At 51.3% G+C, this 70,085-nt stretch overlaps 3 protein-coding genes across 3 annotated transcripts in view; all 3 read left to right on the top strand.

Moving 5' to 3' along the window:
• Positions 1 to 4,034, top strand: part of LOC101540223 (caspase-6-like) — a 9,600-nt gene extending 5,566 nt beyond the window's left edge. Inside the window, exons 5-7 of the mRNA XM_004612754.3 lie at positions 565 to 740; positions 1,834 to 1,990; positions 3,603 to 4,034. Of these exons, the coding sequence (XP_004612811.2) occupies positions 565 to 740; positions 1,834 to 1,990; positions 3,603 to 3,841 (572 nt within the window). The 3' untranslated portion in view covers positions 3,842 to 4,034. The remainder of the gene's footprint in view (positions 1 to 564; positions 741 to 1,833; positions 1,991 to 3,602) is intronic.
• Positions 4,035 to 25,540: 21,506 nt separating this feature from the next.
• On the top strand, positions 25,541 to 31,578 carry LOC101539962 (caspase-6-like). Its single transcript, XM_012933671.2, has 6 exons — positions 25,541 to 25,602; positions 26,025 to 26,171; positions 27,104 to 27,180; positions 28,078 to 28,253; positions 29,389 to 29,545; positions 31,273 to 31,578. Exons 1-6 carry the CDS (start codon positions 25,541 to 25,543, stop codon positions 31,509 to 31,511), a joined length of 858 nt encoding a protein of 285 aa, XP_012789125.2. The 3' UTR covers positions 31,512 to 31,578.
• Positions 31,579 to 32,608: 1,030 nt separating this feature from the next.
• Positions 32,609 to 58,708, top strand: LOC101538645 (caspase-6-like). The gene is made up of 8 exons (XM_055141906.1): positions 32,609 to 32,620; positions 32,915 to 33,094; positions 45,329 to 45,390; positions 52,601 to 52,747; positions 54,035 to 54,111; positions 55,222 to 55,397; positions 56,535 to 56,691; positions 58,458 to 58,708. The coding sequence occupies exons 1-8, from the start codon at positions 32,609 to 32,611 to the stop codon at positions 58,706 to 58,708; spliced, it is 1,062 nt and encodes a 353-aa protein (XP_054997881.1).
• The last annotated feature ends 11,377 nt before the right edge of the window (positions 58,709 to 70,085 follow it).

Raw genomic sequence — 70,085 nt, 5'->3', positions numbered from 1 at the left:
CTGACATCACGAAGCCCCTTCAGACCTCGTCCCCTCTCTGCCTGCTTTTATCAGCCTGTGGAGACGGCTGTGCTCTGAGCCGTGGATTCTCCTCTGGACGCTGAGCACTCACCGGGGTTTACCAAATAAAAACAAAAAGGCTCTTTCCAGAATATTCTAAGTAGCAGATGACAAAACAGCTCTGATTGCCAAAATCACTGCGCCCTTGAACAGGCCTCTCCATAGAAGTCCTCCCCGCATGAAACCTTGGGTACTGGTTTTTCCCTCGTGCAGACATGGCTGCAATAGTTTAATTTTTAATTCAGTGGAGATTAACCACATGAAAGTCACATGAATGAATGTGATCTCTCTATTGTCGGTAACATTTTTGACCTGAGGTATGACCACATTAATCCCTGTAGCTTTTGTCATTATTCTGGAATTTTGTTAATTTTGGCCACCGCGCTCAGAGCTTACTCCTGGCTCTATGCTCAGGATTCATTCCTGAAGGCTCTGGGGGAGCACGGGGGGTGCTGACGGGACTCAGGTAGAGCTAACGAGCACTTGTTTCTCTCTGAATGTCAGCGTCAACCGCCAGCCACATGGATGCCGACTGCTTTCTCTGTGTTTTCCTGACCCACGGCGAAGGCAGTCACATTTACGCCTACGACGCTAAGGTGGAAATTTCCATGCTGACAGACTTCTTCAAAGGCGACAGGTGTAAGAGCCTGGTGGGCAAGCCCAAGATCTTCATCATTCAGGTGAGACCACCAGGGACCGTGAGGGCACTGACAGTCTCCAGAGGGACTCTCCGGGCGCTGAGAGGCTTTGGATGTCTTCACTGAGACTTGCAATTTGAATCCTGGGTCATAATCCCACCCTGTCCTAGGAAAAACCGGTAAAGAGTCTCCGTCTTTAACCCCACGGAAGCCAGGGTTCGAGACCAGCTGAGCCTGGGGTCCTCACTGGCCACCTCCATTCCCGTCTCCCTCTAAATGGAACATTCTAGAGTGTTCCTCTTCTGGACAACTGAGCAGGCCACATGTTGGGCCTGAAATGCGTTACCCCTCGTTTGAGCTGAGAGGGCAGGGGCAGATAGAGAGGCAGGGGCAGCACCCTGACAGGCTCATACAGAAGCCGGAAGAAGAGAGGCCTCGGGTTTGGTTCCAGAATTCCTGGAATTGAGTCATGATTTCCCTGAAGTGAGATAGCCATGGCAAGGTCAACTAAGGATTACCAGTCAGTTACAGACAAGGAAGTCCCCACTATATAACCTGTCGGACGCAGGTGGGAAATAACACTTAATAACCACTGTATAACCTAATGAAACTCTTATGCAATCTTTATGCAACTCCGACTTATAACCAATAAACTAAGGCCAAGTAGTGGAAAGCCTCTAAGAGTGCATCCAAAAGGGTGGTCTCCGGAAAGTCCCTATTATATAATGCTGTGGTGTAAAAGCCCCTCACTTTTCAGATCAGGGCCGCTCATTCCAAGAAGGCTGCTGCTGTGTGGGTGAGCCGGGTGTGGGCCTAGCTCGAGCTAGCAAATAAAGACCCTTTGCTTATTGCATTGCCACGTGTCTTGTGCGGTTCTTCTGGGGAGATCTTGACCCAGTTTAACACCTTAAATAATTGAAAAGAAATTCCGAAGCCCTGGAAATTGTGATTCAGGGCATTTGCTGAGCTCAAGGGTGCCCACACCGTTTTTCTCTCAATCTGTTGGGGCCACATGGTGGTTCTCAGGCTGTCCCTGAGCCAGAGGGCCGTGCACTTCCCCAGCTGGCCCTGGGTCCCTCTGAGCCACGCCGGCATCAGTGGGCCCCCATCAGCCCCACTCCTGCCTGTGTCGTAGGCATGTCGCGGTGACAGACACGACGAGCCCGTCCAGCCCATGGACGAGGTGGACGCAACCCGCCTTCCTGAGAGCAATGAGACCGAGGTGGATGCGGCGTCCGTGCACACACTGCCCGCCGGGGCCGACTTCCTCATGTGCTACTCGGTGGCTGAAGGTGCGTGGGGCCCCGGGGGATCTGGCCTCAGGTGGGGGCCCAGAGTGGTACAAGGACGAGGCCCCCTCATAGTGAGTGGCCACAGTCATGGGTGGCCGTCGATACCCGTGATTTGATGTAGGACAGATGCCCTATTTATTGTATAAGTCATGTACTGTTTATTGGTGTAGGAAAGGCTGGTAGTATAGAAGATCCTCTGTGGAGCACTGAATTAGTAATACAATATGTAAAAATAAAATTTCCCCTCACACCTAATATAAACGCTGTGCTTTACAGAGTTGTTCATGATGATTTGTTATGGGCATTCGGTATTCCAACCCCAATCCCACCACCATTGTCTCCAGTTTTCCCAACCACCCCTGAGCCTGCCCCCGTGGCAGACCCTCAGTGACTCATTTGATAGTGCTCGGCTGACTTCATACTTGAGTACTCGAACCCTGGGATGGCCTGGGGCTTCTGGTTCCTTTCATCACTCTCCCAGTTCTCAGCCTGTAGATGTTTCACCATCTGGGTTACCTCACTTTGATGCCTCACTGCTGATTTGTGCTTTTTTCCCCCCCATCAGCCTCGCTAAATGTTTCCCGAGTCTGTATTCTCAGAGGTTTAGCTCTTACTGTCCCCGTAGTCTCTGCTGTTTCTGCATGTTTCTTCTATCATCTGCTCTCTAGTTCCCTTTAGGGTGTTAATTCTGGAGTTAGTCCATTTGCATCTAAAGCGATCAACTGACAGGTAATATTGAGGTTCAGTTTTGCTTTATGATTGCCATGAGGTTCAGAAAACAATGTTGAACTCATTTGCAAAGCACCAGTTCACTCCCCACCTTTTCCTCTTCTGGCCTTGGCTGCTGTAGTTTTACGATCGACCTTCACGACCAGCTCAACAAATGGCAAACGTAGAGTTGAACTGAATCTTCACCAGCGACACTTTCTTTCCCACTATTTCCCACTTGAACATAAGATTATGATCTCCTGTAAGGCTGAATTCCTCTGGCCTGCCTAGCAAACGCTCTGCAGGAAGGTTGTCAGAATTGAAACGTGAGGATTCCTGCCTGGAAGCGTCTTAATTCCCCGCAGGCCAGCGTGGAGGGTTGCCGTCCGCCCATGGGTCGTGCTGCTGTCGGGGTCCTCCGGGTTCTGAGGTTTCTCCCCTTTCTCTCCCTTTGGGGCCCCTCGGGCGCGAATGCTCCTGTGCCTGGGCTTCAGCGGAGTGAGCGAGACCTCGCCCCGATTGGGTTGTCCCAGGCCTGATCGGGCCTTGGGTGGTGTCTGTCAGCAGGCTGTGGCCAGCAGTGTGGGGGGCTGTTGGGTGTCAAGTCTCCGGGGTCTGCTTCAGACGGGGGCACTGCTAAGGTGATGCCGTCCCAGAGTCCTTAAGAGCAGCTGACGGCTGGGCCCAGGGTGACGTGCCCAAGCTCAGCCTCTCCACCGTTTCCTGGGCCCCCTCCTGAGGCAGGGACCCCTCCCAGCTCTCGGCGCTAGTCCAGATGCAGCCAGCATCACCATTTTGATGAATCCCTTCTCGCCCGAGAACAGTCCGGGGACGTGTCTGACCATCTCCAAGGAGCCCCTCGAGCTCTCTGTCCCCGACCATGACCCTGTGCTTTGCCTCTCAGGGTATTTCTCGCACCGGGATACCGTTTTCGGCTCGTGGTACATCCAGGATCTGTGTGAGGTGCTGGCGAGGTACGGCACGACCCTGGAGATCACGGAGCTGCTCACGCTGGTCAACAGGAAGGTGTCCCGGCGCCGAGTGGACATCTGCAACAACCCGGGCGCCTTGGGCAAGAAGCAGATCCCCTGCTTCGCCTCCATGCTCACCAAGAAGCTGCGCTTCCTGCCCAAGCCCCAGTGAGCCGGCTTCGTTGCGGAATGACTCCGCACTCATCTCTCTCGTACCAGGAGGGCCAAACGCATGGTACAGCAGCTTGAATCACGGTGAAGCGTTTTGGCTAAGAATGACGAACATTTGTAATGTTTGATTTTTATAGTAAATCACAAAATTACTCTCCCCATTTTATAAATTTTTTTATAAAAGCTTATGACCTTTGAAAGAGTTTGGAGTTTGTGCTTCTCCTTATCCCTTCATGTGTTGCCAGTTTAGAGCTTGGGTCCGGGCAGACGTGGGGCGAAGGGTGACGGTCACGCGGAGAAACACCCTCGGGAGCAGCTGACAGCTGTTCCCTTTATTCCCAGATACACACATAGTTTATAGAGGGTCTCGGTTTACCAGAAAGTCCAGTCACAGAAGCTCAGCATCCTGGGCCCATCCCCTCTCCTTCTCTGCTCTGCCCTGGTCCAGTCCCAGTCAGTGCTGGACGCTGCAGTTGGGTGACTTGCTAAGCGTGCATGACGGTTTCTGTGTCTGGGGCTCGTGTCCAGGAGGCTGAGGGAGGCTCAAGGCCAAACACCGGTGTTGGCTCCCAGCCTGTTCTGGCCCACGTTGCCCGGACACTGCCCCTTGCGAGGCTTCGCTTCTGAGCCACTCTGCAGGGTCGGGTCTGACCTGCGCCAGTGTCTGTCACCCTGCCAGGCTGGGGTTGGCGGCCAGCACTCAGGAATCATTCCTGCGGGTGCTCAGGCAGCTATATGGGATGCCAGGGTCAAAACCGGGTCAACTGCGTGTAACGCAAGTGCCCTGCCCACTGTGCTGGCTCTCTGGCCCCTGGGATATATATGTGTATATATATATATATATATATATGTATATATATACACTTTTTCGGTCACACCGGCTATGCTCAGGAGTCACTCCTGACTCTGCACTGAGGAATCATTCCTGGCAGTGCTCAGAGGACAATATGGGATGCTGGGAATCGAACCCAGATTGGCTGTGTGTGAATCGACCTACCCCCTGTGTTATCACTCCAGCCCCGTTGGAATATCACTGAAATCAAATTATCAGGAGTTACTTGGAAGTGACCCTCTCCTGAAATTCTGATCACCAATGCGGAAGCCGGTATTTGAGATAACCTGAGCACTCAACTCTGTTCCTGAGAACAGTCGATCCTCCCTGAAGACAGGAAAGTGGGGGGCAGGACGTCAGTTCGGGGCTGGGGCACGAACGTGGCAGGTGGGAGCCCGGGGAACTCAAGTGCTCTTGGACTTGCCACAAAACAGCAAAGCTCTGACACGGGAATGTCTCTTAAATCTAGGACGCACGTTTCACTGAGCACATTGGAGGGTCTAGGACTTTCGTGAGTTTGGTGAACGGCACTTTGGCCCTGCCGCCGCCCCCCTCACCCTGGTCACTCCCAGCACAGCGCTGGAGTCCTGGACGTGCCCGTGATGGGTCTTGGTGCCAGAGTGGCCATGGCAGCAGGCCATGGTGTGTGGACAGTATAAATCAGGCAGCGTGGTGTGGAGAGGAAGCCGTGCCGGGAGCGTGCGGGCACGGATCACAGGGCCAGAGGAAGGGACGTCGCCAAGAACAATGGGTGAGGAAGGAGGCCATGGAGAGGGACGCCCGTGACAGTGGGGAAGACAGGGGATGTGGGTGGGGTCCAAGGAGACAGTGCCGTGTGGTATGTGCAGAGGGTCATGTACTGGGTGGGCTGGGTGCGGCGTGTGGGCCAGGGAACGTCCCAGAACCTCTGGGCAGCGTAGGTTGCTGGTCTGCGTGAGCGGCTGTGTGCACTGGAAGAGCCCCAGGTGGCACGTGCGGAGAGGGATGTTCCGGGACGGCGTGGGCCCTGTGGCCAGGCAGCCCTTCAGCTTGTGTGCAGATGCTGCATGTGGGGGTCCGTCCTGACCAGCAGGGAGGACCCTTTGTGGGACTGAGAAGGGGACAGAGCTGACAGATGCAGATGCAGAGAGCAGCAAGAAGGAAGAGAGAGTTTATTCTACTAGCAGCTACTACTTATACCTTTCTGCTGGGGGGAAATGGTGTCAGGACCCACATACAAATGCAGATTGACATGTCCTTTTGTTACAGGCATAGGCTATTGAGAAACAAATGGTGACCATAGTGGCAACCTTGTTACAAGCCTCTGTTAGAATCAGAGAGCCAGGCTGTCTGACTAGGAGATAAGAGCCAGGCTTGTGAAGCGGCTCCCTACATCTCCCCCTGTTTTGTTTTAAATTAAAAGTGGTCAGGGGAGGCATTGTCTGGTATCCCTTGTGACAAAAAGACTCCATTTTTTGCAGGGAGAGGAGGGAAGGGATGATCGGGTCTATGCAGGGGGCTCCTCACAGGCCCCATCAGTCCCTGGTCTTGGAGTAACCTCTGTGCTATAACGGAATAGCTCACAGGGAGCCCGGCCCGGGTATCAGCCCTCCCTTGCAGTGCTTTGCCTGGCAACCTGTTCCACAAGAAGAAATCCTTGGGAGCCCGGCATCCTTTAAGGAAGAGAACTGGGGGAAGATGAGCTATGAGTCTGAACAGAGGTGTGAGCATCCTGCAAATCAAGCCAATTATAATGATCCTGTATAGGCTTGGCTTCTAATTGCTGAATTTGCTGTCTAATAAGGGCCAAGATTTGGTTAAAAACGCAAAGGGCCAACAGTAACTAACAATGATACAGCTGACAGTGGACCCAACAAGGGGAGTAAGTAATCTTAAGTCCTACTCTGAGCTTAGTCATGGAATCGCGGACCACTCCTGTTTGAACAGCATTAAAAACAGCATTAAAACAGCATTCCTCCCCTAGGGCAGCACATAATCCTCCCCCGTTGCAACAATAATAAGTCCAGTCCTCTCCTCTTCTGCACCCCCACCTCAGACAGGAACTGGGGGATGTCTCGAGATGACTGATGGAGGTTTTGATCCTCTCCAGGTCCTCATCAGTAGCTGTTCGAAGGGATGATAATTCACCCCACTGAGTTGTGAGTGAATTGATACCAGTCCCAGCTCCTGCCAGTCGAGTTCCAAACACCGTGGCTATGGTTAGAGTGAATATCACCTCCCTCTTCTGAGTGGGATGATGGGTTACCTGTGGGGATAAAGAATCTCCTTCATAGTAGAGGATTCAGGGAAGCACAGTGACCATCACATAAAATTCATTTAGTTCCATGTTAAAAACATTGATTTTCCATGATCTAAGAACACTGTAACAGGAGTCTGGGTACTCCATCCAATATCTTTTCCATAGATCTTACCAAAAGGTACTAGAACAATTCTGCATGTGAGTTTCTTTTTTTTTTTTTAATTCTTTTATTGATTCACCATGTGGAAAGTTACAAAGCTTTCAGGTTTAAGTCTCAGTTATACAATGCTCAAACACCCATCCCTTCACCAGTGCACATATTCCACCACCAAGAATCACGATATACCTCCCCCCTCCCCCCCACCTCCCCAGCCCCTCACCCCGCATGTGTAACTGGTAAATTTCACTTTACTTTCACTTTACTTTGATTGCATTCAATATTTCAACAAAAAATTCACTATTATTGATTTGGAGTTTCTCCCCCTTAAAGTTGATCTGCTGAAAAGAAAGCAGTTGGTAATTTGTTTTCCATTGCTGAGAATGAAGAGATATGAGGTCAGGAGGCCGCACTAGCAGCAACATAATTTTGGATTTCTGTAATTTAGTATTTTAGTAACTAAGTCCAGAGAAATGTCTGTCAGGAATCGCAACATTGAAAGCTTGTACCTCTCAGCTACTTTATATTCCACACATGAGTGCGATCTTTCTATATCTGTCTCTTTCTTTCTGACTCATTTCACTTAGCATGATACTTTCCATGTTGATCCACTTATATGAAAATTTCATGACTTCATGTTTTCTGACAGCTACATAGCATTCCATTGTGTAAATATGCCAGAGTTTTTTTAGCCAATCATCTGTTTTCGGGCACTCTGGTTTTTTCCATATTGTGGCTATTGTAAACAGAGCGGCAATGAACATGGAAAGGCAGATGTCATCTCTACTATACCTTTTTGCCTCTCCGGGATATATTCCCAGGAATGGTATTGCTGGGTCAAATGGGAGCTCAATTTCTAACTTTTTGAGAATCGTCCATATTGTTTTCCAAAAGGGCTGAACCAGTCGGCATTCCCACCAGCAGTGAAGGAGAGTCCCTTTCTCCCCACATCCACGCCAACACCGGTTGCTTTTGTTTTTTGGGATGTGGGCCAGTCTCTGTGGTGTGAGATGATATCTCATGGTTGTTTTGATCTGCATCTCCCTGATGATTAGTGATGTTGAACATTTTCTCATGTGTCTCTCAGCCATTCGGATTTCTTCTTTGGAAAATTTCTGTTCATTTCATCACCCCATTTTTTGATCGGGTTGGCAGTTTTCTTCTTGTGGAGTTCAACCAGTGCATTGTATATCCTTGTTATCAACCCTTTATCGGATGGGTAGTGCATAAATATCCTTTCCCATTCTGTGGATTGTCTTTGCATTTTGGTCACTGTTTCTTTTTTTATTTTTATTTTTTAAAAATTTTTATTATATCACCATGTGGAAAGTTACAAAGTTTTCAGGTTTATGTCTCAGTTATACAATATTCAAACACCATCCCTTCACCGGTGCCCATATTCCACCACCAAAATCCCCAGTATACCCCCCGCCAAAGCCCCCCCCCAACTGTATAACTGATGAATTTCACTTCATTTTCTCTCTACCTTGATTACATTCCATATTGCAAAACAAAACTCACTATTGTTGTTGGAGTTTCCCCCCAAGGAAGACAGCCCTACTAAGGAAGTATTTGATAATTGGTTTGTCATTAAAAGATTGTATGTTTTCAGTTTTTAGAAAAGGTCGTGCGGCAGCGTTAACGGCCGCGCGGCTCGGATGTGTTCCAGTCCCGCAACCCGGAGCCGTGTTAGTTGCTGCTCAGTGTCGCCAGGGCTCCATCCGGAGAAGGTGTGCCAGCTGTACCTCCTCCGTCTGGATCCCTGGTGTTGTTGGCCCGGATTCGGGTCCGGAGCATTTCTCCAGCCGCGTTGCTCACCAGACTGCCTGGCCTCTTCTCTCCACTGTTTCTTTTGAGTTGCAGAAGCTTCTTAGTTTGAGATAGTCCCATTTATTTATCTTTGTTTTCACTTGCTTGGCCAGTGGCGTGTCAGCTTTGAAGATACCTTTGGCTTCAATGTCGTGGAGGGTTTTGCCGACCTTATCATCAATGTACTTAGGGATTCTGGTCTGATGTTGAGGTCTTTAATCCATTTTGATCTGATTTTTGTACATGGTGATAGATGGAGGTCTAAGCCCATTTTTTTGCATGTAGCCATCCAGTTTTGCCAGCACAATTTGTTAAATATGCTTTCCTTGCTCCACTTCATGTGAGTTTCTTATAACAATACTGTTTGATCAAGTTTCTTTCCTTCAAACACAACCTCAAACCTTCTACACATTCCTTTATATTCATTCTGTCCTGTAACCTTCCTTCAACCCATTTCAAACTCAGCTTCACTTTAACAGGATTCCCTTTCTTTTTCCCACTGACAATATCTACAGCCATTATCTTTCTGACTTAAGACATACATCTATATTCCTTATAGTCATCCCACGAGTTTAAACTCTTATTTTTACTGAATTTAGTACAACATGATCTCCTAAATTTGGACACTGGTTACCAATCATCTCATTTAACATGACAAAACTACTCTGCAGTACCATTCGAAAAGCATTCCATCAGTTCTATAGATTTTCAAAAGTTTTAAACAACTAAAGTTCTTACAACATATTCACTGGGCGAAAGTTCACTTTACATTAGAAATTAACCAAAGATATCTTTGGAACACTCATAGATCACCATGAAACAGTAAGGATTTCACGATTGTGCACAAAGTTCTCTGAGAATCAGAGTTACATTAATACTGTAAGTCCCAGACTAAGTCCTCAGGCCAATTCAGCCTGTGCTTCCCCATGCGGGTTCTGTTTTGCTGAGTCTTCTTCAGATTTTCTTGTGACTTCCAGCTGAGATCTGCTCTGGGCTGAAGTTTGGAGGGTTGGAGTCTCAGGTGGTCTGGAGACTGAGCCAGGAGGATGAATTTTACTCCAGATGAGGCCGTAGCAGGATCCAGAATGTATTAGTAGGTCTGTCATCTGTTAAAATATAAGCAGAGACTTTTCCTCCTACAAGGAGGTTTCCCACTATTTCCTTTGTTGTGTGTTTGTCAGATTTTAATGCAAATATAAAAATCAATTGTTTCCCAAGCCGTTTCTCATTTACAAAGTTGCAAGAACCAGATACCTGGAAGAGTTAAGAAACTAAATTAGCAAGTCTTATCTGCTGGGCAAAAGTGTGATTAGAATTCACTGTTGAGGTTAGGGAGGGTCTGCATATCCAGTCTGACTGAGGCAGAGCTTGCTGAGCTGGGAATGCAGGGGGATGGGCAGAATCAGGGAAAAATCTTTAAAAACTCTCAAGGTGACAACTGAAATTAACCCCTTATAACCCTGAGCTAAGTAGCTTTATCAAAAAATCTCAGATCAAATTAAACACTGGTAGGATAAGTTTTGCACCAATTTTGCAACTCTAGAAAATAATATTTTAAACTGAAGCATTACTCTTTGCACCTGTTTTCATAGATCACAGTTATTTCAACTCACAAGATTCTGTAGGTCAAATAATTCTAATCCAGTGCAGATACAAATATATACATTGGTATAATAGCATAAGTCCTTTGGACCATCAATTTTTGTGAAACACTGTAAAAACTTCTTTGACTTAATTTTGATAGTTTTTGTACTTTAGTTCAAATCATGAGCTTTCTAACTTTAACAAGCACAGAAAGAGCCCTTTGGGTATATATATATATACATATATATAGGGTATATATATGTATATATGCATATATATATTAACCAAACTTAGATAATAGCATAGAAAAAAAACTGGATTGTCAATGTTTATGGAAACATAAGAAAACTTTGTTTATTTTTAGGGTTTCTGTAGCTCTGTTGCTTGAAAAACAACTAAATTCCTAATTAAAATTGGCTGAGGCTTGTAAGATAAAGCCTTGCGTCCTCTGAATTGTTATTTCACTTTAGTTTTAGGCGCTACTTCCTAAGCTTTTCCTACATAGTACAGATTATGAATTTCAAAAGAGTTACAACTGTTAATAACCATTAATGTTCTTCCAATAAAAAATCTAGATCGAGAATTTCAATTTCTTTGTAGGCGCCACATTCTGATTAGAAATCTTTGTTTAAACCTGATCTAACAAGTTCTAAAATACCTAGATCTTTTAAATTGCTGGGCTACATATCACTCTGACCTCCCTTGAGTTTGTTTGCCCAGGTCTAAGAATTACTGACTTCAAACTAGCTCTAACACTCGAGTGTTCCACAGACATACATACATACATACATACATACATACATACATACATACATACATACAGACAGACAGACAGACAATAAGTTCACTAAAAACACCACACGTACATGTGCACACGACTGCAGTTGATCTATCGATCTGACCCTTCAGAAATGGCAGGGAGAAAACTGATAGACTGAGAAAGGAAGGATCAGTCCCCAGGGCAAAGTTAAGCCCTGTCGGCTGATTGGGAACATTGCTCTCCTGTTTCTCAGCCTGATCAGCCAGTTTATGCTTGTTAATGATGAGGAGGGCAGGTTAAGGGTTAAATTTGCCTTTGTAACTGTTTGGCTGCTTAGAAAGATGTTTCCTTGACCTACCACTGGGCAGGAAACTGTCACTAAATGGGTCCACAAACTGCCCTAGGAACTGTATGCAAACATTTGCTACAGTCAACAAATGTTGAAATTAGCATATTAAGTGAAATAGGTGTGGATTTCCTTTTTTCTATAGGTATGGTTTTCCTTTGATCCAATAGGTGTGATTTTCTTTAATATGTGTGATTTTCTTTGATCCAATACGTGTGATTTCCCTTTTTTTCTTCCAAAAGGGTACAAAAACTATTTGGTTTTTGGGTCAGGACCCTTGGCTCTATAGTTGCAGGGTCCCAGCATGTTGGCTTGAATAAACCCAGTGCTTTTGCAGAAAGAGTTGCCTCGGTCTCATTCCTCTCTTCGCGACTCCCCAGGTAGAGATCTGCTCGAGGTCTCTTTGACCTTAACAGTTAAGGGCGGGTCAAGAAATCGCTTTTGTTGATATAAGCCAGCAAAACCTTTCCAAAACTGTTGAAACATAAGGTGGTCAGATGCTAGCATTTTTCTTTCTGGGTCAAGACTAGTTCTGAGGCAGGGAACTAGTATCTTCTTATCAGACTTGGGGATAGGCTACCTTAGTGATATACTTTTTCATTCCTGATATTATTAAACACTTAACCACATAATATTAAATTTTCCTGCCTTCTCTGCTGAATAATAATAAGCAGAACTAAGAGAAAGATAAGGAGAAAAATACACACACTAAGGGCACATGCACAAAGCACACTTCTGCACTCGCTCGGACCGGTCCTTCTTTCACACGGGTGCTCACCCCACTCATCACATTCACACTGAGATTCCTGAACCTGCCCTACGGATGTCCACATTATCTTTGGTCTTATCCCCCTGACAATGGGGTTGCCCCAATGTACATTGGGCTCTTTCTAATTAATAGCTAGCAAACTAAAGGCAAAGCGGGGGTGACCATCAGGATGCAAGGGAATTGAGAAAAAGCAGTTTTTTAAATCGAGTACTGTCTTACATATTTCTGAAGGAATGGCTGCTGGGGACGGCAGTCCAGGTTGAAGCGCCCCGAAAATGACCATGGTTTTATTTACTGCTCACAGATCCTGTAGCAGTCGCCAACTGCCATTTTTCTTTTTTATAAAATAAATGGGTGTGTTCCAGGGGGAGGACGTGGGTTCAATGTGCCCCTATGTGAGTTGTTCCTGAACTAACAACTTGGCGGCCTGTCAATTAGTAAGAGGTCCATTTGTGAGAGAATATCCCGGCCCCAGAGATTGACAGGGAGCCCAGGTAGAACATAAGGGCGTACAGTCCTGGATTTGCCCTCCTTGGTGCGCCAATCAAGTGGGGACGAACTTAACATAGGGTTTTGGAGTTGGCCTATACCCTGAAGGTGAGTCAGCAAGGGGGTGAGGGGCCACTCTTTTGGCCAGTCTTTTTTGGCAATGATTGTTACATCTGCACTAGTGTCAATCAGACCCGAAAGCTCCTTCCCGTTGATTTCTAAAGTCATCACGCCCTTGTCCAGGGGCAGGGATTCAGGTTTCGGAGGGGAGGGATCGGGGATGCCAGAAATCACAGGATAAAGTCTCGGAGGCGCCTCTGCTCGGGAGGGCTCAGATAGGGGAGCAGGATGGTGAGAGTCTATAGTAGTAGAATTTGAGGAGTCAGCCCCCTGCATGGGGGTGGCCTCATCCCCACAGACTGAGGGAGCCTTGGAAACAGAGGATAATCAGGCCATAAAGCAAGAAGAGAAAAGAAAGGGTCACTGGTAGGCTGTTTCTGCCAACTCGACAGAAATGAAAACACAGGACAAAGGGATTCAACCTTCCACCAGTGACTGTCTTCACTGGGAGGCTGTTTCTGCCAACTTGACAGAAAGGAAAACACAGGACAAAGGGATTCAACCTTCCACCAGTGACTGTCTTCACTGGGAGGCTGTTTCTGCCAACTTGACAGAAATGAAAACACAGGACAAAGGGATTCAACCTTCCACCAGTGACTGTCTTCACTGGGAGGTTCTTTCTGCTACAAAGAGATTCAAGCCTTCCACCAGTGGCTATCTTCACTGGTAGGCTGTTTCTGCTAACTCGACGAAAATAAAAGTACAGAAAGGAAAGTTTCACTGGTAGGCTGCTTCTCTAACTCGACCCCCCTTTCGCTTTTAATAAGTTAGACAGAAGTTTAGTGGATCAGTAGTTTGGGAAGGCCGTACAACCGGGACAGGAAGTGTTAGAAGAGACAAGGGAGGAACCGTTGGACAGAGGCAACCGTCATGGAATTATAGCCTCTGAGCTAGAGGAGGGTTCAGACGTGGAAAGCGAGGCCTCTGGGGGAACTCCGCTAATGCAGGGACGTGCCCCCCAAAAGAGAGGAAGGCCCCGAGAACCATCTGTGACCCGTCCGTCTCTTTATCCTTAGCTACGTCAATTTAAGCAGGGACGGGCTAATGGGGATTCTGACCCCCCTATTGAGGAGGAAGCTGCGACACATGATAGTGACCGATACTTGCCACTAAAGGGCTCTGAGGATGATCCGCTCCCTTATCTTAACAAAGCGGGAGGCGGGCTTTCTTTCGCAAAACCCGGGCTCTGGGCAGAAGTTAGGCGAGAGTTGCAGTTGACTTCCTGTTTTTGAAGATGGTGATTGGCAGCGATGTCACGAGCCCCTAGGTTTTAAAATAAAGGTAGAAGGCTTATTCAGATATTGTATGACCCCAAATGATTGGCAACAGGTGGCTAGAGCGGTGTTGACGCCCAGACAATACTTGGACTGGCGCACTTTCCTAATGGAATTTGCAAAATTGAGCAAGCTCTTACTGCTGCTAGCAATACACACGTGCAGCCTGAGTTTCCCATTTTGCTTTGTGTGCTTCCAACATATGGGCAGCCTACTGCAGTCCTATGGCAGGAGGGACCCCTTCTGTGGATTCATCCTAGGGTCTCTCCGGCAAAAGCCATGGAATTATTCCATGCAGCTGTAGCCTGTTTGGCTATGATTGGTATTCAGGACTGCTTGCAATACTTTGGAGGGCTTCCAGATACTCTTATAACCCCCTATAATTCCACTCAAATAGTTTCTTTGTGTAACTTACATGATGTTTGGGCGATTCTCCGATTTTCTTTTCCCAATATTATTGATAATCATTATCCCAAACATCCACTAATGACCTTTATAACCCATCCGGTAATTATCCCCAAAGTCACCTCTTATGTACCCCTTCAGGATGTTCCAAACATCTATACTGATGGTTCAAGTACAGGCTGGGGGGCTTATATGATAGAGGGTCAGGATCCTATTCGTATGCAATTTCCAACTACGTCCCCTCAAGTTGTGGAACTCCGCAATGTCTTGACAGTGTTTGAGCATTGCCCCTTTGCTTTCAATTTGATCTCTGATTCACGATATGTTGTAAATGCTCTTTGCTCACTCGAGGTGGCAGGACCTATAAAGGCCTCCAGCTCGATAGCCTCCTTGTTATCTGCTTTACAGCAAATTCTTTGGACCCGTGAAAAACCATTTTTTGTCACATATATCCGCTCGCACACAGGACTTCCGGGTCCCTTAGCAGAAGGCAATGCTTGTGTTGATGCACTCAGTAGACCATCTTGTTTTGTTATTCAGTCCCGTTTACAATTAACAAAAAAATTTCATGACCGTTTCCATGTTTCTTCTCGGACCCTTCAACATAGATTTAAAATCCCTCGAGCCGAAGCTCGGGCAATTGTTTTACATTGTTCACACTGTGTCCCTTTTCTTCCTGCCCCCTCCATGGGCATAAACCCTCGTGGTCTTGTGCCTTTACGCATTTGGCAAATGGATGTTACACATTTCTCGGAATTTGGCAGGCTCAAATATCTCCATGTATCCGTGGACACGTGCTCCGGTATCATTCATGCCACTCCCCTTCCTGGAGAGCGGGTCCACAAATTTTATCTCTCAGTGCCTTGAAGCATGGGCAGCCTGGGGCATCCCAGCCCAACTAAAAACAGATAACAGTCCGGCATACACCTCTGCAAATTTCACCGAATTTTGTGCCCAGATGGGAGTCTCTTTATCTCACGGTCTCCTGTATAACCCACAAGGGCAGGGCATCGTTGAGCATGCCCATTCCACCCTTAAAGCATGCTTGATAAAACCAAAAGCGGGAGTTGGCCTGGGACGGCCCCCTCGAAAACTCTAAATTTTTTGATTATTGATGATAAGGGCACCTCCCCTGCAGACAGGCATTCTTCAAAGATCCCTGTGTGCCAAGGATATGTTAAATGGAAGGATATCCTTTCTGGTGAATGGCACGGCCCGGATCCCGTGTTAACCTGGGCCAGGGGTTCTGTTTGTGTTTTTCCACAGGACAGGGCAGAACCAGTGTGGATTCCTGAACGCCTGACACGGAAGACCGCACCCCCAGTTGACCAAGATGTGGAAACCTGTGCTCCTGCTCAGCCTGATTCCTGTGACGAGACGAGCTGAAGAAGCAGCTTCCTGGGCCATTGCTACAATATGGCCTGCTCTGATGCCTATGCATAGATTATCCCCTTCCTTACCCATCTTAATAAGACCAGAGTAGGGGCCGGAGCGATAGCACAGCGGGTAGGGCGTTTGCCTTGCACTCGGCCAACCCAGGTTCGATCCCCGGCATCCCATATGGTCCCCCAAGCACTGCCGGGAGCAATTCCTGAGTGCAAAGCCAGGAGTAACCCCTGAGCATCGCTGGGTGTGACCCAAAAAGCAAAAAAAAAAAAAATAATAAGACCAGAGTAGAAGTCCCCTCCATTTTATCAGAGTGGGCCGGGGTGGGAGCAGTACTATCCCTATTGCTTCTCGCTGCTTTGGTTTTTGCCTGGTGTCTATACAAAATGCAGCAAGAACAACTATTTGCAAACGCGTGGTATTTACAGGCACTCGCGGCCCTGGAGGCACAGCAATCCCCGGAGCTTTGGCTTGCAACTCTGAAACAATAATCTCGCTTAGAACAATCAGGTCTAGCCGGATGTAGCAAAAGTATTATGCAGCTGAGAGCCCTTAACTGCAGGGGACCTCCTGTAGTTGAGGAGTTTGAAAGGGTGCACTATACCCCACCTGACCCTTGGACCAACCTAAGACAGGGACCTACAAGCGAGAGGGCTCCCAATGACGGGTAAGGCCAAGGGGGCCGAGGTCTCTAAGCAGACTTGCTGTTCTAAAACAAAAAGGGGGAACTGTGGAGAGCCTCCACCAGACCGTGCTTTGTAACAACAGTTGCACTGTGCTTGTAAATTGCACCCTGCTTGTAAATTGCACCGTTCTTCGTAAACAACACCTGTGTGCTTCGAAAACAAGTCCTAATAAGGAAACAGGATGTCTTGCCACGCCCATAAGCTGTGACTAGCCTATCAGCTGCAGACACGTGGGCGTAAGCAGGCAAGGAGAGGTATATAATGGGGTAAGTCACCTGGCTAGAGTTTCCTCCTCTTTCGTCCCTCTCTCCTCCTCCTCGTTCCCCCTTGTTCCCGTTTCTTCCCCCTTCAATGGAAAGTCCCTGAATAAATCGCAGCCAGAAGGATCTCTCTGAGTTGCGTGTTTCTTCCCTGGTCGAAGCAGCGCGACGGGGGGTGGGGGGGAACGGGGACACTCATAGCAAACCACTCAGATGCATGTCTGGCCGGTGTGGAACTTATGTTCCTCGTGGAATTGCAGACAGCCCAATCGGACTCCGTAAACACAGGACAAAGGGATTCAAGCCTTCCACCAGTGACTGGAGCCACAGAAACTATACAAGGACGAGGACGCCCAAGACTGCACAACCACTCACACACACACACAGACACACACACACACACACACACACACACACACACGAGAGGGGAATTCAAGCCTTTCCGCCAGTGACCGTCTCATCCTTAACATGAGACTGTATTTGAGCCCAGTTCCATACCAGGGCGTGACGAGACTATATTCGAGCCCGCTCCCATACCAGGGTGTGCGCCAAGAGAGAGGCGACCCTCAGAGTTACTCACCTTCTTCGTGAGTTTGTCGGCCGACGTGAACCTGACCGGGCGTTTGGTAGTCCCCTATTGCCCCACGCTGGGCGCCAGGTGTGGGGGTCCGTCCTGACCAGCAGGGAGGACGCTTTGTGGGACTGAGAAGGGGACGCAGCCGAATGAACAGACAGACAGAGAGAGCAGCAAGAAGGAAGAGAGAGTTTATTCTACTAGCAGCTACTACTTACACCTTTCTGCTGGGAGGAAATGGTGTCAGGACCCACATACAAATGCAGATTGACATGTCCTTTTGTTACAGGCATAGGCTATTGAGAAACAAATGGTGACCACAGTGGCAACCTTGCTACAAGCCTCTGTTAGAATCAGAGAGCCAGGCTGTCTGACTAGGACCTAAGAGCCAGGCTTGTAAAGCAGCTCACTACATAGGTTGCTGGTCTGGGTGAGCGGCTGTGTGCACGGGAAGAGCCCCAGGTTGCACGTGTGGAGAGGGATGTCCAGGGACGGCGTGGGCCGAGTGGCCAGGCAGCCCTTCAGCGTGTGTGCAGATGCTGCATGCAGGGTCCACCCTGAGTGGGTAGGAACGGTCACCCCGGAGAAACAAAATCCTGCAGAGGCTGATGGTTATTCACTTCATTCCCAAATACACACATATTTTATACAGGGTCTTGGCATTAAAGAAAGTCCAATCACATGACGCCCAGCCCTTCAACCCCGCAGTGTGGTGGGCTGAGGGTTTGGTCGACAGTGCTGGTTACGGTGCCCAGCGCCTGTCCCGGGCAGAATAACCCCCGAGTCCCGGCTCCCAGGTCCAGGAGCAGCCTCGGCTCCGCTCCCCTGTGCCAGCTCAGACGAGGGCGGGTCGCGCTCAGGAGTGGGCGCCAGCAGGGGCAGTGGAACCCACTGACCGTTTGCGATTCCTCTCTGGCCGGGAGCCACAACCCACACCCCTCACGAGAAACCCAGAAACCTGTGCTGTGTAAGCATTTAAAAATCATTAGTAACAGACAGAGACCGGAGGGAGAGTCAAGCGGACACCTCCGGGGGAGATCCCGAGCCTTTTCCCGCCGACGGCTGCTGCTCCCGCAGGCGCTGGCAGTGGTGCAGGTGGCTGAGGGCGTCCTGGGTCTGCGGAGGAAGGAGAGAAGCGGGTGACGTCGGGGCTCCCAGGGCTCAGCACGGGCAAAGGCCGCCTGGCCAACGCGCAGGCGTGGGGGAGGCTTTCCTGGCGCTGGAGCCCCCCTTCCCCTGGGTGCCTCGCTGGCAGGTGTGTCAGTTGGAGGAACTTTCCCTCTGCCTCGTGCTGGGGCCCGGGGGCCTCATGGGATACGGGCATCGAACCAGGGCGGCTGTGTGTGAGGCAATCGCCCCGCACGCTGTACTACCGCTCTGCCCCAAGGTTTGAAAAAAGAAAAACAAAAACCTCAGTTCTGGCATTCTTTCTTTGTGAGCTGAAGGGCCGGGGTGTCCCAGGACCAGCTGACTGACGGTATAACGGCCCCAAGCTCGTCCGCACGCTGTGCATGGAAGGCTTGTTGTTTGAACCAGAACTTTTGGGTCAGAAATCGCTGAGGGAAACGTCAGCTGGACAGAGGGGACGTTCGGCCTGGCAGAGCCTGCCAGGCTGGGGTTGGCGGCCCGCAATGTTGAATCATTCCCGCCGGTGCTCAGACAACTCTATGGGATGCCAGGGTCAAACCCGGGTCAGCAACGTGTAGCAAAGTTGTCCTGCCCGTTGTGCTGGTCTCTGGCCCCTCGATTATCATTTTAATCTACTTCTCCAGAGTTCCTTGGAAGTAACCCACACCTGAAATTGTGATCACCAATGCGGAAGGCAGTATTTCAGAAAACCTGGGCACACAGCTCTCTGTTCCTGAGAACAGTTGCTCCTCCCTGGAGACAGGAAAGGGGGGGCGCGGGGGGCAGGGCGTCAGCTCAGGGCTGCGGCACAGATGTGGCAGGTGGGGGCCCGGGGAACTCTAAGCGCGCTTGGACTTGCCCCAAACAGCAAAGCTCAGACACGGGAGTGTCGCTCAAATCTAGTCCGCACGTTTCACAAAGCACATCGGAGGGTCTAGGACTCGGGTGAGTTTGGTGACTGGCATGTTGACCCTGCCGCCCCAGTGCCACTTCGGTCACTCTCATCTCTGGGCCCGAAGTTGCGTGCCTGACTCTGACAGGGTGTGGTGTGTCAACAGCCAAGCTGCAGTGTACAGTGTGTGGAGAACACCCCCAGGCAGGGCAGAATGGGTGAGGAAGGAGATGGGGGGCGGGCAGGAGTCTTGGAGAGGTCTGCCTAGAGCCGCCATGGAGAGGGGACGCCCATGGGACGCTGCATCCCGGGGCCCACCTGAGTGGCAGGAGCGGTCACCTAAGGACAGGTGTGGGGGCCAGACGGAGGCCTTGTCTGAGGAGCAGGTGTGCGGGTAGGGGATTCACTGGGCACTGGCCGCACGGGACCAGGCTGGGGAGAGACAGGATGTGAGGTGCAGGGCAGGGCTGCCCTGTGAGGGCCCGGTGTGGGACAGGAACGGCCCTGGCCCTGGGGCACCCGTGCCCAGAGGCGCTTGTCACTCTCCTGCCCGTGTGTGAGCTAACGAATGTCGTTCACGGGAAAAGGCACCTTGGCGCGGCGGTGTGGTGGCGGGTGGGTGGGGTCTTTCATCCAGCTATCACAGGACACGTCTATGAAAGTGGGAGTTGCATCGCCACTTGTCTTTGTGTGGTTCCTCTGGGGAGAACTAGGCCCGGTTTTACACCCTAAATAATTGAAAGGAAATTCCGAAGCTCCAGTGCCTGTCCGTCTGCGGCTTTTGCTGAAACTCCAGGGTGGCCACACCATGTTCCTCTCGATGTGTCGGGGCCACACCGCTTAGAAATCGCTAAGGAAAACATCAAGTCAGGTTCTGTGCTGCGTAGGCATCACTGGACAGAGCCTGCCAGGCAGGGGTTGGCGGCCAGCACTCAGGAATCCTTCCCTCGGGTGCTCAGGCAACTCTATGGGATGCCAGGGTCAAACCCGGGTCAGCCACGTGTAGCGCAATTGTCCTGCCCACTGTGCTGGTTTCTGGACCCTGGAATATCATTTTAATCTAATTCTCCGGAGTTCTTTGGAAGTGACCCTCACCTGAAATTGTGATCACCAGTGCCGAAGTCGGTATTTGAGAAAACCTGAGCACACAACTCTCTGTTCCTGAGAACTGCCGCCCCTCCCTGGAGACAGGAAAGTGGGGGGCAGGGCGTCCTCTCAGGGCTGGGGAACGTACGTGGCAGGCTGGAGTCCGGGTTACTCTAAGCAATGCTGGACTTCTCCCTAACAGCAAAGACCTGACTGGAAACAAGTCTCTCATGTGAAACCAAGAAACCTGTTTGTTCGAGCATTGTATAACTGAGACATAAACCTGAAAACTTTGTAACTTTCTACATGGTGACTCAGTAAAAAAATTAAAAAAAAATAAAAATAAATAAAATATGCATTATTATGTTTGAAAGTAAAAAAAAGAAACTTTGATACATCTACACAGTGTAATACTATGCAGCTGTTACGAGAGAGATGAAGTCATGAAATTTGCTTAGAAATAGATAGACATGGAGAGTATCATGCTAAGTGAAATGAGTCAGAAAGACAGAGACAAACATAGAAGGACTGCACTCATTTGTGTAGAATAACATGACATGAGGCTGACACCCAAGGACAGTAGATACAAGGGCCAGGAGGATTACCCCATAGCTGGAAGACTGCTTCATGAGTGGAGGGGAGAAGGCAGATGGAATAGAGAAGGGATCACTAAGAAAATGATGACTGGAGGAATCAGTCGGGTTGGGAGATGTGAGCCAAAAGTAGATAATGGACCAAACATGATGACCTCTTCGTTTCTGTGTTGTAAGCCCAAAAAGAACGCCCGAAAGCAGAGAGAGAGTATAGGGAATATTGTCTGATATGGAGGCAGGGGGAGGGTGGGGAAAGGAGGTATACCGGGGATATTGGTGGTGGGGAATGTGCGCTGGTGGAGGGATGGGTGTTTGATCATTGTGAAATTGTAACCCAAACATGAAAGCTTATAACTATCTCACGGTGATTCAATAAAATTCTAAAAAACAATTAAAAAATTATTAGTAACAGAGAGATACTGGTGGAAGAGTCAAGCGGACACCTCCGGGGGTGATCGTGAACCATTTCCCGCTGACAGCACTGCTCCCGCAGGCCCTCGAAGTGGAGCAGGTGGCTGAGGTCGTCCTGGGTCTCTGGAGAAAGGAGAGAAGCGGGTGACGTCGGGGCTCCCAGGGCTCAGGATGTGCAAAAGCCGCCTGGCCAACGCACAGGCCTGGGGGAGGCTTTCCTGGGTGCCCCCTCGGGTGCCTCACTGGCCCTTGTGTCAGTTGGAGTAACTTTCCCTCTGCCTCGTGCTGGGGCCCGGGGGCCACATGGGATGCCAGGCATCGAGCCAGGGCGGCTGTGTGCGAGGCTAATGCCCTGCAGGCTGTACTACCTCTGGCCCCAAGATTTGAACAAAGCAAAACAAAAACCTCAGTTCTGGCATTTTTTGTTTGTGAGCTGAAAGGCCAGGGTGTCCCAGGGCCAGCTGACTGACGGTATAACAGCCCCAAGCTCGTCCGGGCGCTGTGCATGGAAGGCTTGTTGTTTGAACCAGAACTTCTGGGTCAGAAATCGCTGAGCGAAACGTCGGCTGGACAGAGGGGACGTTCGGCCAGCCAGAGCCTGCCAGGCTGTGGTTGGCGGCCAGTACTTAGGAATCATCCCCACGGGTGCTCAGGCAACGATATGACATGCCAGGGGCAAACTCGGGTGAGCCGCGTGTGGCGCAGGTGCCCTGCCCCCTGTCCTGGCTCTCTGACCCCTGGAATATCATTTTAATCTAATTCTCCGGAGTTCCTTGGAAGTGACCCTCACCTGAAATTCTGATCACCGATGGAAGGTGGTATTTGAGACAACCTGAGCACACAACTCTCTGTTCCTGAGAACTCTCGCTCCTCCCTGGAGACAGGAAAGGGGGTGCGCGGGGGGCAGGGCGTCAGCTCAGGGCTGGGGCACAGATGTGGCAGGTGGGGGCCCGGGGAACTCTAAGCGCGCTTGGACTTGCCCCAAACAGCAAAGCTCAGACACGGGAGTGTCGCTCCAATCTAAGCCGCACTTTTCACAAAGCACATCGGAGGGTCTAGGACTCGGGTGAGTTTGGTGACTGGCATGTTGACCCTGCCGCCCCAGTGCCACTTCGGTCACTCTCATTTCTGGGCCGAAGTTGCGTGCCTGACTGTTATAGGGTGTGTTGAGTCAACAGCCAAGCTGCAGTGTACAGTGTGTGGAGAACACCCCCAGGCAGGGCAGAATGGGTGAGGAAGGAGATGGGGGGCGGGCAGGAGTCTTGGAGAGGTCTGCCTAGAGCCGCCGTGGAGAGGGGACGCCCATGGGACGCTGCATCCCGGGGCCCACCTGAGTGGCAGGAGCGGCCACCTTAGGACAGGTGTGGGGGCCTGTCGGAGGCCAAGTCTGAGGAGAAGGTGTGCGGGTAGGGGATTCACTGGGCGCTGGCCGCAGGGGACCAGGCTGGGGAGAGACAGGATGTGAGGTGCAGGGCAGGGCTGCCCTGTGAGTGCCCGGTGTGGGGCAGGAACGGCCCTGGGCCTGGGGCACTTGTGCCCAGAGGCGCTTTTCACTCTCCTGCCCATGTGTGAAGCTAAGGAAGGCCATTCACAGGAAAGGGCACCTTGGCGCAGTGGTGTGGTGGCGGTGGGGTGGGGGCTTTCATCCAGGTATCACAGGACACGTCTCTGAAAGTGGTAGTTGCATCGCCACTGGTCTTCCTGTGGTTCCTCTGGGGAGAACTAGGCCCGGTTTTACACGCTAAATAATTCAATGGAAACTCCGAAGCTCAGGTGCCTATTCGTCGTTGGCTTCTGCTGAACCTCCAGGGTGCCCACAGCATTATTCTCCCGACCTGCTGGGGCCACATTGCTTTGAAATCACTGAGGGAAACGTCAAATCCGGTTCTGTGCTGCGTAAGGCATCACCTGGACAGAGGGGACCTTCGGCCTGGCCGAGCCTGCCAGGCTGGGGTTGGTGGCCAGCACTCAGGAATCATTCCCTCGGGTGCTCAGGCAGCTATATGGATGCCAGGGTCAAACCTGGGTCAGCCAAGTGTAGCGCAAGTGCTCTACCTGCTGTCCTGGTTCTCTGGCCCCTGGAATATCATTTAATCTAATTCTGTGGAGTTACTTGGAAGTGACCCTCACCTGAAATTCTGATCACCGATGGAAGGTGGTATTTGAGATAATCTGAGCACACAACTCTCTGTTCCTGAGAACTCTCGCTCCTCCCTGGGGACAGGAAAGCGGGGGGGGGGGGGCAGGGCGTCAGCTCATGGCTGGGGCACGTATGTGGCAGGTGGGAGTCCGGGTTACTCTAAGCGCTGTTGGACTTGCCCCTAATAGCAAAGCTCTGACACGGGAAAGTCTCTTTAATCTAGGACGCACGTTTCACTGAGCACATCCGGAGGGTCTAGGACTCGGGTGAGTTTGGTGAATGGCACTTTTGCCCTGCTGCCCCCCCCACCCCAGTCTCTCCCAGCACTGGGCCTGGAGTCCTGGGCGTGCCCGTGATGGGGCATGTTTTGGGAGTGGCTTCGGTAGCAGCGCAGGGTGTGTGGACAGTATAAATCAGGCAGCGCGGTGTGGAGAGGCAGCCAGGACGTCAGCGTGTGGGCACAGAGTGCGGGGCCGGAGGAAGGGACGTCGCCAAGAGCAATGGGTGAGGAGGGAGGTCATGGAGAGGGACGCCCGTGACGGTGGGGAAGACAGGGGCCGTGGGTAGGGTCCATGGAGACGGTGCCGTGTGGTGTGTGCAGAGGGACGCGTGCCAGCTGGGCTAGGGGCCTGTGAGAGGACGCGTCTGAGGGGGGATTCACTGGCCACGCTGGCCGCAGGGGACCGGGCTGGGGCGGAGGAGGAGGGACAGGCTGTGAGCTGCTGGTGGGGCCAGGAGGGCCCGGGTGGGGCAGGACCGGCCCTGGCCGCTGGGCACCTTCCCCAGAGGCGCTTCTCACTCTCCTGCGGTGTTGACTCATTTCTCCCTGCCAGCTGTGAGGTGAGGACTGTCCCTCCGCCGGGAAAGGAGCTGAGCGGGCGCGTTCCTAGACTGTCAGGTCCCGGGAGGGAGTCCTGCTCGCACGTTGACCAGACAGCCGCGAGGCTGCAAACCAAGGTCCCTTTCGTGCTAGCTCAGCCTAGGGTCCGAGTCTCACCCAACGCAGTGGCGTCTGGACAAAGGACCCTGACTCCGAACTCTAAGCAGCTTATGTAGGCTTTGGTTACAGAACCGCCTTTTCCCTAGGAATTGGCAGTGTGTGTCCCATTCTGGGCCCTGTCCCATCCCCTGACCTCAGGGCCCAACACTTTGTGTCTAATTCTTGGTCCCCGTCCGATCCGGAGACTCCACTCCCTCGGCCCTCTCTGCTGGCCGGCGCCACTGCCCAGGCCCCGACTCTGGTAGGCTGCTGCCCCGGGGCGGTTTACCTGCCCGGGGTGACACTGTTTCCTGAGGAGTCGGGACTTTCTGATGCGGGGAACCGAGACTTAGGCCTGCTGAGTTTTGGACTTAGAGCGGAGCCTGTCACGGCCCCTGTTCAGCCCCAGAGACCCATCACTGATGCCCGAGTCTAGGCCCTGGAAGGGCACCCTCCGCCTTGGGTCGTTTCCCACCTTGGAACCTTGTCACTCAACTTGCCACTTGTCATGGTTTCCTTGGGGGCTCGTCACGGCACCCCGGATTTTCTGAGCGGACGGCATCAGCGTTTCTCCCGTTCTTACTAATGGTTCTGGCCGAGGCAGGGGCAGGAGGGGGCATGTGGAGGGATGGGAACTCCCCTTCCCCCCTCCCAGCCCGGCACTTGGGTTCTCTGTTTCCCTAAAGAAGGGCCTTAGCGGGTGGGAGTGGGAACCCTGTGGAACCCTTTTATTTTTCCCTTTTTTTTTTTTACAGCTGTCAGCCAGAGTCAAATGACCACCATGGTTGACTCTATCCAAATAAATGAGCTGAACATGACGGAAACAGACGCCGTCTCCGGGAGGTGAGACGAGTTCCTTCCCGATCTCTGCCCTGGGCGGCCGGGCTGTGAGCGTCGGGGCCAGCACGGGGCAGCCAGTTGCCCTGCAGTCTCCTCGCTGCCCCCACTTGGAAAGGATTTGAGCTCAGATCCCAGTGACGGGTGGCAATTTGGAGAAGGGGGAGAGGTAGGCGTGGAGGGGGCGGGAATTAGGGGTGCGGGGAGGGTCAGGACTCGAGCACTGGCTCTGCCGGCCGGACCTGCGACTGGAGCAGACCCTCCCGAGCTAACTTGGTCCGTGCCTCACTTTTGGGGGCCTGGGGAGCCCCTCAGCCCGCCTGGAACTCTGCCCGCCATGAGGGAACGTGTTGGGACGCCGGGTGAGGCTGTCCTTGCCCCTGAAGCTCCTTGAGGACCAAGTGACCATTTGCTTTAAACGTGCACAGTGACGTGATGGATCCAGAAGAAAAGTACAAAATGAACCACAAGACGCGAGGACTCGCTTTGATCTTCAACCACCAGTACTTTGACAGTCTCCTGGACCTGCGTGACCGCCGGGGCACCTACGTAGACCGGGATAATCTCTGTCGCAGGTACCGTGTCTGGGTGCCCGTGGGCCGTGTCCTCCCGTAGGGTTGCCGGGAGGCTGGGAGCTCAGACACCAGCTGGGGCGATGCCCCTCACCTGTGCTGGCTCCGGCGTCCCGCGGGTCCGCACAGCTTCCCTGAGCATCAACCGAGGTCCTGGCACTGACCCCTGCGGCCCGATGGTCAAGAATCACTGGCGGGGTCCCCAGACCCCCAGAGGCCAGGGAGGTGCCTTACCCACGTCTGCAGAATGATCATGTTTGGTTTTAAACACCGAATGTGCTTGGGATTTTTTGGCAGGTGGGGGGCTCACCTGGTGGGTCTCCTGGTTCTAACACAGGCACCAGCGTGGGTGGTGTGCGGGGGACCCTGTGGGGTATCTGGGAATGAACTTGGGTCGGCCCTGTTCAAGGCAACGCTAGTCGCTCGACTGTCGCACTGGCCCTCTCGAGCAGCGCCTGAGTTTTGCACCAGCTGGAGCTCCCCCTCTACCACCTGGCTGGGTGCACCCCTAAGAATCAGAAACAAAGCAAGCGAGGGAACCAGAGTGGATTCTGGCCTGTGCCAGCACGTCCGCAGTCTAACGCGTTGTCAGAACCGTGTCTGCACCGCGAGGGCGGCACTTGAGCCGGGAGAAACCCCAGAGGATTGGGGTGAGCAGGGAAAACCTCAGCGTCTCATTGGGCGTCTGTTTCTCCCGAGGGGAAAGTCCGTGTGTTTGGTCTGGCTTAGGGGGGCGCCCAGCTGTGCTCAGGGCTTCCTGCTGGGGCTCGGGGAGCCTCTGGGAGGCCAGGGAGGTGGGCGCCCACCTGCTGTGCTACGGCTCCGACCTGGAGGGTCAGTCTGTGTGTCCTGTAAGTGGGCGTCCAGCCCTCGGCCCTGTCGGGCTGTGGGGCGACTCGGAGTGGCCCCCAACTTCCCTTCCTGTTGCTCCCCAGGTTTCGGGAACTAGGTTTCGAGGTGAAATGCTATGACGACCTCAAAGCGGAAGACGTACAGTCCAAGATGTATGAAGGTAGGTGGACGCCCTCCAGTCTGGGGCGAGAGCCCGGCCTGGCCGCTCTGGAAAGACAAGCCGGACCGTCTGAGTCTGTCGCCAGCTTACCCGGGCCCCGGGCAGGGGGTTCCCCCTCCATGTCAGGGACCCTTGCAAAGCCTTTGGCCCCCAGTACACGCCCGGCTGGCCTGCCTCTCCGGATGGGAATGCTGAGGCTGCTTCATGACCATCGGTCAGGAGGACACGACTGACCACATCCCAGTGCCTCCGTGGCACCCGACTGACCAGGGCTGGGCACGGATAGGCAGCTGCCTGCAGGCCCTGCCTGTGGGCTCTTGGGATTCTGACATCACGAAGCCCCTTCAGACCTCGGCCCCTCTCTGCCTGCTTTTATCCGTCTGTGGAGACGGCCGTGCTCTGAGCCGTGGATTCTCCTCTGGACGCTGAGCACTCACCGGAGTTTACCAAATAAAAACAAAAAGGCTCTTTCCAGAATATGCTAGGCAGCAGAAGACAAAAAAGCTCTCATTGCCAAAATCACTGGGTGCTTGAACAGGGCTCCCCATAGAAGTCCCCTGCATGAAATTTGTGTACTGTTTATTTCCACGTGCAGACACGGTTGCGAGTTTAATTTTTAATTCAGCGGAGATTAACCACATGAAAGTCACATGAATGAATGTGATCTCTCATTACTCTATTGTCGGTGACATTTTTGGGACCTGAGGTATGGCCACCATGATCCCTTTAGTATTTGTCATTATTCTGGGTCTTTTGTTGGTTTGTTTTGGCACAGTGCTCGGGGCTTACTCCTGGCTCTGTGCTCAGGATTCACTCCTGGAGTGTCTGCAGGGAGCACGGGGGTGCCGACGGGACTCAGGTAGAGCTAACGAGCACTTGTTTCTCTCTGAACATCAGCGTCAACCGCCAGCCACGTCGACGCCGACTGCTTTCTCTGTGTTTTCCTGACCCACGGCAAAGGCAACCACATTTACGCCCAAGACGATAAGGTGGAAATTTCCATGCTGATGGACTTCTTCAAAGGCGACAAGTGTAGGAGCCTGGTGGGCAAGCCCAAGATCTTCATCATTCAGGTGAGACGGCCAGCGACCCTGAGGGCACTGACAGTTTCCAGAGGGACTCTCAGGGCGCTGAGAGGCTTTGGCGTGCCATCACTGAGAGTCGCAACTTGAACCCTGGGTCATAATCCCACCCTGTCCTAGAAAGAACCGGTAAAGAGTCTCCGTCTTTGACACACACGTAAGCCAGGGTGAAGACCAGCCGAATCTTCAGACCACAGAGCCACCTCCCATTCTCGGCTCCCCCTCGCTAAATGGAACATCTAGAATGTTCCTCTTTGGGACAACCAGGCAGCCACACGTTGGGCCTGGGAACGCATTACCGTTCATTTGAGCTGAGAGGGCTGGAGCAGGCCCCTGAGCATCCCCCCTAGAGAGATAGAGCGGCAAGGCAGCACCATGACAGGCTCGAAAGAATCCGGATGAAGTGAGGCCTCGGTTTCGCTTCCAGAATTCCTGGAATTGAGCACAGGTACCTGGAATTGAGTCATGATTACCCCAAAGTGAGAGAGCCAGCGAGGTCAACTAAGGATTACCAATCAGATACAGACAGGGAAATCCCCAGTATATAAGCAATCAGATGCAGGTGGGGAATAACCCTTCGTCACCACTATGGAACTGATAGAAGTCTTACGCAACCCTTATACTCCAACTCACAACCAGTCGGCTAAGGACAAGTAGTGGAAAGGCCCTCAGACCTCGGCCCAGGGTGGTCTGTGAAAAGTCCCAGTTACACAATGCTATGGTACAAAATCCCCTCCCTTTTGAGACACAGGGTCGCTCGTTCCAAGAAGCCTCCCGCTGTGTGGGTGAGCCGGTGAGAGCCCTACCTCCAGCTCGTCAGTAATGACCCTTTGCTTATTGCATCACCACTTGTCTTCACGTGGTTCCTCCGGGGACATCTCGGCCCGGTTTTACACGCTAGATAATTCAAAAGACATTACGAAGCTCTGGCGCCTCTCTGTTGGCTGCATTTGCTTAGCTCGAGGGGGTCCACACTGTTTCTCTCTCGACTTGTCGGGGCCACATGGCGGTTCTCGGGCTGTCCACGAGCCAAAGGGCCGTGCGCTTTCCCAGCTGGCCCTGGGGCCCACAGAGTCACGCCGGCATCAGTGGGCCCCCATCAGCCCCACTCCTGCCTGTGTCGTAGGCGTGTCGCGGTGACAAGCACGACGAGCCCGTTCAGCCCGTGGACGAGGTGGACTCGACCCGCCTGCCCAACGGCAACGAGACCGAGGTGGACGCGGCGTCCGTGAACACGCTGCCTGCCGGGGCCGACTTCCTCATGTGCTACTCGGTGGCTGAAGGTGCGTGGGATCCTGGGGTATATGGCTTCGCGTGGGGGCCCCGAGTGTCACCAGGAGGAGGCTCCCTCCTTGCGAGTGGCCACGGCCACAGGGGGCCGTAGGTGCCCGTGTTTTGATGCAGTACTGATGCAGTATTCTGTACATGACGTACTGCTTACTGACGTAGGTAGCACTGTAGCACTGTCCTTTCGTTCATCGATTTGCTTGAGCGGGCACCCAGTAACATCCCACAACAAATTGTAGACTTTTTGTTACTGTTTTTGGCATATCGAATACGTGACGAGGAGCTTGCCAGGCTCTGCTGTACGGGCGGGATACTCTTGGTGTAGGTAAGGCTGGTAACATAAAAGATCCTGTGTGGAGCACTGAATTAGAAATACAATATGTAAAAATAAAATTTGCCCTACGCCTTATATAAATGCTGTGCTTTACAGAGTTGTTCATGATGATTTGTTACGGGCATTCAGTGTTCCAACCCCAATTCCACCACCTACCACCGTTACTCCAGTTCTCCCAACCACCCCCCAGCCAGCCCCCATGGCAGACACTCAGGGACTCATTTGATAGTGCTCAGCTGACTTCATACTTGAGTACGAGAGCCCTGGGATGGACTTGGGCTTCCGGTTCCTTTCATCACTCTCCCAGTTCTCAGCCTGTTGATGTTTCACCATCTGGGTTACCTCACTTTCACTTTCATGCTGATTTGTGCTTTCCACGCAACCCCCCCCCCCGATCAGCCTCGCTAAATATTTTTTGAGTCTGTATTCGCAGAGATTTAGCTCTTACTGTCCCCGTAGTCTCTGCTGTTCCTGCATGTTACATCTATAGAGATCAACTGATAGGTAATACTGAGTTTCAGTTTTGCTTTATGATTGCCATGAGGTTCAGAAAACAATGTTGAACTCATTTGAAAAGCACCAGTTCACTCCCCACCTTTTCCTCTTCTGGCCTTGGCTGCTGTAGTTTTCTGATCGACCTTCACGACTGGCTCTACAAACGGCAAACGTAGAGTTGAACTGAATCATGACCGGTGACACTTGGTTTTCCCACTTGAATTTAAGATTATGATTTCCTGTAAGGCTGAATTCCTCTGGCCTGCCTAGCAAACGCTCTGCAGGAAGGTTATCAGAATTGAAACGTGAGGATTCCTGCCTGGAAGCGTCTTAATTCCCCGCAGGCCAGCGTGGAGGGTTGCCGTCCGCCCATGGGACGTGCTGCTGTCGGGGTCCTCCGGGTTCTGAGGTTTCTCCCCTTTCTCTCCGTTTGGGGCCCCTCGGGTGCGAATGCTTCTGTGCTGGGCTTCAGCGGAGTGAGCGAGACCTCGCCCCGGTTGGGTTGTCCCAGGCCTGATCGGCCCTTGGGTGGTGTCTCTGTCAGCAGGCTGTGGCCAGCAGTGTGGGGGGCTGTTGGGTGTCAAGTCTCCGGGGTCTGCTTCAGACGGGGGCACTGCTAAGGTGATGCCGTCCCAGAGTCCTTAAGAGCAGCTGACGGCTGGGCCCAGGGTGACGTGCCCAGGCTCAGCCTCTCCACTGTTTCCTGGGTGTCCCCCACCCTGAGGGAAGGACCCCCTGCCCGGCTCTCGGCGCTAGTGCAGACGCAGTCGGCCCCACCTTTTTTGATGAATCCCTTCTCGCCCCTGAGAACAGTCCGGGGACGTGTCTGACCGTCTCCGAGGAGCCCCGAGAGCTCTCCGTCCCCGACCATGCCCCTGTGCTTTGCCTCCTCAGGGTATTTCTCTCACCGGAATACTGAGTACGGCTCATGGTACATCCAGGATCTGTGTGAGGTGCTGGCGAGGTACGGCACGACCCTGGAGATCACGGAGCTGCTCACGCTGGTCAACAGGAAGGTGTCCCGGCGCCGAGTGGACATCTGCAACAAGCCGGGCGACTTGGGCAAGAAGCAGATCCCCTGCTTCGCCTCCATGCTCACCAAGAAGCTGTGCTTTCTGCCCAAGCCCCAGTGAGCCGCGGCTTCGTTGCGGAATGACTCCGCACTCATCTCTCTCGTACCAGGAGGGCCAAACGCATGGTACAGCAGCTTGAATCACGGTGAAGCGTTTTGGCTAAGATTGAGGAACATTTGTAATGTTTGATTTTTATAGTAAATCACAAAATTACTCTCCCCATTTTATAAATTTTTTAATTAAAGCTTATGACCTTCGAAAGAGTTTGGAGTTTGTGCTTCTCCTTATCCCTTCATGTGTTGCCAGTTTAGAGCGTGGGTCCGGTCAGACGTGGGGTGAAGGGTGACGGACACGTGGTCCAGGAGCAGGTGATGGCTGTTCCCTTTATTCCCAGATTCAGACATAGTTTATAGAGGGTCTCGGTTTACCAGAAAGTCCAGTCACAGAAGCTCAGCATCCTTGGCCATCCCCGCTCCTTCTCTGCTCTGCCCTGGTCCAGTCCCGGTCAGTGCTGGACGCTGCAGTTGGGTGACTTGCTAAGCGTCTGTGACAGTGTCTGTGTCTGGGGCTCTTGTGTCCAGGAGGCTGAGGGAGGCTCAGGGCCAAACACCGGTGCTGGCTCACAGCCTGTTCTGGCCCACGTTGCCCGGACACTCCCCCTTGCGAGGCTTTGCTTCTGAGCCGCTCTGCAAGGTCGGGTCTGACCTGCACCAGTGTCTGTCACCCTGCCAGGCTGGGGTTGGCGGCCAGCACTCAGGAATCATTCCTGCGGGTGCTCAGGCAGCTATATGGGATGCCAGGATCAAAACCAGGTCCACCGCGTGTAACACAAGTGCCCTGCCAGCTGTGCTCGTTCTCTGGCCCTTGGGATGTATATATATATATATATATATATATACATATATATATATATATGTATGCACTTTGCTTTTTCGGTCACACCGGCTATGCTCAGGAGTCACTCCTGATTTTGCACTGAGGAATCATTCCTGGCAGTGCTCAGAGGACAATATGGGATGCTGGGAATCAAACCCAGGTTGGCTGTGTGTGAGTCGACCTACCCCCTGTGTTATCACTCCAGCCCCCCTGGAATATCACTGAAATCAAATTATCAGGAGTTACTTGGAAGTGACTCTCTCCTGAAATTCTGATCACCAATGCGGAAGCCGGTATTTGAGATAACCTGAGCACTCAACTCTGTTCCTGAGAACAGTCGATCCTCCCTGGAGACAGGAAAGTGGGGGCAGGGCGTCAGTTCGGGGCTGGGGCACGAACGTGGCAGGTAGGAGCCCGGGGAACTCAAGTGCTCTTGGACTTGTCACAAAACAGCAAAGCTCAGGGAAAGTCTCTTAAGTCTAGGAGGCACGTTTCACTGATCACATCGGAGGGTCTAGGACTTTCGTGAGTTTGGTGAGTGGCACTTTGGCCCTGCCACCCCCCCCCCTTACCCTGGTCACTCCCAGCACTGCGCTGGAGTCCTGGACGTGCCCATGATGGGTCTTGGTGCCAGAGTGGCCATGGCAGCAGGCCATGGTGTGTGGGAAGTATTCCCCAGGCAGCACGGTGTGGAGAGGAAGCTGTGCCGGGAGCGTGCGGGCACGGATCACGGGGCCAGAGGAAGGGACGTCGCCAAGAGCAATGGGGTGAGGAAGGAGCCATGGAGAGGGTATGCCCGTGACGGTGGGAAGACAGGGGCCGTGGGTAGGGTCCAAGGAGACAGTGCCGTGTGGTGCGTGCATAGGGTCGTGTGCTGTGTGGGCTGGGTGCGGTGTGCGGGTCAGGGAATGTCCCAGAACCTCTGGGCAGCGTAGGTTGCTGATCTGGGTGAGCGGCTGTGTGCATGGGAAGAGCCCCAGGTGTCACGTGCGGAGAGGGATGTTCCGGGACGGCGTGGGCCCTGTGGCCAGGCAGCCCTTTAACGTGTTTGCAGATGCTGCATGTGGGGGTCCGTCCTGACCAGCAGGGAAGACCCTTTGTGGGACTGAGAAGGGGACACAGCTGACAGATGCAGATGCAGAGAGCAGCAAGAAGGAAGAGAGAGTTTATTCTACTAGCAGCTACTACTTATACCTTTCTGCTGGGGGGAAATGGTGTCTGGACCCACATACAAATGCAGATTGACATGTCCTTTCGTTACAGGCATAGGCTATTGAGAAACAAATGGCAACCATAGTGGCCTCTGTTAGAATCAGAGAGCCAGGCTGTCTGACTAGGACATAAGAGCCAGGCTTGTGAAGTGGCTCCCTACATCTCCCCCTGTTTTGTTTTAAATTAAAAGTGGTCAGGGGAGGCATTGTCTGGTATCCCTTGTGACAAAAAGACTCCATTTTTTGCAGGGAGAGGAGGGAAGGGATGATCGGGTCTATGCAGGGAGTTCCTCACAGGCCCCATCAGTCCCTGGTCTTGGAGTAACCTCTGTGCTATACCGGAATACCTCACAGGGAGCCGGGCCCGGGTATCAGCCCTCCCTCGCAGTGCTTTGCCTGGCAAACTGATCCACTAGAAGAAATCCTTGGGAGCCCGGCATCCTTTAAGGAAGAGAACTGGGGGAAGATGAGCTATGAGTCTGAACAGAGGTGTGAGCATCCTGCAAATCAAGCCAATGATAATGAACCTGTATAGGCTTGGCTTCTAATTGCTGAATTTGCTGTCTAATAAGGGCCAAGATTTGATTAAAAACACAAAGGGCCAACAGTAACTAACAATGATACAGCTGACAGGGGACCCAACAAGGGGAGTAAGTAATCTTAAGTCCTACTCTGAGCTTAGTCATGGAATCGCGGACCACTCCTGTTTGAACAGCATTAAAAACAGCATTAAAACAGCATTCCTCCCCTAGGGCAGCACATAATCCTCCCCTGTTGCAACAATAATAAGTCCAGTCCTCTCCTCTCTGCACCCCCACCTCAGACAGGAACTGGGGGATGTCTCGAGATGACTGATGGAGGTTTTGATCCTCTCCAGGTCCTCATCAGTAGCTGTTCGAAGGGATGAGGATTCACCCCACTGAGTTGTGAGTGAATTGATACCAGTCCCAGCTCCTGCCAGTCGAGTTCCAAACACCGTGGCTATGGTTAGAGTGGATATCACCTCCCTCTTCTGAGTGGGATGATGGGTTACCTGTGGGGATAAAGAATCTCCTTCACAGTAGAGGATTCAGGGAAGTACAGTGACATTCACAAAAAATTCATTTAGTTCCATGTTAAAAACATTGATTTTCCATGATCTAAGAGCACTGTAACAGGAGTCTGGATACTCCATCCAATATCTTCCATAGATCTTACCAAAAGGTAGTAGAACAATTCTGCATGTGAGTTCTTTTTTTAAATTCTTTTATTGATTCACCATGTGGAAAGTTACAAAGCTTTCAGGTTTAAGTCTCAGTTATACAATGCTCAAACACACATCCCTTCACCAGTGCACATATTCCACCACCAAGAATCACGATATACCTCCCTCCTTCCCCCCACCTCCCCAAGTCCCCCACCCCGCAAGTGTAACTTTACTTTCACTTTACTTTGATTACATTCAATATTTCAACAAAAAATTCACTATTATTGATTTGGAGTTTCTCCCCCCCCTAAAGTCGATCTGCTGAAAAGAAAGCATTTGGTAATTTGTTTTCCATTGCTGAGAATGAAGAGATATGAGATCAGGAGGCCGCACTAGCAGCAGCATAATTTTGGATTTCTGTAATTTAGTATTTTAGTAACTAAGTCCCGAGAAACGTCTGTCAGGAATCGCAACATTGTAAGCTTGTACCTCTCAGCTAGTTTATATTCGACATATGAGTGCGATCTTTCTATATCTGTCTCTTTCTTTCTGACTCATTTCACTCAGCATGATGCTTTCCATGTGGATCCACTTATATGCAAATTTCATGACTTCATGTTTTCTGACAGCTACATAGCATTCCATTGTGTAAATATACCAGAGTTTCTTTAGCCAATCGTCTGTTTTCGGGCACTCTGGTTTTTTCCATATTGTGGCTATTCAGAACAGAGCGGCAATGAACATGGAAATGCAGATGTCATCTCTACTATACCTTTTTGCCTCTCCGGGATATATTCCCAGGAGTGGTATTGCTGGGTCAAATGGGAGCTCAATTTCTAACATTTTGAGAATCGTCCATATTGTTTTCCAAAAGGGCTGAATCAGTCGGCATTCCCACCAGCAGTGAAGGAGAGTCCCTTTCTCCCCACATCCACGCCAACACCGGTTGCTTTTGTTTTTTGGGATGTGGGCCAGTCTCTGTGGTGTGAGATGATATCTCATGGTTGTTTTGATCTGCATATCCCTGATGATTCGTGATGTTGAACATTTTCTCATGTGCCTCTCAGCCATTCGGATTTCTTCTTTGGGAAAGTTTCTGTTCATTTCATCACCCCATTTTTTGATCGGGTTGGCAGTTTTCTTCTTGTGGAGTTCAACCAGTGCATTGTATATCCTTGTTATCAACCCTTTATCGGATGGGTACTGCATAAATATCCTTTCCCATTCTGTGGATTGTCTTTGTATTTTGGTCACTGTTTCTTTTGAGTTGCCGAAGCTTCTTAGTTTGAGATAGTCCCATTTATTTATCTTTGTTTTCAATTGCTTGGCCAGTGGCGTGTCAGCTTTGAAGATACCTTTGGCTTCAATGTCGTGGAGGGTTTTGCCGACCTTATCTTCAATGTACCTTAGGGATTCTGGTCTGATGTTGAGGTCTTTAATCCATTTTGATCTGATTTTTGTACATGGTGATAGATGGAGGTCTAAGCCCATTTTTTTGCATGTAGCCATCCAGTTTTGCCAGCACAATTTGTTAAACATGCTTTCCTTGCTCCACTTCATGTGAGTTTCTTATAACAATACAGTTTGATCAAGTTTCTTTCCTTCAAACACAACCTCAAACCTTCTACACATTCCTTTATATTCATTCTGTCCTGTAACCTTCCTTCAACCCATTTCAAAGTCAGCTTCACTTGAACAGGATTCCCTTTCTTTTTCCCACTGACAATATCTACATCCGTTATCTTTCTGACTTAAGACATACATCTATATTCCTTATAGTCATCCCACGAGTTTAAACTCTTATTTTTACTGAATTTAGTACAACATGATCTCCTAAATTTGGACACTGGTTACCAATCATCTCATTTAACATGACAAAACTACTCTGCAGTACCATTCAAAAAGCATTCCATCAGTTCTATAGATTTTCAAAAGTTTTAAACAACTAAAGTTCTTACAACATATTCACTGGGCGAAAGTTCACTTTACATTAGAAATTAACCAAAGACATCTTTGGAACACTCATAGATCACCATGAAACAGTAAGGATTTCACGCTTGTGCACAAAGTTCTCTGAGCATCAGGATTACATTGATACTGTAAGTCCCAGACTAAGTCCTCAGGCCAATTGAGCCTGTGCTTCCCCATGCGGGTTCTGTTTTTGCTGAGTCTTCTTCAGATTTTCTTGTGACTTCCAGCTGAGATCTGCTCTGGGCTGAAGTTTGGAGGGTTGGATGAATTTTACTCCAGATGAGGCCGTAGCAGGATCCAGAATGTATTAGTAGGTCTGTCATCTGTTAAAATATAAGCAGAGACTTTTCCTCCTACAAGGAGGTTTCCGACTATTTCCTTTGTTGTGTGTTTGTCAGATTTTAATGCAAATATAAAAATCAATTGTTTCCCAAGCCCTTTCCATTTACAAAGTTGCAAGAACCAGATACCTGGAAGAGTTAAGAAACTAAATTAGCAAGTCTTATCTGCTGGGCAAAAGTGTGATTAGAATTCACTGTTGAGGTTAGGGAGGGTCTGCATATCCAGTCTGACTGAGGCAGAGCTTGCTGAGCTGGGAATGCAGGGGGATGGGCAGAATCAGGGAAAAATCTTTAAAAACTCTCAAGGTGACAACTGAAATTAACCCCTTATAACCCTGAGCTAAGTAGCTTTATCAAAAAATCTCAGATCAAATAAAACACTGGTAGGATAAGTTTTGCAACCAATTTTGCAACTCTAGAAAATAATATTTTAAACTGAAGCATTACTCTTTGAACCTATTTTCATAGATCACAGTTATTTCAACTCACAAGATTCTGTAGGTCAAATAATTCTAATCCAGTGCAGATACAAATATATACATTGGTATAATGGCATAAGACCTTTGGACCATCAATTTTTGTGAAACACGGTAAAAATTTCTTTGACTCAATTTTGATAGTTTTTGTACTTTAGTTCAAAGCATGAGATTTCTAACTTTAACAATTCTACAATACAAACATGCTTTCAAGCACAGAAAGAGCCCTTTGGGTATATATATACATATATATATATTTATACACACATTTATATATATTAACCAAACTTAGATAATAGCATAGAAAAAACATCTGGACTGTCAATGTTTATGGAAACATAAGAAAACTTTGTTTATTTTGAGGGTTTCTGTACCTCTGTTGCTTGAAAAAACAACTAAATTCCTCATTAAAATTGGCTGAGGCTTGTAAGATAAAGCCTTGCATCCTCTGAATTTTTATTTCACTTTAGTTTTAGGCGCTACTTCCTAAGCTTTTCCTAGATAGTGCAGATTATGAATTTCAAAAGAGTTACAACTGTTAATAACCATTAATGTTCTTCTGATAAAAAATCTAGATTGAGAATTTCAATTTCTTTGTAGGCGCCACATTCTGATTAGAAATCTTTGTTTAAACCTGATCTAACAAGTTCTAAAGATACCTAGATCTTTTAAATTGCTGGGCTACATATCACTCTGACCTCCCTTGAGTTTGTTTGCCCAGGTCTAAGAATTACTGACTTCAAACTAGCTCTAACACTCGAGTGTTCCACAGACAGACAGACAGACAGACGGACAGACAATAAGTTCACTAAAAACTCCACACGTACATGTGCACACACCTGCAGTTGATCTATCGATCTGACCCTTCAGAAATGGCAGGGAGAAATCTGATAGACTGAGAAAGGAAGGATCAGTCCCCAGGGCAAAGTTTAGCCCTGTCGGCCGATTGGGAACATTGCTCCCCTGTTTCTCAGCCTGATCAGCCAGTTTCCTGGTTGTTAATGAAGAGGAGGGCAGGTTAAGGGTTAAATTTGCCTTTGTAACTGTTTGGCTGCTTAGAAAGATGTTTCCTCGCCTACCACCGGGCAGGAAACTGTCACCAAATGGGTCCACAAACTGCCCTAGGAACTGTATGCAAACATTTGCTACAGTCAACAAATGTTGAAATTAGCATATTAAGTGAAATAGGTGTGGTTTTCCTTTTTTCTATAGGTATGGTTTTCCTTTGATCCAATAGGTGTGATTTTCTTTGATATGTGTAATTTTCATTGATCTAATACGTGTGATTTCCCTTTTTTTCTTCCAAAAGGGTACAAAAACTGTTTGGTTTTGGGGTCGGGACCCTCGGCTCTGTAGTTACAGGGTCCCAGCATGTTGGCTTGAATTAACCCCGTGCTTTTGCAGAAAGAGTTGCCTCGGTCTCGTTCCTCTCTTTGCGCCTCCCCAGGTAGAGATCTGCTCGAGGTCTCTTTGACCTTAACAGTTAAGGGCGGGTCAAGAAATGGCTTTTGTTGATATAAGCCAGCAAAACCTTTCCAAAACTGTTGAAACCTAAGGTGGTCAGATGCTAGCATTTTTCTTTCTGGGTCAAGACTAGTTCTGAGGCGGGGAACTAGTATCTTTTTATCAGACTTGGGGATAGGCTACCTTAGTGATATACTTTTTCATTCCTGATATTATTAAACACTTAACCACATAATATTACATTTTCCTGCCTTCTCTGCTGAATAATAATAAGCAGAACTAAGAGAAAGATAATGAGACAAATACACACACTAAGGGCACATGCACAAAGCACACTTCTGCACTCGCTCGGACTGGTCCTTCTTTCACACGGGTGCGCACCCCACTCACCACATTCACACTGAGATTCCTGAACCTGCCCTACGGACGTCCACATTATCTTTGGTCTTATCCCCCTGACAATGGTGTTGCTCCAATGTACATTGGGCTCTTTCTAATTAATAGCTAGCAAACTAAAGGCAAAGCGGGGGTGAACATCAGGATGCAAGGGAATTGAGAAAAAGCAGTTTTTTAAATCGAGTACCGTCTTACATATTTCTGAAGGAATGGCTGCTGGGGATGGCAGTCCAGGTTGAAGCGCCCCGAAAATGACCATGGTTTTATTTACTGCTCACAGATCCTGTAGCAGTCGCCAACTGACGTTTTTCTTTTTTATAAAATAAATGGGTGTGTTCCAGGGGGAAGACGTGGGTTCTATGTGCCCCTATGTGAGTTGTTCCTGCAGTAACAACTTGGCGGCCTGTCAATTAGTAAGAGGTCCATTTGTGAGAGAATATCCCGGCCCCAGAGATTGACAGGGAGCCCAGGCAGAACATAAGGGCGTAGAGTCCCGGATTTGCCCTTCTTGGTGCGCCAATCAAGCGGGGACGAACTTAACATAGGGTTTTGGGGTTGGCCTATACCCTGAAGGTGAGTCAGAAAGGGGGTGAGGGGCCACTCTTTTGGCCAGTCTTTTTTGGCAATGATTGTTACATCTGCACCAGTGTCTGTCAGACCCGAAATGTCCTTCCCGTTGATTTCTAAAGTCATCATGCCCTTTTCCGGGGCAGGGATTCAGGTTTCGGAGGGGAGGGATCGGGGATGCCAGAAATCACGGGATAAAGTCTCAGAGGCGCCGCTGCTCGGGAGGGTTCATATAGGGGAGCAGGATGGTGAGAGTCTATAGTAGTAGAATTTGAGGAGTCAGCCCCCTGCATGGGGGTGGCCTCATCCCCACAGACTGAGGGAGCCTTGGAAACAGAGGATAAGCAGGCCATAAAGCAAGAAGAGAAAAGAAAGGGTCACTGGTAGGCTGTTTCTGCCAACTCGACAGAAATGAAAACACAGGACAAAGGGATTCAACCTTCCACCAGTGACTGTCTTCACTGGGAGGCTGTTTCTGCCAACTAGAAAGAAATGAGAACAGAGGACAAAGAAATTCAAGCCTACCATCAGTGACTGTCTTCACTGGTAGGCTCTTTCTGCTACAAAGAGATTCAAGCCTTTCACCAGTGGCTATCTTCACTGGTAGGCTGTTTCTGCTAACTCGACGAAAATAAAAGTACAGAAAGGAAAGGGTCACTGATAGGCTGTTTCTCTAACTCGACCCCCCTTTCGCTTTTAATAAGTTAGAAGTTTAGTGGATCAGAAGGTTGGTAAGGCCATACAACCGGGACAGGAAGTGTTAGAAGAGACAAGGGAGGAACCGTTGGACAGAGGCAACCGTCATGGAATTATAGCCTCTGAGCTAGAGGAGGGTTCAGACGTGAAAAGCGAGGCCTCTGGGGGAACTCCGCTTATGCAGGGACGCGCCCCAGAAAAGAGAGGAAGGCCCCGAGAACCATCTGTGACCCGTCCGTCTCTTTATCCCTCGCTACGTCAATTTCAGCAGGGACGGGCTAATGGGGATTCTGACCCCCCTATTGAGGAGGAAGCTGCGACACATGATAGTGACCGATACTTGCCGCTAAAGGGCTCTGAGGATGATCCGCCCCCTTATCTTAACAAAGCGGGAGGCGGGCTTTCTTTCGCAAAACCCGGACTCTGGGCAGAAGTTAGGCGAGAGTTGCAGTTGACTTATCCTGTTTTTGAAGATGGTGATTGGCAGCGATGTCACGAGCCCCTAGGTTTTAAAATAAAGGTAGAAGGCTTATTCAGATATTGTATGACCCCAAATGATTGGCAACAGGTGGCTAGAGCGGTGTTGACGCCCAGACAATACTTGGACTGGCGCACTTTCCTAATGGAATTTGCAAAATTGAGCAAGCTCTTACCTCTGCTAGCAATACACACGTGCAGCCTGAGTTTCCCATTTTGCTTTGTGTGCTTCCAACATATGGGCAGCCTACTGCAGTCCTATGGCAGGAGGGACCCCTTCTGTGGATTCATCCTAGGATCTCTCCGGCAAAAGCCATGGAATTATTCCATGCAGCTGTAGCCTGTTTGGCTATGATTGGTATTCAGGACTGCTTGCAATACTTTGGAGGGCTTCCAGATACTCTTATAACCCCCTATAATTCCACTCAAATAGTTTCTTTGTGTAACTTACATGATGATTGGGCGATTCTCCGATTTTCTTTTCCCAACATTATTGATAATCATTATCCCAAATATCCACTAATGACCTTTAAAACCCATCCGGTAATTATCCCCAAAGTCACCTCTTATGTACCCCTTCGGGATGTTCCAAACATCTATACTGATGGTTCAAGTACAGGCTGGGGGGCTTATATGATAGAGGGTCAGGATCCTATTCGTATGCAATTTCCAACTACGTCCCCTCAAGTTGTGGAACTCCGCAATGTCTTGACAGTGTTTGAGCATTGCCCCTTTGCTTTCAATTTGATCTCTGATTCACGATATGTTGTAAATGCTCTTTGCTCACTCGAGGTGGCAGGACCTATAAAGGCCTCCAGCTCGATAGCCTCCTTGTTATCTGCTTTACAGCAAATTCTTTGGACCCGTGAAAAACCATTTTTTGTCACATATATCCGCTCGCACACAGGACTTCCAGGTCCCTTAGCAGAAGGCAATGCTTGTGTTGATGCACTCACTAGACCATCTTGTTTTGTTATTCAGTCCCCTTTACAATTAGCAAAAAATTTTTATGACCGTTTTCATGTTTCATCTCGAACCCTTCAACATAGGTTTCAAATCCCTCGAGCAGGAAGCTCAGGCAATTGTTTTACATTGTCCACACTGTGTCCCTTTTCTTCCTACCCCCTCCATGGGCATAAACCCTCGTGGTCTTGTGCCTTCACGCATTTGGCAAATGGATGTTACACATTTCTCAGAATTTGGCAGGCTCAAATATCTCCATGTATCCGTGGACACGAGCTCCGGTATCATTCATGCCACTCCCCTTCCTGGAGAGCGGTCCACAAATGTTATCTCTCAGTGCCTTGAAGCATGGGCAACCTGGGGCATCCCAGCCCAACTAAAAACAGGTAACAGTCCGGCATACACCTCTGCAAATTTCACCGAATTTTGTGCCCTGATGGGAGTCTCTTTATCTCACGGTCTCCTGTATAACCCACAAGGGCAGGGCATCGTTGAGCATGCCCATTCCACCCTTAAAGCATGCTTGATAAAACAAAAAGGGGGAGTTGGCCTGGGACGGCCCCCTCGAGAACTCTAAATTTTTTGATTATTGATGATAAGGGCACTTCCCCTGCAGACAGGCATTCTTCAAAGATCCCTGTGTGCCAAGGATATGTTAAATGGAAGGATATCCTTTCTGGTGACTGGCACGGCCCGGACCCCGTGTTAACCTGGGCCAGGGGTTCTGTTTGTGTTTTTCCACAGGACAGGGCAGAACCAGTGTGGATTCCTGAACGCCTGACACGGAAGACCGCACCCCCAGTTGACCAAGATGTGGAAACCTGTGCTCCTGCTCAGCTTGATTCCTGTGACAAGACGAGCTGAAGAAGCAGCTTCCTGGGCCATTGCTACAACAGGGCCTGCTCTGATGCCTATGCATAGATTATCCCCTTCCTTACCCGTCTTAATAAGACCAGAGTAGAAGTCCCCGCCATTTTATCAGAGTGGGCGGGGGTGGGAGCAGTACTATCCCTATTGCTTCTCGCTGCTTTGGTTTTTGCCTGGTGTCTATACAAAATGCAGCAAGAATAACTATTTACAAAGGCGTGGTATTTACAGGCACTCGCGGCCCTGGAGACACAGCAATCCCCGCAGCTTTGGCTTGCAACTCTGAAACAATAATCTCGCTTAGAACAATCAGGTCTAGCCGGATGTAGCAAAAGTATTATGCAGCTGAGAGCCTTTAACTGCAGAGGACCTCCTGTAGTTGAGGAGTTTGAAAGGGTGCACTATACCCCACCTGACCCTTGGACCAACCTAAGACAGGGACCTACAAGCGAGAGGGCTCCCAATGACGGGTAAGGCCAAGGGGGCCAAGGTCTCTACGCAGACTTGCTGTTCTAAAACAAAAAGGGGCAACTGTGGAGAGCCTCCACGGGACCGTGCTTTGTAACAACAGTTGCACTGTGCTTGTAAATTGCACCCTGCTTGTAAATTGCACCGTTCTTCGTAAACAACACCTGTGTGCTTGGGAAAACAACTCCTAATAAGGAAACAGGATGTCTTGCCACGCCCATAAGCTGTAACTAGCCTATCAGCTGCAGACACGTGGGCGTAAGCAGGCAAGGAGAGGTATATAATGGGGTAAGTCACCTGGCTAGAGTTGCCTCCTCTTTCGTCCCTCTCTCCTCCTCCTCGTTCCCCCTTGTTCCCGTTTCTTCCCCCTTCAATGGAAAGTCCCTGAATAAATCGCAGCAAGAAGGATCTCTCTGAGTTGCGTGTTTCTTCCCTGGTCGAAGCAGGGCGACGGGGGGTGGGGGGGAACGGGGACAATCATAACAAACCACTCAGATGCATGTCTGGCCGGTGTGGAACTTATGTTCCTCGTGGAATTGCAGACAGCCCAATCGGACTCCGTAAACACAGGACAAAGGGATTCAAGCCTTCCACCAGTGACTGGAGCCACAGAAACTATACAAGGACGAGGACGCCCAAGACTGCACAACCACTCACACACACACACAGACACACACACACACACACAGGAGAGGGGAATTCAAGCCTTTCCGCCAGTGACCGTCTCATCCTTAACATGAGACTGTATTTGAGCCCAGTTCCATACCAGGGCGTGACGAGACTATATTCGAGCCCGCTCCCATACCAGGGTGTGCGCCAAGAGAGAGGCGACCCTCAGAGTTACTCACCTTCTTCGTGAGTTTGTCGGCCGACGTGAACCTGACCGGGCGTTTGGTAGTCCCCTATTGCCCCACGCTGGGCGCCAGGTGTGGGGGTCCGTCCTGACCAGCAGGGAGGACGCTTTGTGGGACTGAGAAGGGGACGCAGCCGAATGAACAGACAGACAGAGAGAGCAGCAAGAAGGAAGAGAGAGTTTATTCTACTAGCAGCTACTACTTACACCTTTCTGCTGGGAGGAAATGGTGTCAGGACCCACATACAAATGCAGATTGACATGTCCTTTTGTTACAGGCATAGGCTATTGAGAAACAAATGGTGACCACAGTGGCAACCTTGCTACCAGCCTCTGTTAGAATCAGAGAGCCAGGCTGTCTGACTAGGACCTAAGAGCCAGGATTGTAAAGCAGCTCACTATATAGCTTGCTGGTCTGGGTGAGCGGCTGTGTGCACGGGAAGAGCCCCAGGTGGCACGTGTGGAGAGGGATGTCCAGGGACGGCGTGGGCCGAGTGGCCAGGCAGCCCTTCAGCGTGTGTGCAGATGCTGCATGCAGGGTCCACCCTGAGTGGGTAGGAACGGTCACCCCGGAGAAACAAAATCCTGCAGAGGCTGATGGTTATTCACTTCATTCCCAAATACACACATATTTTATAGAGGGTCTTGGCTTTGAAGAAAGTCCAATCACATGACGCCCAGCCCTTCAACCCCGCAGTGTGGTGGGCTGAGGGTTTGGTCGACAGTGCTGGTTACGGTGCCCAGCGCCTGTCCCGGGCAGAATAACCCCCGAGTCCCGGCTCCCAGGTCCAGGAGCAGCCTCGGCTCCGCTCCCCTGTGCCAGCTCAGACGAGGGCGGGTCGCGCTCAGGAGTGGGCGCCAGCAGGGGCATCAGAACCCACTGACCGTTTGCGATTCCTCTCTGGCCGGGAGCCACAACCCACACCCCTCATGTGAGAGCAAGAAACCGGTGCTGTGTAAGCATTTAAAAATCATTAGTAACAGACAGAGACCGGAGGGAGAGTCAAGCAGACACCTCCGGGGAGATTCCGAGCCCTTTCCCGCCGACGGCTGCTGCTCCCGCAGGCGCTGGCAGTGGTGCAGGTGGCTGAGGGCGTCCTGGGTCTGCGGAGGAAGGAGAGAAGCGGGTGACGTCGGGGCTCCCAGGGCTCAGCACGGGCAAAGGCCGCCTGTCCAACGCGCAGGCGTGGGGGAGGCTTTCCTGGCGCTGGAGCCCCCCTTCCCCTGGGTGCCTCGCTGGCAGGTGTGTCAGTTGGAGGAACTTTCCCTCTGCCTCGTGCTGGGGCCCGGGGGCCTCATGGGATACGGGCATCGAACCAGGGCGGCTGTGTGTGAGGCAATCGCCCCGCACGCTGTACTACCGCTCTGCCCCAAGGTTTGAAAAAAGAAAAACAAAAACCTCAGTTCTGGCATTCTTTCTTTGTGAGCTGAAGGGCCGGGGTGTCCCAGGACCAGCTGACTGACGGTATAACGGTCCCAAGCTCGTCCGCACGCTGTGCATGGAAGGCTTGTTGTTTGAACCAGAACTTTTGGGTCAGAAATCGCTGAGGGAAACGTCAGCTGGACAGAGGGGACGTTCGGCCTGGCAGAGCCTGCCAGGCTGGGGTTGGCGGCCCGCAATGTTGAATCATTCCCGCCGGTGCTCAGGCAACTCTATGGGATGCCAGGGTCAAACCCGGGTCAGCAACGTGTAGCAAAGTTGTCCTGCCCGTTGTGCTGGTCTCTGGCCCCTCGATTATCATTTTAATCTACTTCTCCAGAGTTCCTTGGAAGTAACCCACACCTGAAATTGTGATCACCAATGCGGAAGGCAGTATTTCAGAAAACCTGGGCACACAGCTCTCTGTTCCTGAGAACAGTTGCTCCTCCCTGGAGACAGGAAAGGGGGGGCGCGGGGGGCAGGGCGTCAGCTCAGGGCTGGGGCACGGATGTGGCAGGTGGGGGCCCGGGGAACTCTAAGCGCGCTTGGACTTGCCCCAAACAGCAAAGCTCAGACACGGGAGTGTCGCTCAAATCTAGTCCGCACGTTTCACAAAGCACATCGGAGGGTCTGGGACTCGGGTGAGTTTGGTGACTGGCATGTTGACCCTGCCGCGCCAGTGCCACTTCGGTCACTCTCATCTCTGGGCCCGAAGTTGCGTGCCTGACTCTGACAGGGTGTGGTGTGTCAACAGCCAAGCTGCAGTGTACAGTGTGTGGAGAACACCCCCAGGCAGGGCAGAATGGGTGAGGAAGGAGATGGGGGGCGGGCAGGAGTCTTGGAGAGGTCTGCCTAGAGCCGCCATGGAGAGGGGACGCCTATGGGACGCTGCATCCCGGGGCCCACCTGAGTGGCAGGAGCGGTCACCTAAGGACAGGTGTGGGGGCCAGACGGAGGCCTTGTCTGAGGAGCAGGTGTGCGGGCAGGGAATTCACTGGCTGCTGGCCGCACGGGACCAGGCTGGGGAGAGACAGGATGTGAGGTGCAGGGCAGGGCTGCCCTGTGAGTGCCCGGTGTGGGGCAGGAACGGCCCTGGGCCTGGGGCACTTGTGCCCAGAGGCGCTTTTCACTCTCCTGCCCATGTGAGGTAATGTATGTCGTTCACGGGAAAAGGCACCTTGGCGCGGTGGTGTGGTGGCGGTGGGGTGGGGGCTTTCATCCAGCTATCACAGGACACGTCTATGAAAGTGGGAGTTGCATCGCCACTTGTCTTTGTGTGGTTCCTCTGGGGAGATCTAGGCCCGGTTTTACACCCTAAATAATTGAAAGGAAATTCCGAAGCTCCAGCGCCTGTCCGTCTGCGGCTTTTGCTGAAACTGCAGGGTGGCCACACCATGTTTCTCTCGATGTGTCGGGGCCACACCGCTTAGAAATCGCTAAGGAAAACATCAAGTCAGGTTCTGTGCTGCGTAGGCATCACTGGACAGAGCCTGCCAGGCAGGGGTTGGCGGCCAGCACTCAGGAATCATTCCCTCCGGTGCTCAGGCAACTCTATGGGATGCCAGGGTCAAACCCGGGTCAGCCGCGTGTAGCGCAATTGTCCTGCCCACTGTGCTGGTTTCTGGACCCTGGAATATCATTTTAATCTAATTCTCCGGAGTTCTTTGGAAGTGACCCTCACCTGAAATTGTGATCACCAATGCCGAAGTCGGTATTTGAGAAAACCTGAGCACACAGCTCTCTGTTCCTGAGAACTGCCGCCCCTCCCTGGAGACAGGAAAGTGGGGGGCAGGGCGTCCTCTCAGGGCTGGGGAACGTACGTGGCAGGCTGGAGTCCGGGTTACTCTAAGCAATGCTGGACTTCTCCCTAACAGCAAAGACCTGACTGGAAACTAGTCTCTCATGTGAAACCAAGAAACCTGTTTGTTCGAGCATTGTATAACTGAGACATAAACCTGAAAACTTTGTAACTTTCTACATGGTGACTCAGTAAAAAAATTAAAAAAAAATAAAAATAAATAAAATATGCATTATTATGTTTGAAAGTAAAAAAAAGAAACTTTGATACATCTACACAGTGTAATACTATGCAGCTGTTACGAGAGAGATGAAGTCATGAAATTTGCTTAGAAATAGATAGACATGGAGAGTATCATGCTAAGTGAAATGAGTCAGAAAGACAGAGACAAACATAGAAGGACTGCACTCATTTGTGTAGAATAACATGACATGAGGCTGACACCCAAGGACAGTAGATACAAGGGCCAGGAGGATTACCCCATAGCTGGAAGACTGCTTCATGAGTGGAGGGGAGAAGGCAGATGGAATAGAGAAGGGATCACTAAGAAAATGATGACTGGAGGAATCAGTCGGGTTGGGAGATGTGAGCCAAAAGTAGATAATGGACCAAACATGATGACCTCTTCGTTTCTGTGTTGTAAGCCCAAAAAGAACGCCCGAAAGCAGAGAGAGAGTATAGGGAATATTGTCTGATATGGAGGCAGGGGGAGGGTGGGGAAAGGAGGTATACCGGGGATATTGGTGGTGGGGAATGTGCGCTGGTGGAGGGATGGGTGTTTGATCATTGTGAGATTGTAACCCAAACATGAAAGCTTATAACTATCTCACGGTGATTCAATAAAATTCTAAAAAACAATTAAAAAATTATTAGTAACAGAGAGATACTGGTGGAAGAGTCAAGCGGACACCTCCGGGGGTGATCGTGAACCATTTCCCGCTGACAGCACTGCTCCCGCAGGCCCTCGAAGTGGAGCAGGTGGCTGAGGTCGTCCTGGGTCTCTGGAGAAAGGAGAGAAGCGGGTGACGTCGGGGCTCCCAGGGCTCAGGATGTGCAAAAGCCGCCTGGCCAACGCACAGGCCTGGGGGAGGCTTTCCTGGGTGCCCCCTCGGGTGCCTCACTGGCCCTTGTGTCAGTTGGAGTAACTTTCCCTCTGCCTCGTGCTGGGGCCCGGGGGCCACATGGGATGCCAGGCATCGAGCCAGGGCGGCTGTGTGCGAGGCTAATGCCCTGCAGGCTGTACTACCTCTGGCCCCAAGATTTGAACAAAGCAAAACAAAAACCTCAGTTCTGGCATTTTTTGTTTGTGAGCTGAAAGGCCAGGGTGTCCCAGGGCCAGCTGACTGACGGTATAACAGCCCCAAGCTCGTCCGGGCGCTGTGCATGGAAGGCTTGTTGTTTGAACCAGAACTTCTGGGTCAGAAATCGCTGAGCGAAACGTCGGCTGGACAGAGGGGACGTTCGGCCAGCCAGAGCCTGCCAGGCTGTGGTTGGCGGCCAGTACTTAGGAATCATCCCCACGGGTGCTCAGGCAACGATATGACATGCCAGGGGCAAACTCGGGTGAGCCGCGTGTGGCGCAGGTGCCCTGCCCCCTGTCCTGGCTCTCTGACCCCTGGAATATCATTTTAATCTAATTCTCCGGAGTTCCTTGGAAGTGACCCTCACCTGAAATTCTGATCACCGATGGAAGGTGGTATTTGAGACAACCTGAGCACACAACTCTCTGTTCCTGAGAACTCTCGCTCCTCCCTGGAGACAGGAAAGGGGGTGCGCGGGGGGCAGGGCGTCAGCTCAGGGCTGGGGCACAGATGTGGCAGGTGGGGGCCCGGGGAACTCTAAGCGCGCTTGGACTTGCCCCAAACAGCAAAGCTCAGACACGGGAGTGTCGCTCCAATCTAAGCCGCACTTTTCACAAAGCACATCGGAGGGTCTGGGACTCGGGCGAGTTTGGTGACTGGCATGTTGACCCTGCCGCCCCAGTGCCACTTCGGTCACTCTCATTTCTGGGCCGAAGTTGCGTGCCTGACTGTTATAGGGTGTGTTGAGTCAACAGCCAAGCTGCAGTGTACAGTGTGTGGAGAACACCCCCAGGCAGGGCAGAATGGGTGAGGAAGGAGATGGGGGGCGGGCAGGAGTCTTGGAGAGGTCTGCCTAGAGCCGCCGTGGAGAGGGGACGCCCATGGGACGCTGCATCCCGGGGCCCACCTGAGTGGCAGGAGCGGCCACCTTAGGACAGGTGTGGGGGCCTGTCGGAGGCCAAGTCTGAGGAGAAGGTGTGCGGGTAGGGGATTCACTGGGCGCTGGCCGCAGGGGACCAGGCTGGGGAGAGACAGGATGTGAGGTGCAGGGCAGGGCTGCCCTGTGAGTGCCCGGTGTGGGGCAGGAACGGCCCTGGGCCTGGGGCACTTGTGCCCAGAGGCGCTTTTCACTCTCCTGCCCATGTGTGAAGCTAAGGAAGGCCATTCACAGGAAAGGGCACCTTGGCGCAGTGGTGTGGTGGCGGTGGGGTGGGGGCTTTCATCCAGGTATCACAGGACACGTCTCTGAAAGTGGTAGTTGCATCGCCACTGGTCTTCCTGTGGTTCCTCTGGGGAGAACTAGGCCCGGTTTTACACGCTAAATAATTCAATGGAAACTCCGAAGCTCAGGTGCCTATTCGTCGTTGGCTTCTGCTGAACCTCCAGGGTGCCCACAGCATTATTCTCCCGACCTGCTGGGGCCACATTGCTTTGAAATCACTGAGGGAAACGTCAAATCCGGTTCTGTGCTGCGTAAGGCATCACCTGGACAGAGGGGACCTTCGGCCTGGCCGAGCCTGCCAGGCTGGGGTTGGTGGCCAGCACTCAGGAATCATTCCCTCGGGTGCTCAGGCAGCTATATGGATGCCAGGGTCAAACCTGGGTCAGCCAAGTGTAGCGCAAGTGCTCCACCTGCTGTCCTGGTTCTCTGGCCCCTGGAATATCATTTAATCTAATTCTGTGGAGTTACTTGGAAGTGACCCTCACCTGAAATTCTGATCACCGATGGAAGGTGGTATTTGAGATAACCTGAGCACACAACTCTCTGTTCCTGAGAACTCTCGCTCCTCCCTGGGGACAGGAAAGCGGGGGGGGGGGGGGCAGGGCGTCAGCTCATGGCTGGGGCACGTATGTGGCAGGTGGGAGTCCGGGTTACTCTAAGCGCTGTTGGACTTGCCCCTAATAGCAAAGCTCTGACACGGGAAAGTCTCTTTAATCTAGGACGCACGTTTCACTGAGCACATCCGGAGGGTCTAGGACTCGGGTGAGTTTGGTGAATGGCACTTTTGCCCTGCTGCCCCCCCCCCTCACCCCAGTCTCTCCCAGCACTGGGCCTGGAGTCCTGGGCGTGCCCGTGATGGGGCATGTTTTGGGAGTGGCCTCGGTAGCAGCGCAGGGTGTGTGGACAGTATAAATCAGGCAGCGCGGTGTGGAGAGGCAGCCAGGACGTCAGCGTGTGGGCACAGAGTGCGGGGCCGGAGGAAGGGACGTCGCCAAGAGCAATGGGTGAGGAGGGAGGTCATGGAGAGGGACGCCCGTGACGGTGGGGAAGACAGGGGCCGTGGGTAGGGTCCATGGAGACGGTGCCGTGTGGTGTGTGCAGAGGGACGCGTGCCAGCTGGGCTAGGGGCCTGTGAGAGGACGCGTCTGAGGGGGGATTCACTGGCCACGCTGGCCGCAGGGGACCGGGCTGGGGCGGAGGAGGAGGGACAGGCTGTGAGCTGCTGGTGGGGCCAGGAGGGCCCGGGTGGGGCAGGACCGGCCCTGGCCGCTGGGCACCTTCCCCAGAGGCGCTTCTCACTCTCCTGCGGTGTTGACTCATTTCTCCCTGCCAGCTGTGAGGTGAGGACTGTCCCTCCGCCGGGAAAGGAGCTGAGCGGGCGCGTTCCTAGACTGTTAGGTCCCGGGAGGGAGTCCTGCTCGCACGTTGACCAGACAGCCTGAGGCTGCAAACCAAGGCCCCTTTCGTGCTAGCTCAGCCTAGGGTCCGAGTCTCACCCAACGCAGTGGCATCTGGACAAAGACCCTGACTCTGAACTCTAAGCATCCTATATAGGCTTTATATAAGCTGATTACCGAACAGCCATTTTCCTAGGAATTGGCAGTGTGTGTCCCATTCTGGGCTCTGTCCCATCCCCTGACCTCAGGGCCCAACACTTTGTGTCTAATTCTTGGTCCCCGTCCGGTCCCGAGACTGCACTCCCTCGGCCCTCTCTGCTGGCCGGCGTCACTGCCCAGGTCCCAGGAAGGGCTCCCTCTGCTCCGGGGCGTTTCCCCCCTTGGGGGCTTGTCACTCCTCATGGTTCTCTTGGGGGCTCGTCACGGCACCCCCGAGTGTCTGAGCGACACTATCACCGTTTTTCCCGTTGTCCCTTATGGTTCTAGCCAAGGCATGGGCGGGAGGGGGTGTGTGGATGGTCTGGGAGCTCTTCCGTCCTGCTGAGGTCATCCTGCTTAGGTGGCCTCCCCCGCCCTTCCTCCCAGCCAGGCACTCGGGTTCTCTGATTCCCTGAAAGAAGGGCCTTAGCGGGTGGGAGTTGGAACCCTGTGGAACCCCTATTTTTTCCCTGTTTTTTTTACAGCTGTCAGGCAGCGTGAAATGACCACCACGGTTGACTCTATCCAAGTAGGTGAGGAGCTGAACATGAAGGAAAAAAAGACGCCGTCCCCGGGAGGTGAGACGTGTTCCTTCCCGATCTCTGTTGTGGGCAGCCGGGCTGTGAGTGTTGGGGCCAGCACCGGGCAGCCGGCTGGCCCTGAAGTCGCCGCGCTGCCCCCACTTGGAAAGGACTCGAGCTCAGATCCCAGTGACGGGCGGTGTTTTGGAAAATGGGGAGAGGCAGGCGTGCAGGGGGCGGAAGGGCAGGGTGGGTGAGGGTCAGTACTCCAGTACAGTCTCTGCCGGCCTGATCTGTGGCTGGACCATCTGTTCCCAAACTAATTTGGTCCGTGCCGCACTTTGGGGGCTTGGGGAGCCCCTCAGCCCGCCTGGAACTCTGCCCGCTGTGAGGTAACATGTTGGGACGCCCAGGCGAGGCTGTTCCCGCTCCAGGAAGCTCCTTGAGGACCAAGTGACAGTTTTCTTTAAACGTGCACAGTGAAGTGATGCATCCGGTAAAAGAGTACAAAATGAACCACAAGAAGCGGGGACTCGCTTTGATCTTCAACCACGAGGAGTTCCACGGTCTCCTGGGCCTGCGCCGCCGCGGGGGCACCTGCATAGACCGAGATAATCTCTATTCCAGGTACCGTGTCTGGGTGCCCGTGGGCCGTGTCCTCCCGTAGGGCTGCCGGGAGGCTGGGAGCTCGGACACCAGCTGGGGCGATGCCCCTCACCTGGGCTGGCTCTGGCGTCCCGCGGGTCCGAGCAGCTTCCCTGAGCATCACCTGGGGGTCCTGGCACTGACCCCTGTGCCCTGCTGGTCAAGACTCACTGGCGGGGTCCCCAGAACCCAGAGGCCAGGGAGGTGCCTTACCCACGTCTGCAGAACAATCATGTTTGGTTTAAACACTGAATGTGTGGGGGATATTTGGCGGGGGGTAGGGGGACACACCTGGTGGCGTCCTGGTTCTCACGCCGGAACCACCCCTGGTGGTGTGCGGGGGACCCTGTGGGGTGTCTGGGACTGAGCTCGGGTCAGCCCTGTGCAAGGCGGGCACCCTAGCCCCTAGGCTGTCGCACTGGTCCTCGCAAGCAGTGCCTGAGTTTTGCACCAGCTGGAGTTCCCCCTCTACCACCTGGCTGGGTGTCCCTAAGAAACAGAAACAAAGCAAGCGAGGGCGCCAGAGTGGATTCTGGCCTGTGCCAGCACATCCACAGTCTAACGCATTGTCAGAAACGTGTCTGCACCTCGAGGGTGGCACTTGAGCCGGGAGAAACCCCAGAGGATTGGGGTGAGCAGTGAAAACCCTCAGCATCGGGGCTGGAGCAATAGTACAGCGGGTAGGGCGTTTGCCTTGCACTCGGCCAACCCAGGTTTGATTCCCAGCATCCCATATGGTCCCCTGAGCACCGCCAGGGTTAATTCCTGAGTGCAGAGCCAGGAGTAACCCCTGTGCATCGCCGGGTGTGACCCAAAAAGATAGCACAGCGGGTAGGGCGTTTGCCTTGCACGCGGCCGACCCGGGTTCAAATCCCAGCATCCCATATGGTCCCCTGAGCACGGCCAGGGGCAATTCTTGAGTGCAGAGCCAGGAGTAACCCCTGTGCATCGCCAGGTGTGACCCAAAAAGAAAAAAAAAAAAAGAAAACCCTCAGTATCACATTGGGCGTCTGTTTCTCCCGAGGGGAAAGTCAGTGTGTTTGGTCTGGCTTGGGGGGCGCCCAGCTGTGCCCAGGGCTTCCTGCTGGGGCTCGGGGGTCCCTCTGGGTGGCCAGGGAGGTGGGCGCCCACTCGCTGTGCTACGGCTCCGACCTGGAGGGTCAGTTTGTGTGTCCTGTAAGTGGGCGTCCGTTCCCTCTGTCCAGCCTTGCTGTGGGGCAACCAGAGTGGCCCCTAACTTCTTGTTGTTGCCTTCTTGTTGCCCCCGAGGCTCGTGGAACTAGGTTTTGAGGTGAAATACTACGACAATCTCAAAGCAAAAGAAGTAATGTGCAAGATGTATGAAGGTAGGTGGACGGCCTCTATTCTGGGGCGAGAGCCCGGCCTGGCCGCTCTGGAAAGATACGCCGATGGTCCGTGTCTGTCGCCGTCTTACCCAGGCCTTGGGTAGTGGGTTCCTCCTCCACATCAGGGACCCTTGCAAAGCCTCCAGCCCCCAGTGCCGACTAAGGTCCAGCACATGCCCAGCTGGCCCGCCTCTCCGGATGGGAATGCTGAGGCTGCTTCAGACCATCGGTCAGGAGGACACGACTGACCACATCACAGTACCTCCCTGGCACCAGGCTGGCCAGGGCTGGGCATGGGATGGCCAGCTGCCTGCAGGCCCTGCCCATTGGCTCTTGGGATTCTGACATCACGAAGCCCCCTTCAGACCTCGTCCCCTCTCTGCCTGTTTTTATCCGCCTGTGAAGACGGCCGGGTTCTGAGCTGTGGATTCTCCTCTGGATGCTGAGCACTCACCGGGTTTTACCAAATAAAAACAAAAAGGCTGTTTCCAGAATATTCTAAGTAGCAGATGACAAAACAGCTCTATTGCCAAAATCACTGGGTGCTTGAACAGGGCTCCCCATAGAAGTCCTCCCCACATGAAACCTTGGGTACTATTTTTTTTTCACATGCAGACACGGCTGCGATAGTTTAATTTCTAATTCACTGGAGATTAACCACATAAAAGTCACACGAATGAATGTGATCTCTCATTACTGTATTCTCGGTAACATTTTTGGGACCTGAGGTATGGCCACCATGATCCCTTTAGTGTTTTTTTTTTCTTTTTGGGTCACACCCAGCGATGCACAAGGTTTCCTCCTGGCTCTGCACTCAGGAAATACCCCTGGCAGTGCTCAGGGGACCATATGGAATGCTGGGAATCGAACCCGGGTTGGCCACGTGCAAGGCAAATGCCCTACCCACTGTGCTATTGCTACAGCCCCGATCCCTTTAGTTTTTTCATTATTCTGGGTTTTTTGTTGTTTGGTTTGTTTTGGCACAGTGCTCAGGGTTTACTCCTGGCTCTGTGCTCAGGATTCACTTCAGGAGTGTCTGCAGGGAGCACGGGGGTGCCGACTGGACTCTTAGGTAGAGCTAACGAGCACTTGTTTCTCTCTGAACATCAGCGTCAACCGCCAGCCACATCGACGCCGACTGCTTTCTCTGTGTTTTCCTGACCCACGGCGAAGGCAATCACATTTACGCCTACGATGCTATGGTGGAAATTTCCATGCTGACCGACTTCTTCAAAGGCGACAGGTGTAAGAGCCTGGTGGGCAAGCCCAAGATCTTCATCATTCAGGTGAGATGGCCAGCGACAGTGAGGGCACTGACAGTTTCCAGAGGGACTCTCCGGGTGCTCAGAGGTTTTGGCGTGCCATCACTGAGAGTCGCAACTTGAACCCTGGTCATAATCCCAACCTATCCTAGAAAGAATCGATAAAGAGTCTCTGTCTTTAACCCCATGGAAGCCAGGGTGCAAGACTAGCCAAGGCTGGGGAACTTACCGGCCACCTCCATTCCCAGCTCCACCTTGCTAAATGGAACATTCTAGAGTATTCCTCTTCGGGACAGTGGGCAGGTCACACTTGGCCCAGGAATGCGTTACCCTTCATTTGAGCTGAGAGGGCTGGAGCAAGTCCCTGAGCAACCCCCCTAGAGAGATAGACAGGCAAGAGCAGTACCATGACAGGCTCGCAAAGAAGTCAGAAGAAGCGAGCCCTCAGTTTTGGTTCCAGAAATCCTGGGATTGAGCGCAGATTCCTGGGATTGAGCCATGATTTCACCGAAGTGAGAGAGCCAGCGAGGTCAACTAAGGGTTACCAATCAGATACAGACAGGGAAGTCCCCAGTATATAACCAATCAGATGCAGGTGGGGAATAACCCTTCGTCACCACTATGGAACTGATGGAAGTCTTACGCAACCCTTAGCAACTCAGACTCACAACTAGTCGGCTAAGGACAAGTAGTGGAAAGGCCCTCAGACCTCGGCCCAGGTGGTCTGTGGAAAGTCCCTGTTACATAATGCTATGGTATAAAAGCCCCTCACTTTTGAGACACAGGGCCGCTCGTTCCAAGAAGCCTCCCGCTGTGTGCGTGAGCCGTCGAGAGCCCTACCTCCAGCTAGTCAATAATGACCCTTTGCTTATTGCATCGCCACTTGTCTTCTCGTGGTTCCTCCGGGGACATCTCGGCGCGGTTTTACACCCTAGATGATTCAAAAGAAATTCCGAAGCTCTGGCGCCTCTCCGTTGGCGGCATCTGCTGAAGCTCGAGGGTGCCCACACTGTTTTTCTCTCGACCTGTCAGGGCCACATGGCGGTTCTCAGGCTGTCCCCAAGCCAGAGGGCCGTGCGCTTCCCCAGCTGGCCCTGGGGCCCACAGAGCCACACCTGCTTCAGTGGGCCCCCATCAGCCCCGCTCCTGCCTGTGTCGTAGGCATGTCGCGGTGACAAGCACGATGAGGCCGTCCAGCCCATGGAGCAGGTGGACGCAACCCGCCATCCCGACAGCAACGAGACCCAGGTGGACTCAGCGTCCGTGTACACGCTGCCTGCTGGGGCCGACTTCCTCATGTGCTACTCGGTGGCCGAAGGTGCGTGTGTCGGGGGGTTCTCTGGCTTCGAGTGGGGTCCCTGAGCGTCACCATGACGAGACTCCCTCCTTGTGAGTGGCCACGGCCACGGGGCCATAGGTGCCCGTGTTTTTATGCAGTACTGATGCAATTACTTATTCTGTGCGTGATGTACTGATTACTGACGTAGGTAGCACTGTAGCACTGTCCTCCCGTTGTTCATCGATTTGCTCGAGCGGGCACCCTGTAACGTCTCACATCAAATTGTTAAACTTGCTGTTAATGTTGTTGGCATATCGAATATGTCACGGGAGCTTTCCAGTGCTGTTGTGTGGGTGGGATACTGTCGGTATAGTAAGGCTAGTAATATAGCAGATCCTGTGTAGAGCACTGAATTAGAAATACAATATGTAAAAATAAAATTTTCCGTACGCCTTATATAAACGCTGTGCTTTACAAACTTGTTCATGATGATTTGTTATGGGCATTCAGTGTTCCAACCCCAATCCCACCACCCTTACTCCAGTTTTCTCAACCACCCCTGAGCCTGCCCCGTGGCAGACCCTCAGTGACTCATTTGATAGTGCTCGGATGACTTCATACTTGACTAGGTGAGCCCCGGGATGGCCTGGGGTTTCCAGTTCCTTTCATCACTCTCCCAGTTCTCAGCCTGTAGATGTTTCCCCATCTGGGTTACGTCACTTTCGCTTTCATTGCTGATTTGTGCTTTTTTCCCGATCAGCCTCGCTAAATGTTTTCCGAGTCTGTATTCTCAGAGATTTAGCTCTTACTGTTCCCGTAGTCTCTGCTGTTTCTGCATGTTTCTTCTTCCATCTGCTCTCTAGATCCCTTTAGGGTGTTAATTCTGGAGTTAGTCCATTTGCATCTAAAGCGATCAACTGACAGGTAATATTGAGGTTCAGTTTTCTTTATGATTGCCATGAGGTTCATAAAACAATTTTTAACTCTTCTGAAAAGCACAATTTTACTCCCCACCTTTTCTTCTTCTGGCCTTGGCTGCTGTAGTTTTCCGATCGACCTTCACTACCGGCACTACAAATGGCAAACATAGATTGAACTGCATCATAACTAGCAACACTTAGTTTTCCCACTTGAACTTAAGATTATGATTTCCTGTAAGGCTGAATTCCTCTGGCCTGCCTAGCAAACGCTCTGCAGGAAGGTTGTCAGAATTGAAACGTGAGGATTCCTGACTGGAAGCGTCTTAATTCCCCGCAGGCCAGCGTGGAGGGTTGCCGTCCGCCCATGGGACGTGCTGCTGTCGGGGTCCTCCGGGTTCTGAGGTTTCTTCCCTTTCTCTCCGTTTGGGGCCCCTCGGGTGCGAGTGCTCCTGTGCCTGGGCTTCAGCGGAGTGAGCGAGACCTCGCCCAGGTTGGGTTGTCCCCTGGCCTGATGGCCCTTGGGTGGTGTCTCTGTCAGCACGCTGTGGCCAGCAGTGTGGGGGGCTGTTGGGTGTCAAGTCTCCTGGGTCTGCTTCAGACGGGGGCCCTGCTCAGGTGATGCCATCCCAGTGTCCTTAACAGCAGCGGACGGCTGGGCCCAGGGTGACGTGCCCATGTGTAATTTCTTCACCATTTCTTGGGCCCCCTCCTGAGGCAGGGACCCCCTTCCTGGCTCTCAGTGCTAGTCCAGATGCAGCTAGCATCACTGTTTTGAGTAAATACCTTCTCGCCCCTGAGAATAGTCCGGGGACATGTCTGACCGTCTCCAAGGAGCCCCGCGAGCTCTCCGTCCCCCGACCATGACCCTGTGCTTTGCCTCTTCAGGGTATTTCTCATACCGGAATACTGATTCCGGCTCGTGGTACATCCAGGATCTGTGTGAGGTACTGCGTAGGTACGGCAGGACCCTGGAGATCACGGAACTGCTCACGCTGGTCAACATGAGGGTGTCCCAGCGCGAAGTGGACATCGTGGACATCGACAAGGAAAAAGACGCCAAGATCAAGAAGCAGATCCCCTGCTTCGCCTCCATGCTCACCAAGAAGCTGCACTTCCAACACAGTGACACCCAGTGAGGCCGCGGCTTCATTCTTCCATGTCTGTCTGCAGAATGACTCCTCATTCATCTCTTGCATACATGAGGGCCAATCGCATGGTACAGCAGCTTGAATCACGGTGAAGGGGTTTTAGCTAAGAATGACGAACATTTGTAATGCTTGATTTTGATAGTAAATCACAAAATTGCTCTTTCCATGTTATAAAATTTCTTATAAAAGCTTATGACTTCTGAAACAGTTTGGAGTTTGTACTTTTCCTTATCCCTTCATGCGTTGCCAGTTTAGAACGTGGGTCCGGGCAGACGTGGGGCGAAGGGTGACGGACACATGGTCCAGGAGCAGCTTATGGCTGTTCCCTTTATTCCTAGATACACACATAGTTTATAGAGGGTCTCGGTTTACCAGAAAGTCCAGTCACAGAAGCTCAGCATCCTGGGCCATCCCAGCTCCTTCTCTGCTCTGCCCTGGTCCAGTCCCAGTCAGTGCTGGACGCTGCAGTTGGGTGACTTGCTAAGCGTCCGTGACAGTGTCTGTGTCCGGGGCTCTTGTGTCCAGGAGGCTGAGGGAGGCTCAAGGCCAAACACCGGTGCTGGCTCACAGCCTGTTCTGGCCCCACTTTGCCCGGACACTCCCTCTTGTGAGGCTTCGCTTCTGAGCCGCTCTGCAGGGTCGGGTCTGACCTGCGCCAGTGTCTGTCACCCTGCTCCACAGGCGACTATTTAAAAGGTCAGAGGGGAAAATAAACCAAGCCCTTCCACCCCGCAGTGTGGTGGGATGAGAGTTTGGTCGACAGTGCTGGTTATGGTGCCCAGCGCCTGTCCCGGGCAGAATAACCCCCGAGTCCCGGCTCCCGGCTCCAGGAGCAGCCTCGGCTCCGCTCCCCTGTGCCAGCTCAGACGAGGGCGGGTCGCACTCAGGAGTGGGCGCCAGCAGGGGCATCAGAACCCACTGACCGTTTGCGATTCCTCTCAGGCCGGGAGCCACAACCCACACCCCTCACGAGAAACCAAGAAACCTGTGCTGTGTAAGCATTTAAAAATCATTAGTAACAGACAGAGACCCGAGGGAGAGTCAAGCGGACACCTCCGGGGAGATTCCGAGCCCTTTCCCGCCGACGGCCGCTGCTCCCGCAGGCGCTGGACGTGGCGCAGGTGGCTGAGGGCGTCCTGGGTCTGCGGAGGAAGGAGAGAAGCGGGTGACGTCGGGGCTCCCAGGGCTCAGGATGCACAAAAGCCGGCTGGCCAACGCGCAGGCCTGGGGGAGGCTTTCCTGGGTGCCCCCTCGGGTGCCTCACTGGCCCGTGTGTCAGAACATTCCCTCTGCCTCGTGCTGGGGCCCGGGGGCCACATGGGATTCTAGGCATTGAACCAGGGCGGCTGTGTGCGAGGCAAACGCCCTGCACGCTGTACTACCTCTTGTCGCGCGCCACTTCGACCAGCGAAGAAACACGCAACTCGGAGATCCTTCTTGCTGCGATTTATTCAGGGACTTTCCATTGAAGGGGGAAGAAACGGGAACAAGGGGGTACAAGGCGGAGGAGAGGGAGGCAGGAGGAGGAACCTCTAGCTAGGTGACTTCCCCGCTTATATAACTCTCGCTGCTTGTTTACGCCCAAGTGTCTGCAACTGATAGGCTAGTTACACCTTGTGGGCGTGACAGGACATCCTATTTCCTTATTAGGAGTTGTTTTTGAAGCACAGTGCAATTAACAAGGAGCAGGTGTTGTTTACGAAGTAAGGTCCTGTGGAGGCTCTCCACAGTTCCCCCTTTTTGTTTTAGAACAAGTCTGCGTAGCGACCTCGGCCCCCTTGGCCTTACCCGTCATTGGGAGCCCTCTCGCTTGTAGGTCCCTGTCTTAGGTTGGTCCAAGGGTCAGGTGGGGTATAGTGCACCCTTTCAAACTCCTCAACTACAGGAGGTCCCCTGCAGTTAAGGGCTCTCAGCTGCATAATACCTTTGCTACATCTGGCTAGACCTGATTGTTCTAAGCGAGATTATTGTTTCAAAGTTGCTAGCCAAAGCTGCGGGGATTGCTGTGCCTCCAGGGCCATGAATTCCTGGAAATACCACGCCTTTTTAAGAAGTTGTTCTTGCTGCATTTTTGTATAGACACCAGGCAAAAACTAAAGCAGTGAGAAGCAATAGGGATAGTACTGCTCCCATCCCTGCCCACTCTTTGAAGAAATGGAGGGGACTTCCACTCTGGTCTTATTAAGATGGGTAAGGAAGGGATTAAAGCAGGCCATGTTGTAGCAATGGCCCAGGAAGCTGCTTCTTCAGCTCGTCTCATCACAGCAATCAGGCTGAGCAGGAGCACCAGTTTCCACATCTTGGTCTACTGGGGGTGCGGTCTTCCGTGTCAGGCATTCAGGAATCCACACTGGTTCTGCCCTGTCCTGTGGAAAAACACAAACAGAACCCCTGGCCCAGGTTAACACGGGGCCTGGGCTGTGCCATTCACCAGAAAGGATATCCTTCCATTTAACATATCCTTGGCACACAGGGATCTTTGAAGAGTGCCTGTCTGCAGGGGAGGTGTCCTTATCATCAATAATCAAAAAATTTAGAGTTTTCGAGGGGGCCGTCCCAGGCCAACTCCCCCTTTTTGTTTTATTAAGAGTATCTGGAAGTTTTCCAAAGTATTGCAAGCAGTCCTGAATACCAATGATAGCCAAACAGGCTACAGCTGCTGGGTATAACTCCACGGCTTTCGCCGGAGAGACCCTAGGATGAATCCACAGAAGGGGTCCTTCCTGCCATAGGACTGCAGTAGGCTGCTTATATGTTGGAAGCACACAAAGTAAAATGGGAAACTCAGGCTGCACACGTATATTGCCAGCAGCAGTAAGAGCTTGCTCAATTTTGCAAATTCCATTAGGAAAGTGCGCCAGTCCAAGTATTGTCCGGGCGTCAACACCGCTCTAGCCACCTGTTACCAATCATTTGGGGTCATACAATATCTGAATAAGCCTTCTACTTGGGTAACAGTAAATGCTACATTGGCTCCATACACCTTTACTGATTCTGCCAAGGACTTAATTATTTTAAAATCTAGGGGCTCGTGATATCGCTGTTGATCACCATCTTCAAAAACAGGATAAGTTAACTGTAGCTCTCGCCTAACCTCTGCGCAGAGCCCGGGTTTTGCGAAAGAAATTCCGCCTCCCGCTTTGTTAAGATAAGGGGGCGGATCATCCTCATCAGCCTTAATCGAAGCAAGTTCTGAATCCACTGGGGGGTACTGGAGGTCGGGTTCCCTGTATAGGCCACCAGCTGTCGCGCTCGGCTTCGACCAGGAGATCCTTCTTGCCACGATTTATTCAGGGACTTTCCATTAAAGGGGGAGAAACGGGAACGAGGGGTATCGAGGAGGAGACAGGGACGCATGAGGAGAAACCTCTAGCTAGGTGACTTCCCCGCTTATATAACTCTCGCTGCTTGTTTACAACCAAGTGTCTGCAACTGATAGGCTAGTTACACCTTGTGGGCATGACAGGACATCCTGTTTCCTTATTAGGAGTTGTTTTCGAAGCACGGTGCAATTAACAAGGAGCAGGTGTTGTTTATGAAGTACGGTCCTGTGGAGGCTCTCTACAACCTCTGGCCCCAAGATTTAAAAAAGCAAAACAAAAACCTCAGTTCTGGCTTTTTTGTTTGTGAGCTGAAGGACCGGGGTGTTCCAGGGGCAGGTGAGTGAAGGTATAACCACCCCTGGCTCATCCGGGCGCTGTGCATGGAAGGCTTGTTGCTTGAACCAGAACTTCTGGGTCAGAAATCGCTGAGGGAGATGTCAGGTCTGGTTCTCTGCTGCGTGGGCATCCCTGCACAGAGGGGACGCTCAGCCTGGCAGGGCCTGTGTAGGCTGAGCCTTCCACGGCTGCTGGGGTTGGTGGCTCTGCACTCAGGAGCCATTCCTACAGGTGCTCAGACAACTATATGGGATGCCGGGGCTCGAACCCGGGTCAGCCGCGTGTAAAGCAAGTGCCCTACCCGCTGTTCTGGCTCTCGGGCCCCTGGAATATCATTTTCATCAGATTATTCGGAGTTGCTTGCAAGTGGCCCTGTCTGAAATTCGCATCACCAATGCGGAAGTCTGTATTTGAGATAACCTGAGCACACAGCCCGCTTTGCCGGAGATCAGAGTCCTTCCTGGAAACGGGAAAGCGGGGGGGGGGGGGGCACGGCCATGGCAGGTGGGAGCCCGGGGAACTGTAAGCGCTGCTAGATTTGACCCCAAACAGCAAAGCTCTGACATGGGAGTCTCTTAAAACTGGGACACACGTTTCATTGAGCACATCTGGAGGGTCTCAGGACTGGGGTGAGTTTGGTGACCGGCACGTTGGTCCTGCCGCCCAACCCCCACCCCTCACTCCCAGCACTGGGCCAAGAGCCATAGGCGTGACTATGACCTTGGGGTGTGTCAACAGGCAAGGCTGCAGTCTGCAGTGTACCCTCAGGCAGGGCAGAATGGGTGAGGAAGGAGGGGGACCGGGCCAGAGTCTCCCAGAGGGACACCCAGGGCCGCTGTGGAGAGGGGACGCCCATGAGACGCTGCATCCCGGGGCCCACCTGTGTGGCAGGACAGGTGTGGGGGCCTGTGGAGGCCGTGTCTCAGGAGCAGGGTGCAGGCAGGGGATTCACTGGGCGCTGGCCGAGGGGACCGGGCGGGGGAGGGACAGGATGTGAGGTTCAAGGCAGGGCTGCCCTGTGAGTGCCCGGTGTGGGGCAGGAACGGCCCTGGCCCTGGGGCACCTGTCCCCAGAGGCGCTTGTCACTCTCCTGCCCATGTGTGAGCTAACGAATGTCGTTCACGGAAAAGGCACCTCGGCGCAGTGGTGTGGTGGCGGTGGGGTGGGGGCTTTCATCCAGGTATCACAGGACACGTATATGAAAGTGTCTATTACATCACAACTTGTCTTTGTGTGGTTCCTCTGGGGAGATCTCAGCCCAGTCTTTTTTTTCCTTTTTGGGTCACACCCGGCGATGCACAGGGGTTACTCCTGGCTTTGCACTCAGGAATTACTCCTGGCAGTGCTCAGAGGACCATATGGGATGCTGGGATTCGATCCCGGGTCGGCCGCGTGCAAGGAAAACGCCCTCCCCGCTGTGCTATTGCTCCAGCCCCTCAGCCCAGTTTTACACCCTAAATAATTCAAAAGAAATTCCGAAGCTACGGCGCCTGTTCCTTTGCGGCATTTGCTGAAGCTCGAGGGTGCCCACACTTTTTTTCTCTCGATGTGTCGGGGCCACATCGCTTAGAAATCACTAAGGGAAACGTCAAGTCTGGTTCTGAGCTGTGTAAGGCATCACCTGGACTGTGAGGGTCCCGGTCCTGGCCAGCAGGTAGGACCCTTTGTGGGGCTGAGGAGGGGACGCAGCCGAATGAACAGACGCAGAGACAGAAATCAACAAGAAAGAGGAGAGAGAGAGAGAGAGAGAGAGAGAGAGAGAGAGAGAGAGAGAGAGAGAGAGAGAGAGAGAGAGAGAGAGCTTTATTCACTGGCAGCTACAGCATTTATACTTGCCTGCTGGGAGGCAGGCAGTGGCGGTATGGTATGTGTGCCCAGACCCCATACAAGCAGTAGTCAATCACAGATTGTGACATGTTCATCTATCATGTCAGGCACGGGTATCGGCTAGTGGAATGGTAAGGTCAGTAAGGTCAGTAACGGCAACCTTGTTACAGGAATTTAAATTAGGCCCCTGTTTGAGAAGTGCCAGGCTCTGCCTTACTTGAAGATAAGAGCCAGGATTGAAATATGGCTCCCTACATCTCCCCCTGTTTTGTTTTAAATTAACTGTGGTCAGGGGAGGCATTGTCCGGTATCCCTTGTGACAAAAAGACTCCATTTTTGCAGGGAGAGGAGGGAAGGGATGATCGGGTCTATGCAGGGGGCTCCTCACAGGCCCCATCAGTCCCTGGTCTTGGAGTAACCTCTGTGCTATACCGGAATACCTCACAGGGAGCCGGGCCCGGGTATCAGCCCTCCCTTGCAGTGCTTTGCCTGGCAACCTGATCCACTAGAAGAAATCCTTGGGAGCCCGGCATCCTTCAAGGTAGAGAACTGGGGGAAGATGAGATATGAATCTGAACAGAGGTGTGAGCGTCCTGCAAACCAAGCCAATGATAATGAACCTGTATAGGCTTGGCTTCTAATCGCTGAATTTGTTGTCTAATAATAGCCAAGATTCGATTAAAAACGCAAGGGCCAACAGTAACTAACAATAGTACAGCTGACAGTGGACCCAGCAAGGGGAGTAAGTAATCTTAAATCCTACTCTGAGTTTAGTCATGGAATCGTGGACCACTCCTGTGTGAACAGCATTAAAAACAGCATTAAAACAGCATTCCTCCCCTAGGGCAGCACACAATCCTCCCCTGTTGCAACAATAATGAGTCCAGTCCTCTCCTGTTCTGCAACACCACTTCAGACAGGAACGTCAGGGATTTCTCGAGATGACTGATGGGGTTTCGATCCTCTCCAGGTCCTCATCAGTAGCTGCTCAAAGGGATGAGAATCCATTCGCTCTGCTGGGTTGCAAGTGAATTGATAACAGTCCCAGCTCCTGCCAGTCCAGGTCCAAACAGCGTGGCTATGGTTAGAGTGGATATCACCTCCCTCTTCTGAGTGGGATGATGGGTTACCTGTGGGGATAAAGAATCTCCTTCATAGTAGATAATTCAGGGAAGCACAGTGACCATCACATAAATTCATTTAGTTCCATGTTGAAAACATTGATTTTCCATTATCTAAGAGCACTGAAACAGGAGTCTGGATACTAGAACAATTCTGCAGATATATTTAGAGTTTTTACAATAATATAGATTGATAACAGTTTCTTTTCCTTAAAGCACAACCTCAAAACTTCTACATTTTCTTTTATATTCATTGTGTCTTGTAACTTTCGTTAACCCATTTCATAATCAACTTTAACAGGATTCCCTTCCTTTTTCCAACTGATGATATCTACATCCATTATCTTTCTGACTTAAGACATACATCTATCTTCCTTATAGTTATCCCACAAGTTTAGACTCTTATTTTACTGAACTTAGTACAACATGATCTTCCAGTTTTGGACACAAATTACCAATCATCTCATTTAACATAAAAAAAACTACCCTGCAGTACCATTTCAAAAGCATCACATCAGTTCTATAGATTTTCAAAAAGTTTTAAAGATATCACAACTAAAGTTCTTACAACATATATTAACCTGGAGACATCTTTAGAATTCTGATTTCTAGGAAAACACTTTTTAAGGATTAAAACACTCATGGATTACCATGAAACAGTAAGGATTTTATACTTGTGTACAAAGTTCTCTGAGGTTCAGGATAAGGTTAGTACCGTAAATCACAGACTAAGTCCTCAGGCCAATTCAGCCTGTCCTTGCCCATAGGAATCCTGTGTTGCTGACTCTTCCTCAGATTTCCTTGTGACTTCCAGCTGAGATCTGTTTGAGTTTGCAGTTTGGAGGGTTGTGGAGTCTGGGTCAGTACCAGGAGGATGAAGTTTACTCCAGATGAAGCCATAGCAGGACCCAGAGTACATTAGTAGGTGTTATCTGTTAAAATATAAGCATAGACTTTTCCTCCTACAAGGAAGTTTCCCACTATTTCTTTTTGTGTGTTTGTCAGATTTTAATGCAAATATAAGAATCAATTGTTTCCCAAGCCCTTTCTCATTTACAAAGTTGCAAGAACCAGATACTTGGAAGAGTTAAGAAACTAAATTAGAAAGTCTTATCTGCTGGGCAAAAGTGTGATTAGAATTCACTGTTGAGGTTAGGGAGGGTCTGCATATCCAGTCTGACTGAGGCAGGGCTTGCTGAGCTGGGAATGCAGGGGGATGGGCAGATCCAGGGAAAATCTTTAAAACTCCCAAGGTGACATCTGAGATTAACCCCTTATAGCCCTAAGCTAAGTAGCTTTAAAAATTTTAGTTAGCAGAAGTCTCAGAGATCAAATAAAACACAGGTACAATAAGTTTTTCAACCAATTTTGCAACTCTAGAAAATAATATTTTAAACTGAAGCATTATTCTTTGAACCTGTTTTCATAGATCACAATTATTTCAACTCACAAGATTCTCTAGGTCAAATAATTCTAATCCAGTGCAGATACAAATATATACATTGGTATAATAGCATAAGACCTTTGGACCATCAATTTTTGTGAAACACGGTAAAAAGTTCATTGACTTAATTTTGATAGTTTTTGTACTTTAGTTCAAATCATGAGCTTTCTAACTTTAACAATTCTACAATACAAACATGCTTACAAACACGGAAAGAGCCCTTTGGATATATATATATATATATATATATATATATATATATACATATATATATATTTTTAACCAAACTTAGATAATAGCATAGAAAAAAATCTGGACTGTCAATGTTTATGGAAACATAAGAAAACTTTATTTATTTTGAGGGTTTCTGTACCTCTGTTGTTTAAAAAACAGCTAAATTCCTCATTAAAATTGGCTGAGGCTTGTAAGATAAAGCCTTGCACTCTCTGAGTTCTTATTTCACTTTTTAGTTTTCTGGCTCTAGTTCTGTAGCTTTTTCTAGATAGTGCAGATACTGCAATTCAAAAGAATTTCAGCTGTTAATAACTATCAATGTAAAATAAGAAATTTAGATTAAAAATTTCAATTTCGTTGTAGGCGCCACATTCTAATTAGAAATCTTTGTTTAAACCTGATCTAACAAGTTCCAAAGATACCTAGATCTTTTAAATTGCTGGGCTTCATATCACTCTGATCTCCCTTGATTTTGTTTGCGCAGGTCTAAGAATTATTGACTTCAAACTAGCTCTAACACTCGAGTGTTCCACAGACAGACAGACAGACAGATAGACAGACAGACAATAAGTTCACTAAAAACACCACACGTACATGTGCACACATCTGCAGTTTATCTATCGATCTGACCCTTCAGAAATGGCAGGGAGAAAACTGACAGACTGAGAAAGGAAGGAGCAGTCCCCAGGGCAAAGTTAAGCCCTGTCGGCCGATTGGGAACATTGCTCCCTGTTTCCCTGCCTGACCAGCCAGTTTCCTGCCTGTTAAAAATGGGTCAAGAAAGTGCTTTTGTTGATATAAGCCGGCAAAACCTCTTCAAAATAGTTGAAACCTAAGGTGGTCAGATGCTAGCATTTTTCTTTCTTGGTCAAGACTAGTTCTGAGGCGAGGAACTAGTATCTTCTTATCAGACTTGGGGACAGGCTACCTTAGTGATATACTTTTTCATTCTTGATATTATTGAACACTTAACCACATGATCTTGCATTTTCCTGCCTTCTCTGCTGATAATAATAAGCAGAACTAAGAGAAAGATAATGTTACAAATACACATACTAAGGGCACACGCACAAAGCACACTCCTGCACTCGCTCAGACCGGTCCTTCTTACAGGCGGGTGTGCACCCCACTCACCACGTTCACACTGAGATTCCTGAACCTGCCCTATGGACGTCCACGTTATCTTTGGTCTTATCCCCCTGACAATGGGGTTGCTGGTAATCTAGAGAGCAAACAAAATGATTTTCAATCGACGTTTTCTATGAGAACTAGGGATTCTCGGGCCGCTGGTGTCAGACTCCGAGGGGAAGAAGGGTCAGCATTACCACGCAAAAGGTCATAAAGGGGCATAAGATCTCCTTTGGTAAGTTTGAGATAGGAACTGAGCCATGTAATATGCCCAAGCAGTTGTTGAAAATCATGTAGTGTCTTTAACGAAGTAAGATTCAATTGCGTTTTCTGCAAAAGTACACGGGGTCCCTGGAGGTGGAATCCAAGAAAGGTATAGGGGTCAGCAGTCTGAATTTTATTGGGGGCAATTTGAAAGCCAGACTGAGTAAACACACAGATTATTTGATTGAGGCAGAGAATAGTGGCCTGTGGATTAGATCCAGCAAGCAGTATATCATCCATATAATGTACCATATAGATGTCGGGCCATTGTGCCCTGATGGGAGCAAGAATTTGAGCCACAAATTTTTGACACAGTGTGGGACTATTTGCCATTCCCTGGGGTAAAACTTTCCATTGAAAACGTTGCATGGGCTCTTTATAATTAGTAGCTGGCAAACTAAAGGCAAAACGGGGGCGTTCATCAGGATGCAAGGGAATTGAGAAAAAGCAGTCTTTTAAGTCAAGTACTATCTTATACACTTCTGAAGGAATGGCTGCTGGGGATGGCAGTTCAGGTTGAAGTGCCGAGAAAATGACCATGGCTTTATTTACTGCTCTTAGATCCTGTAGCAGTCGCCAACTGCCGTTTTTCTTTCTTATAACGAAAATGGGTGTGTTCCAGGGGGAGGAGGTGGGCTCTATGTGCCCTGCCGCGAGTTGTTTCTGCACTAACAGCTTGGCGGCCTGTAATTTTTCAGTGGGAAGCGGCCACTGGTCCACCCATACAGGTTCATTGGACTTCCACATGATCTTATCAGTATGGGGTGCAGGAGGAGCAGTGGCAGTTACTGAAAAAAAGCCTAAGCCTGTGCGGTCATTTTTCACTGGGACGAGGGCTAGCAGCGCAGGCATGCCTTAGAGGTTTCTCCCTAGACCCTTTCCAGGAGAATAACCAGCTGCGAGGAGCATGTCTAGGCCCTTGGTGTCAATTAGTAAAAGGTCCATTTGTGAGAGAATATCCCGGCCCCAGAGATTGACGGGGAGCCTGGGCAGAACATAAGGGCGTACAGTCCTGGATTTTCCCTCCTTGGTGCGCCAATCAAGCGGGGACGAATTAAACATAGGGTTTTGGGATTGGCCTATACCCTGAAGGTGAGTCAGCGAGGGGGTGAGGGGCCACTCTTTTGGCCAGTCTTTTTTGGCAATGATTGTGCCAAAATCTGCACCAGTGTCAATCAGACCAGAGAGCTCCTTCCCGTTGATTTCTAAAGTCATCATGGAGGAGAACTTAAAAAAGGCAGTGGCATGGGCCAGATAAGGGGGTGGCTGTTTTCCTGACGGGGACCAAGGGGCTGAGGGCTGATACCTTGCCACCTCATCTTCCAGGATAGCCCCGTCCTCCGGGGGCAGGGATTCTGGTTCCGGAGGAGAGGGATCAGAGATGCCAGAAATCACAGGATAAAACCTCGGAGGTGCCTCCGCACGGGAGGGCTCACGTAGGGGAGCAGGATGGTGAGAGTCTATAGTAGAAGAATTTGAGGAGTCAGCCCCCTGCATGGGGGTGGCCTCATCCCCACAGACTGAGGGAGCCTTGGAAACAGAGGATAAGCAGGCCATAAAGCAAGAAGAGAAAAGAAAGGGTCACTGGTAGGCTGTTTCTGCCAACTCGACAGAAATGGAAACACAGGACAAAGGGATTCAACCTTCCACCAGTGACTGTCTTCACTGGGAGGCTGTTTCTGTCAACT

Source organism: Sorex araneus, chromosome 6 (assembly GCF_027595985.1).
Source record: "Sorex araneus isolate mSorAra2 chromosome 6, mSorAra2.pri, whole genome shotgun sequence".
Taxonomy (NCBI): Eukaryota; Metazoa; Chordata; class Mammalia; order Eulipotyphla; family Soricidae; genus Sorex; species Sorex araneus.
The sequence above is the reverse complement of the archived record's forward strand: the minus strand, read 5'-3'. Positions and strand labels throughout refer to the sequence as shown.

What these genes read in the sequence shown, in the direction of transcription:
- LOC101539962 (XM_012933671.2), top strand. Translation starts at nt 25,541, where the DNA reads ATGGTTGACTCTATCCAAATAAATGAGCTGAACATGACGGAAACAGAC. An exon ending in ACAGACGCCGTCTCCGGGAG is followed by an intron (nt 25,603 to 26,024) that starts GTGAGACGAGTT and finishes AAACGTGCACAG; the next exon opens with TGACGTGATGGATCCAGAAG. An exon ending in GTGCTACTCGGTGGCTGAAG is followed by an intron (nt 29,546 to 31,272) that starts GTGCGTGGGATC and finishes TTGCCTCCTCAG; the next exon opens with GGTATTTCTCTCACCGGAAT.
- LOC101538645 (XM_055141906.1), top strand. An exon ending in ACGTCGCCAAGAGCAATGGG is followed by an intron (nt 33,095 to 45,328) that starts GTGAGGAAGGAG and finishes CTGCTCCCGCAG; the next exon opens with GCGCTGGCAGTGGTGCAGGT. An exon ending in CGGAGGAAGGAGAGAAGCGG is followed by an intron (nt 45,391 to 52,600) that starts GTGACGTCGGGG and finishes AAACGTGCACAG; the next exon opens with TGAAGTGATGCATCCGGTAA.